At 39.8% G+C, this 72,089-nt stretch overlaps 1 pseudogene; it reads left to right on the plus strand.

Moving 5' to 3' along the window:
- The first annotated feature begins 18,459 nt into the window (after positions 1 to 18,459).
- LOC137496933 (piggyBac transposable element-derived protein 3-like) lies at positions 18,460 to 41,606 on the plus strand (annotated as a pseudogene).
- Positions 41,607 to 72,089: the final 30,483 nt, after the last annotated feature.

Below are 72,089 nucleotides of genomic sequence, written 5' to 3' on the forward strand. Positions count from 1 at the left end.
TCCGTTGGAAAACCTGCTCGGCTTCCGCTTTGTGCAGCACAAATCTCACTTGAATAATAATAATAATAATAATAATAATAATAATAATAATAATAATAATAATAATAATAATGGCTATTTCTAGCCGAGTGCTGCCCTTGTAAGGCAGACCCTCCGATGAGGGTGGGAGGCATCTACCATGTGTAGGTAACTGAGTGTTATTGTGGTGGTGGACAGTGTTATGTGTGGTGCGTGAGTTGCAGGGATGTTGTAGGACAGCACAAATACCCACCCCCCCGGGCCATTGGAATTAACTAATGAAGGTTAAAATCACCGACCTTGCCGGAAATCGTACCCGGGCCCCTCTGGACTGAAGGCCAGTACGCTGAACATTCAGCCAACGAATCGGACATAATAATAATAATAATAATAATAATAATAATAATAATAATAATAATAATAATAATAATAATAATAATAATAATTTTTACGGGGATTCCGTGGTCTAGAAGAGAAGAAGCGGATGGCCAGACACTGGACAAAACCACACCAAGAACATTTTAAATTTATAATGTATTTTAAAATTAATGTTTTCATTTCTGTTCCGTCGGAAATCTTTTCAAAGCAACGACAATAACAACGAATATAAATTTGAAAAGTAAACAACAAATACAATGAAGCTTGGAAGCTTAGTACGCAGATCGAGGTGAAGAGGCTCCCACAGTCCCATATTTTATCAAAGTTTTCGTTTTATCAAACATTCGTAATTTTCCGCTGCTTTCTTCTCAGCGTAAGACATCCGCACACTGCTACAGCTAGAGGACTGTCAGCCGATTACCTGCGTCAATCCCGGACGACGTCATCGACTCTACACTCTTCATGGATGTCCTCGACGTTTCTAGTACTGTGTATAATGGCTTCGCCTGTACCTCCCTTTTCCAACCGGCCTATATAACTTCTCTCTTTGCCTGCTGCTTAGAGGCGTTCTTCGGCTGTTGGAGAGAAGGCAACATCTTTGCGTTACGCTGATGTAAATTTTCACACCAGTATCGGACTTATTCTTCCACCATGAGGTATTGCAAACTTCGCATGACTATGTTATCGAGTGGTTGTACTTGATTATGTATCCATAAGGGAGCAGCTAGATGTCTAATTCCTTTTTTTTTTTTTTTGGAACGCTGTTTGTATTTATGTGAAAATGAACTTTCTGTCTGTCAACACTCTCGAAGACTTCTGGTAATTCAAAATTTGTATATATTCTTGTACTGAGTAATACTTTATTCTTTAACTTGTTTACGTTTATCGTGCTGGACTAAATGCATTTGTCTTACATCCGGTGCTTGCTAGAACTTGTTATTTGGAAATAGCGCACTATTTTCTTGTCAGGTGAATTATTACGGCATGCCCGGGCTTCGTAATTTGTAATTTAAAATGTTGATCTTTAATTCATTCTCCCATTCTGTTGCTTCTCCTCCCTTCCCCAATGTTACATATTTCACGTTGTACAGTTGGTTGGGAAACATTTGTTCTGTTTAATGAATGTAATAATTGTAAATTTTATTCGGATGAAATCCAAGTTGTCACGATCTTCGTAATAGTTCCTTCGTGATTTGTTGTGAAAAGTGCTCTAATCTTTCGATATTTTGGTGCCGTGCTATTCTTAACTTGTTTTGTCTTCTGTTTCAATACATCTACTTTGTTCATCCGAAGTTGCCAATTCTTGTTCATTCCTGGTGTCTTTTTATTTTCATGACTGCTTGTACGTTGCTATTTATATCTTCACCCTTTGTACCATACACGGTATACCTTTCGTTACCCAGCACTTCCACGAACACATTTTTTTCTTCCGTAATAAAATAATAATCTACTCGCCACAAAAACCTAGTCGGGCAGAAGGCCTGGTGACACAGAGGATAAGTCAAGACTAGAAAGAAGTTCAAGTCCGAAACACTGAATATAAATTTAGAGTTAGAAAACTTAGTCACCAGGAGCAAAACAGAATAAGGGAATCGAGCGTACATACTCCTACGTCCTTAAATTCACATAGTACCCGCAAGGGGATTATACCTTGTCCGTAGACAGCCTATAAACCTACATGATACAACCTAACTGAAAATAAGGACATCCTGTATTAAAATGAATATAGTCGCAGCATGCCCTAACTGTTACATGCTGGTATATTCCCTTCGTCACACCCAGATATGTTTAATTTTTAGGTCAGATTGCTGCCTACCTTGTAGCTGTCGCCCTAGCCTCGTTGCCGTCTCCTGGGAGGAGAGCCTCACTTACGTCGCACACTCCAAGATCAGGTCAAGATAGATACATGAAGTTCATGCTTACAGTATTTAGAGGGACGAGCTGGTGCTGATAGATTGATAAGGATATAAACAGGCAATAGGCAGATTGATTGACGATGTCATAACCTGATAGTAGTAGTAGTAAGTTACAAATAATAGACTCTAGTCCAGTATGTGCCAGTCCCAAAACAGAAGCAATTCTCAACCGAGGTGAACACAATCCAAGACCCTAGGTCTCAGAACAACAGTAGAGACATCTTGTAATGAACCAGTAATTTAAGTGAATATAGTTCAGTGCAGCTTGTCTCTGTCAGATCTCACAATTTTCAGGTGTTAGAAGGTTTGCCTAAAGATAGAGAGAGGCCGCACTACTGTCACAATAATAATAATAATAATAATAATAATAATAATAATAATAATAATAATAATAATAATAATAATAATAATAATAATAATAACAATAGTAACACAAAGTAAAATGACCCGCTTAATTAGAAACTTCAAGACAATCAGTGTTTACAAGAAACCGACAGATAATCAGGAAAGTTGTTGACTGAGGAGAACCAGGAACGAATGCAGGAGTAGGCCTACTGGGTAAAAGTTAAAGGCCGAAGAAAGAGACATTTGAAATAACATGACCCATCGTTGGTCGAATGAAGACCTGCATAATGTAACCAACGCATAAGTATAAAATACAATCTTTGCCTTAATCAACATGCGGAAATGTAAGGAATGAACCATAGAACGTTAAGGTTTATTTCCTTCGCTGTTGTAGAAAGTCGAGGGGCTGCCGGGCTGAGGCGGTAAAGGCGTGCTCGGTTCGCCCGGAAGGACGTGGGTTCGAATCCCCGTCAGGAACTCGTAAAATTTAAGAAACGAGATTTCCATTTCCGGAGGTGCATATGACCCTGAGGTTCACTCAGCCTACACCAAAAATGTGTACTAGGTTAAGTCCTGGGGGCAAAGGCGGCCGGGGTTAGAGCTAACCACTCTACCCCATCACGTACCGCGGTCAACAATGGTGGAAGCCTTTACCTTCCACTCCTGCAAGGGCCTTCATGGCCTGTACGGAGATGTCTTTGTCTTTGTTGTAGAAAGTCATACGTTTTAAGGTGATGAAAACGCTCAGGTTAAATGAGGCAATGAACTGTGGACGAGCCTTAGCCATTTTCAGTAAAAGAGATACAGAAGGTCAGTGAGTATGGTGTGAGCAGTAAGAAAGACATAAGGCGGAAAGAACATGTTGTATATACAGTAGTTCTTACTTCGAAAGTCACGCGACCTGTATTTGTGATGGCCTTAGGGAAGGAATACAATTTTAGACGTCTGTATTTACTTTGTGTTGTTTGTTGTGTTTTTCTCTCTCTCAACCTCTAGGCTGAACGAGACACTTCGTTGAATAGACTGGCTGATTTGTACTGAACAACCCTGCTCAGAAGTTCGAAAACCCTCTGTAATATGGCTTAAGTCACGGAGAGCACAGCGGATACGTGCAAGTTTGGCTTGCTTTGTGTTATACCTGCCTCCAGTTATGTTGAAACCATTAGCAGTTTGAATGAAAGGTGTCGTCTGAGTGCCTCTCTTCTGTGAATACTATTTAATTACATTTTGATCCTAACCAAAATAATAATACTTCTTAATGCTCCGTAGCACCTTGATTCACCCGAAAAAAGAATAAAACTATTTTTCCATATAAGCTGGCTCCAAACGCCCTGCAGGAAGTTAACCAAGTCAGTGACCTTGGCGCCCGGCTTCGCAAGGGTCGTACTTTCATAGCTCATGCAAACAACGTGACAGGAGTGGCCTACCGGACATTGGGATTTATCATACGGAACACTGAACTGTTAGGGAAGACGAAATCCATCATGTGTTACGGCATCGATCCCATTTTCATTACCTGTGCTGTGATTATACATCGTTTGCGTCATTCCTATAAACACATAACAATTTCTGATAAACTATTAATACCGTCACATGAGCCAGAATCGAACCTGCCAAGTTAGGGTCAGAAGGCCACTATGTCCCGGATGTAAGCTCACAGCTGTGCGCCCCTCACCGCACGGCCAACTTCTCCTGTCCACCCCAGTTTGGAGACCAGAAAATCATTTCTCAAGACCTTTGTTTGGAGTGTGCTAGTGTATGGATGAAAAACCTGAAAATTAGGGAAACAGGAAGAAATAAAACTTGACGCTGCAGAAATGTGGTTTTGGAGGAGAACTACAAAAACAAGTTGGATGGATAAAAAATACAAATGACCTTGTTTTAAATAACGTAAAAGAGGATCGATGTTCATTAAATACGATAAAGAAGAGGAAAACAAAGTTACTTGGACACGTTCTGAGACACGACTCTCTTCTCAAAAACATCATTGAAGGGAAAGAGATCCAGGGGACGACGAAAGATGTCATACATCAGGAACATTGTCGGTCAAGTGGCATATAGTTCATGTAGCAACATGAAGAGGCCAGCGGGAGATCGTCAGATGTGACTACAATGACAAGGCATGGCCCTTAGTAGATGATGATGATTATGTATTCGAGATTTAAATGTCTGAAATTATGTCCCTGAATATTATGCTGTCCTTTACATATTTCCAATAATAAATTATTTGGGCAATATTTCGAACCTTGAATTTTTTCAACAATTTGCTTTACATCGCACAGGCACAGATACCCTATTTTTTCAAAGGATGGGACTTTTTACTCTGAATAGAGTTATAATAATAATAATAATATTAATAATAATAATAATAATAATAATAATAATAATTGTTTTACGTACTTCTAATTCTTTTTACGGTTTTCGGAGTCGTGGAGGTGCCGGAATTTAGTCCCGCACGAGTTCTTTTAATTTTCAGTAAATATACCGACACGTGTGATGTATTTGAACTCCTTAGAATACCCCACTGTCGGCAGCCCTGAAGATGGTTTTCCGTGGTTTCCCATTTTCACACCAGGCAAATGCTGGGGCTGTACCTTAATTAAGGCCACGGCCGCTTCCTTCCCACTCCTAGCCCTTCTCTGCCCCATCGTCGCCATAAGACCTATCTGTGTCGGCGCGACGTAAAGCAAAACCTCCTTAAAATACCACGGGACTGAGTGTTACGGCCTCTCTACTACATCAGTATTTTTTCTTTTTACCGTCTGCCAACCTTTGCGTTCTACTGCTGTCATATTCTCACCATCTACATGCTCACTCAGCTGATCACTAACTGTGCTGCTCCACTCCACTGCTACTTCTCCACTGTGACGTCACGCTTACGTATTTCGTTCGAGTAACTTCTGGACTCGTTCTACCACCTATATAAGCTTGCTCTTGGTTCTCTTCGCCGGTACATCTGGCCTGGTAGCATGCTGAGCATGGGGACAGGCAGATACTCCTGTAGTATCACACTTCCACTCCTCCCTGCTATCTTTTTCTTCTTAGAACTAATAGGATGTCGGAGACCATGTAGATTGAGTCGATGGCCACGCGGGGGGAGCGGGCTTCGGGGGCCCCCCCGAAAAAAAAAATCTTCGCCGGTCAGACATCGAGTACAATTATTCCTGAGTGGAGAGATCAGAATATTTCGCAGGCGGCTGGTCCGTTGCGTTACTTTAAATTGTCATTCTGAAAATGCTGCATTGAAAATCATCGTACAGACTGGGTGAGCAAATGTTTAAACTTCTTCATGTTTGGTGTTTCTATCAAGACTTAAAGACTGAACTATTGATCATTCTATGCCCTTCTGGCTTTGATTCTAACTAAATCCTCCAGACGGATATCCTTATTAATCTTCAACTTCACATGGTGGACTATGTCTGGACAAATGTTAGGAGTGTTGCCACATCTTGAACTTTGCTTGATAGCGCAGTGGTCGCGCTCACTGTTAACTGATAGGGTTTAAACAGCCTGCAAAAATCCCCCCCCCCTTTTCCTTCCCTTCTCTGCCTGTCTCATTTTTATATTTACACTGATTTAATTCCTGTATTTCTGTCTTTTAACGTGCTGTAACACTCTATTTTACTTATCTCTCCTTGGGTTTAATATATAATTGTATGTATGGCCTTTAATCACTATTATGAAATTGTATCAACACCCCCTTCTTTCTTAAGTATTGTCGTTCACCAAAAATATATACATTAATTATGGTTCTCTTCCAATTAACGGTCTTGGGTTTTGGAGAGACTCCTTGGTGCTGTTTGTATACATTTTTTCGTCAAGATCTATTCCGATCGCATTCTATTGTAACAGGGCTGTGCCTTTTCTGAAATCCTTGTGATTGCTTTTTTTGGTCTGTTGTACTCTACCTTTTCTAGTCACTTATGGTAAAAATTTAACTTAAATTGATTCCCTTTTCTTTAAATCTTGTCTATTGTATGCTCTTTTTCTCTGTTTTTTTTTTTTTTTTTTACATTGCACTTACCACGGACAACCCTCTTGGTCGGTCCGGCGAAGCTTCACCGACTCTGCTGATAAAAAAAGAAAGGAATGTCTTTTCTAATACATTAGTTTACGTGTCACTATCTTCCAACGAGATTGTTGGTCTGCTATCTGATATATGTCTTCCCGCGGTCTGAGAAGTTCCCTCCAGCAATATGCCACCTGCTTGCTCTAGGTACTGAGTAGCTCAAAATATATCCCGTTTCGTGATCCTTTGGACCGTGGATCGATCCCATTTTCATTACCTGTGCTGTGATTATACATCGTTTTTGTCATTTCTATAAACACATAACAATTTCTGATAAACTATTAATACCGTCACATGAGCCAGAATCGAACCTGCCAAGTTAGGCTCAGAAGGCCACCGCCTCAACCGTCTGAGCCAGAATGGTTTCCCAGATGTAGTCCATCTTAAAATAATGATAACTACCACCATCACCTTTCCTTACCTCATTTATGGATCGACTCCACCCTGGTCTCATGTTCAAAGAATGCACAAAGGAATACCACCAGAGTTGGTTGACATTTTTGAATGAGGAAGTATTTCTCTGCAGAGAAACTTTCGTAGCACTCCAGCCTCAAAACTTATAGTAGTTGAGAATTAGGATCTTTGGCTGAATTATCGGCGTCGTGGTATTTGGTTCAGACGGCCCCGGGTTCGATTATCGGCCGGTCCGTAGATTTTAGACGTGTCTCGTTCATCCCACTGACTCCGGGACAGAGTGTTTGTGCTCGTGTCAATACTCACGTCCCCATACGCTCACAACACAGCACACTACCATGCACCACAATACGCGATAGGTCCATCCCTCCACACAGGATTGGCGTCAGATGGTCATGCGTCGAACAACAGGGCTAAATCCACTCGATCGACGCAGTTCGTGATCATGACCCCGCGAGGGTGTGCGAAAAACGGAGGATGATGAAGAAGAAACGATGTGAGATATTCAATGGTTTTTCCAAACTTGGATGTTTAAACGGAACAGAAATGACACCTGCTACATGGCTAAAACAAGAATGAATCGTGTGCACTCTAGATTAGGTGATGTAAATAATGGAACAGTTAAAGCTTTTAATAAAGCCAAGGTAATAGTAAACAACAATCATAACAGAAGTTGGCTGGAAAAAATGTTTACAAATTTGCTTTACGACGCACCAATACAGATAGGTCTTATGGCGACGATGGAAGAGAAGAGGGCTACAAGGAAGGAAGCGACTGTGGCTTTAATTAAGGTACAGCCCCAGTGTTTGCCTGATGTTAAAATAGGAAACCTCGGAAAACCATCTTTAGGGCTGTCCACAGTGGGGTTCGAATCCACTATCTCCGAATGCAAGCTGATAGATGTAAGAATGAGACACACCCTAGGCCACGCAAGCCTAATACCATCGAGTGTCGAAAGAGAAAAAGCATTGACCAAAGAAGGGATTTTATGAAAAATAAAAAAAACGAGGAGTCTGGCACAAGTGGAAGCAAGGAAGGACACATTTTGGGGCTCTGCGGTCTCCAACCCACCCTCTCAAGTTGAGAGACTTTGGGGATCTCCATTTGGTTACCTCTTACGACAAGCAGAGGATGCTGTCGATTAATTTTACTAACTTTAGGGACAAGAAGAAAGAGGTATTGAAAGAAGAAAAAATAACGTAATACTTTTATTAAGTATAATAATACTAATAATAATAACGGAGAAAAATGAATTTCAGTACATACTAAATTGTTAGTGGGGGATGGTATATTTACAAGCTAATCTTTTAAGAGTACGATGTTGAACTATTGTAGATTTCTATAGAAGGTAGGTCGAGTCTTGGTCATGCTACGAGCAAGTTCCCTGCACCTCCGAACCATGTTGAATTGAAACTTATAGGGAGTTTCCGACATGTTGCTCGAACTCTCTTGAGCAACTAAGTCAAGAGATGGAGGCATGAGACCCAGCCAGGTGCCTTTGAGTGATTTACGACCGTTGTCGAGGTAAATGTGCAGAAACTTTACATCTCAAGTGCCAATATATACAACAACTTAAGTATCCTCAAATGGTTCTTTTATGTTAAATACACATTGGGAGATTTATGAACAAAAGTTGTCTCTTTATCACTACGGTAATTATTTCGTATTTTAATTAAAACTGCGGCATGCTTCATTTTGTTTGAAAATATTTATGCTTAGTTAAACTTTGCTGAAGTCCTTGGCGGCCATTTAAAGGGACTTTACAATATTACATGAGGAGTGTCTGTTGAAAAGGAGCTAATTTCACTTCCCAAAATTACATTTATTTCGTCCTCATTATCGATTGCCATGAACAATCCAGAACAGAAAGATGTAATTCCTCAAAATTTGTGCCAAAGCCGATCATGGGTACGTTCCATGTGCCTTTTATTTGACGTTTTCTGCGCTTTTCCCACAGCATTCTAAAATTGGAAACAACACCTTTGGTACAATGATCGAGCTTAGAAAAAATCATGTACCTAGACAGCATCGTTAACGAGGACTGGGACAACTCATAAAGTGCCGCATTGAGAAGGCCAGGGCAGCATTTACTAGCCGCCGTCAAGTGCTCTGTAGCACTACGACTACTACAGCTTCAGGTTAGGATAGCGTGGTGCTATGTGTTCTTCATCGTGGTGTACGGAATAGAGTCAGTAGTATAATTGGACAGTTCGGCCGCCTCCTCCTCCTCTCGCGGGAAATTTGAATTTTGGCGGGAAATTTGAATTTTCATCGATAACAACGCATCGCTAACCTCACTGCTGCCATCTTGACGGGCCTAAACCTTAGTGGTACCAACTTAACCTAACTAGCGCGAGATTTGAATAGGTAAACAAAGCCACGTGCTTTTTGACAGCCACGTGCTTTTTGACAGGCAACAACGCATCGCTAACCTCAGTACTGCCATCTTGACGGGCCTAAACCTCAGTAGTACCAACTTAACCTTACTAGCGCGAGATTTGAATTTGTAAACAAATCCACGTGTTTTTGACAGCCACGTGCTTTTGACAGACAACAACGTATCGCTAACCTCCGTGCAGCCATCTTGACGGACCTAAACCTTAGTGGTACCAACTTAACCTCACTAGCGCGAGATAAACAAATCCACGTGTTTTTTGGACAGCCACGAGCTTTTTTGACAGCTGTCATCCGCCATCTTTAAACTACAGAGCACCAAGCTACCCTCTTTATCGCAGTAGCTGTAAATTCGTCACCTGTCATCGGCAGTGCTGCCATCTTGGCGGGCCTAAACCTTAGTGCTTCCAACTTAACCTCACTGGCGCGAGATAAACAAATCCACGTGCAGCTGTCATCCGCCATCTTTAATCTATAGAGCACCGTGCTGCCCTCTTTAGCTACTTACCTTTGAAATGTGGTGGCGGGTAATTTTTACGTCACAGCTGTCATCCGCCATCTTGCATCGCAAACCTCAGTGCTGCACTCTTTAGCTAGATACCTTTGAAATGTAGTGGCGGCAATTTGAAAAATTCTTTATGTTGTTTGGAAACAAACCTATGCGCTTTTTTGACAGCTATCATCCGCCATCTTTAATCCAGAGAGCACCGTGCTGCCCTCTTTAGCTACTTACCTTTGAAATGTGGTACGTCACAGCTGTCATCCGCCATCTTGCATCGCAAACCTCAGTGCTGCACTCTTTAGCTAGATACCTTTGAAAAGTAGTGGCGGCAATTTGAAAAATTTTTTATGCTCTTGTTTGGAAACAAACCTATGCGCGTTTTTGGACAGCTATCATCCGCCATCTTTAATCCAGAGAGCACCGTGCTGCCCTCTTTAGCTACTTACCTTTGAAATGTGGTGGTGGTAAATTCTACGCGCTCTTGTTTGGAAACAAACCTATGTGCTTTTCTGACAGTTGTCAACCGCCATCTTTAATCCAGAGAGCACCGTGCTGCCCTCTTTGTGCCGGTGGCAAATTCCACGTGCTCTTGTTTGGAAACAAACTCACGTGCTTTTTGACAGCTGTCATCCACCATCTTGCATCACAAACCTCAGTGCTGTACTCTTTAGCTAGATACCTTTGAACTGTGGTGGCGGCAATTTGAAAAATTCTATGTGCTCTTGTTTGGAAACAAAGCCACGTGCTTTTTTGACAGCTGTCATCCGCCATCTTTAATCAATAGAGCACTGTGCTGCTATCATGCGGGTAATTTTATCAGCTGTCATCCGCCATCTTTAATCCACAGAGCACCATGCTGCTCTCTGTAGTAGCGGGCAATTTGAAAAGTTCTGTTAGCTGTCATCCGCCATCTTTAATCAAGAGAGCACCGTGCTGCCATCTTTAGCTAGATACCTTTGAAATGTGGTGGCGGCAAATTGAAAAATTCCACGTGCTCTTGTTTAGTAAACAAACTCACGCGCTTTTTGTCAGCTGTCATCCGCCATCTTACATCGCAAACCTCAGTGCTACACTCTTTAGGTACATACCTTTGAAATATGGTGGTGGATAATTTAAAAAGGAAAATTCTACAGCAGCCATCTCTCGACGCTAATTGCAGAAGATGGTGGCTATACATGACTCCTTAAAGGTGCTTATGCAAGATGGTCGCTATACATAGGTTCGTATGAGACGCCCTTGGGATGCTTGCGCAAGATGGCGGTTATACAAGGCTCTTTATGAGACAACCTAGGGATGCTTGCGCAAGATGGTGGTTGCTCTTATGAGGCGGCTTAAGGGTCCTTGCACAAGATGACTAGAGACGCCCCTAAGGATGCTTGCGCAAGATGGCGGACGCAAGATGGCGGACGCAAGATGGCGGACGCAAGATGGCGGCTATACATAGCTCCTTATGAGACAGCCTAGGGGGTGCTCGCACAAGATGGCGGCTACTCTTATGAAGAAAGCTAGCTTAGAGGCTACTGCGCAAGATAACGGTTGTTGTTATGCATGCGGTGGAGAGCAAATTGAAATTCTATGTGCTTAATCAACAGAGCACCCTGCTGCCCTCTTTAGCTGAAATGTGGTGGTGGATAATTTGAAAACGTCTTTTGACAGGTGTCATCTTTAAACAATGGCGACTATACATAGGCTGTTAAGACCTTATCATTCTCCTCCTCCTCCTTCTCTACCTCCTCCTCCTCCTCCGCCTCTTATGTCAAGGCATAGCTTTATATCGAACAAGTTTAAACCTGCATCGCGAAGGCAAGTGTGTGCAGCGATAACATAATTGTACATGTTTAGACTTGCGAAACATGAGAGGAGTAGAATCAAACGCTGTACTCGATACAACATGTGATCAGAACATTGATTGATGTGTTCAGAACACAAAATAAGTGATCAGGACTAGAATCGAACACTGTACTCGATACAACATGTCAGGGGATACCCTTGTTCTAAGAATATCAGATTGAAACATAACAAGACTAGAATCGAACACTGTACTCGATGTCGTTAACTTCAACATGTGATTAAAACATTGTTTGGTGTGTTCAGAACACTACATAAGTAGAATCGAACGTTGTACTTAATACAACATGTTAGGGGATACCTTTGTTCTAAGAAGATCAGATTGAAACATAACAAGACTAGAATTGAACACTGTACTCAATACAACACGTCAGGGGATAACTTTGTTCTAAGAAGATCAAATTGAAACATAACAAGACTAGAAGACACTGCACTCGATGTCGTTAACCTTAACATGTGATTCAGAACATTTATTGATGTGTTCAGATCACTAAACAACTAGAATCGAACACTGGTACCACTGAGGTTTAGGCCCGTCAAGATGGCAGCAGTGAGGTTAGCGATGCGTTGTTGTCGATGACAGCTGTCAAAAAGCAGGTGGCGTTGTTTACAAATTCAAATTTCCCGCCAAAATTCAAATTTCCCGCCGGAGGAGGAGGAAGCGGCCGAACTGTCCAATTATACTACTAGAGTCTTGGACTATGATGAAAGCCACCATGAAACGATTAGGAGTATTTGAAATGTGGGTCTACCGTCGCATGCTTCGTATTAGCTGGATATGTAAAGAAAAAGAACTGTGTGGAGCTGTTCAGATCCAGAAGCTCTCCTTTTTTGTCCATATGATGAGGCACCCAGAAACTATTTATAAAACTGACGCGGAATTGACCCTTGTTAATAAACAGAGAACTGCCCATCACAGGAAATGCGGGAAACTGTGATTTCGATGCACCAATTGGTTGCTGTCGCATGTCAGGGCGTGCGAATTTCCCGCATCTCCCCAGTGCGCCGCTGTGTCATTACGTGAAAGTGAGTCAGGGGACGAGACGTGTTTACTGACCAGTTGAATGCAACACATAATAGTGCTCGCGATAAAATAGCGCATGTTCCTTGTCGAGTGTTATGTGAAGCACGATTCGTGGAAAATCTGTGCGGAACTCTTTGCGCATGTTTTTAAGACTAGAAGTGTTTTCGCTAAACCTCCAGCAAAGTCTGCAATTAAAACATAGTGGCTAAATCAAATGAAACGGATTGTGTAGCGAATAAAAACTGTAACTATCAGAAAAGGGTTCGAACAACAGAAAACATTGCTCGAGTAAAGGAAATCCTGGATTGAAGTCCGGCGAGAGCTCAACGCCGTTTATCTGTGCAAATGGGAATTAAGAGTTCGTCGTGTCGAAACATACCAGAAAGGCCCTTCATCTGTATCGTTACGAATTTACTCTTACGCATGCGTTAAATCCAGACGAACATTCGCGTGTAGACTTCTGCTGGTTGTTTCTGAGTGAAGTGGAGTCAGGTCTTTTGGATCCTCAGTTTTTCATTTCTTCAGATGAGGCCATTTCCAGCATCTCTGTGATGTTCATTATACTAGACTTAACTAAAGTTGGCGTCTGACAGGTAAGGTTGGTGGGAGGAGCACTGCACGTGCCATTTCACGATGTTGCCACATTCCAGCATTCCTTTCCACATTCTCTTACCCCTCGCTTCCGGCTCACTTGTTCCCTCGTTCATTCTGACCGCTGTCATCTGTTGTAGACTACCTGGCCAGGCGGTGTCGTCCCATTTGCCATCACGCTTATACAAACAATCAGGTACAGTGAGAGGTTCGGCAACTTCCAGCAAGACGAGCTGCCCTGAAGTTTTATCTCCATGGCAACCGCAGTCGCCCCACCCTCATTCCATGGCAACCACACAGCCACTCCCTTTATCCCGCCTCGGCAGGCAGTAAACGGACCTCCCTCTAAGGAATGTCACACACCAACTCTTATTATTAGCAGTATAGTAATGGTCAATCCAGCGTTTGTACTGTTGTATTTTCCAGTTTTATTTTGCCCGCCCTGTACAAGGGAAGATCCATCGAAAGAGAAGTTCTGGGAGACCTCGCACGTCATGGCTGGAGAACCTCTGACAGCGGTTTGGCCGAACAACGATTTCGGTAGTCCGTGCAGCCACCAACAAACTCTAGATAGCCAGAATGATCCCCAACGTCCGATGACGGATACGGCATTAGGAGAAGAATTATAACCTACGTCAATGAAAATATGAAATAATTTCCACTTGACCTAAGGCCTAACCAATGATTGCGATCTCATTTTGCCGTCAAAACCAACAAAACTCCAAGTTTCAAACATATTTCAAAATTAACAATTCTATTAATTTTATTTTTATCGACATAAAAAGATACAAATAGGATTCTAACTTTTTGGCATTTTTCCCAGTTATCTGGGATCAGCATCAATGGAGATTAAACCTGTTTTTAGGACCAACCCTATGTGGATGGCTTTATTTACTACCGCGTGTTTGTGCAATGGTTGCTACTGTGAAAATGTTGTGTGCAAGTGAAGTTGTATATTAAGAAGATCACTAACACTCAGCTCCCGAGTTAGAGGGATTAGCCAAACGTGATTGAAATATCTGATCTGGCCGGGAATCGAACCTGAGACCTCTGAACTAAAGGGCGCCACGCTGATCATTCAACCAAGGAGCCCAACAATGAATAGAAGATATTTCCATACAACAATGTATTATAATTCACAGCTTATGATTGATACCAGTTGCTCATTTTCTTTTTCTAAGCCCAGCCTAGTGAGCCCCTGTTCCTGCGTCAGCCGCTGTTTCATCAACACGCAGGGGCTTCTCGTCTTAAGGATCACACGAGCACGTGAACAAATTCAAAATCCCAAACAATTACAGTTTACACGATATTGGGAACCAACCAGAGGGAAAAATATCCTGGATGTGGTGCTGGTAAAACCAGATGAGCTCTATAGGGAAACTGAAGTAATAGATGGTATTAGTGATCATGAAGCTGTTTTTGTTGTAGTTAAAAATAAATGTGATAGAACGGAAGGTCTTAAAAGTAGCACTGTTAGGCAGTACCATATGGCTGATAAAGCAGGCATGAGGCAGTTTCTAAAAGTAACTATTGGACTTAGCAACAAAAATCCAAATTCATGAATATCTCTGTTATCACATCCGGTACGATAAAAATATATAACACATACAGTAAATGATTGGAAATTTAAATCTATATTAGTCATGTAGTATTGATCGATAGGACCACTAATAACATAAATAATTGAGAATTGAATTTTAGGCTTTCCCCTAAACTACCATTTCACTCAGCGTGAATAAAATTGTTTATATCCCAGATTGTAGCGACCCATTCCCCCAACTTTACATACCGATTTTCATTAAATTCACTTCAGCCGTTTTCTCGTGATGCGCGTACATAAATACCGGTACACATAGACAGACATTACGGAAAATTAAAAAGTGCATTTCCTTGTTACTGTGGACATGAACGATACAGAAATTCCATTACTTTTTAATTCTGAGCAATGCAAAGATAAAACTCATTTTACATAATCTAGATATATCATGACTAATACGATTTCTGAGATATTCAATGTGTACAGTTATTCAGAGGATATTCTGCCAATATGCGAAAACAAGCTTAAGCAACTGGTACAATAATTGAGGTCCATAATCTGCTGGATGTTAACACATATGCAGATAATACCAGAAATAACTTACAGTGAAATACATTCAAGCAATTTGTGGAATATATTCAGAGCTTACCGTTGAGCCTTTCAGCGTGGTCTCAAGTGCGTCCGTAATTCCCAACACTGAACACAGTAAGATCCTCGGAGAGGGACAGTTTCCTTGCGGCCTGGTGAGTAATGGAGTCATTACCAAGACTGCAGACCACTGGCGCCCGTTGCCTAGTTACTGTGGGGTTGAGACCTTTTGCATATGGACTGAGGCTTTCATCAGTACTGGTTGCCTTAATCCACCATGCTAGCTGCGACAAGAATCATTTTTCTTAAACGCTTGCGGTGGAAGAAGTAGAACAATTAGTATGGATGGGTTCCAAATATATTTACTAACCTCCCCAATTTAATTATAGAGATACTGTAGAAGGAAATGTTCTTTCAACGATATATTGTTTCGTTTCGTGGAGTTGTCGCCGACAGTCACTCGTTAAGATAAGAATGACTTTTATCAATAAAACTCTTAACCTGGAAGATTATTTGTGGCAGTAACATTCTTCATATAGAGGATTATTTGCTTCAATAAAATACTAGATAAAGAAAATTATTTGCCACAATGAAATATTGGAGAATCATGATGAGCCGTATCCTCCTGGGTACGGTACAATAAGTGCCTAGAATTTTTTTTACAATTGGCTTTACATAGCATCCACACAGATAAGTCTTATGGCGACGATGGGCAGGAAAAGGGCTAGGAGTGGGAATGAAGTGATCATAGCCTTAATTAAGGTACAGCCCCAGCATTTGCCTGGTGTGAAAATGGGGAAACCACGGAGAAACCATCTTCAGGGTTGCCGACAGTGGGATTTTCGAACCCACTATCTCCATAATGCGTGGTCCTAACCACATGGCAAACTCGCTCCGTCCTGAGAATTCATGTTCCCACGAGAGAAACTGTGATGGGGATTAAGAGGAGAACAGCGGACCTCATTAACCTCCAAGAATTGAATATAACGGACGACATTGTAGTAGATCGTACAGCCTTTAGAGCAATGGTAACCAAGTACAAATTCGTGGCGAAACCTATAAAGAAAACTGGTAGAATGTGATCCACAGGATGCAAGATGCAACACAGTAGGAATTTATGATTCACAAATTTAAATTTAAAGAAGAGATTTTGGGAGGACAATAAGGCGAAAACCATCAGGTCAACGAACAAGTTCAAACACGCTATTGAATAGGCATGACGAAGAAAGAATACTGCTACTATTACTACTAATGCTACTATTAATAATAATGTCAAATAGGCTTTCACAGCCATGGATAACATCATAACAGCAATAAAACTGTTTATTAGGCCGCGTGTGTGTGTGTTTGTGTGCGTGCGTGCGCGTATGTGTGCAGTGTCTAGGACAGGCTTGTCAGTCTAACTGATGAGCCCAATGGCACGCTGTGGATTAAGCAGCGCACGCACACACACAGGGCTTAACAACCCGAAAGGTCCTACTGAAGTGATTTTAACCTATTCACTCCCAAGTTTCTTTCAGCCTTATGCATGCTCCATACCAGATTTTTCTGAACGTTTCGACAGTGGTTGTAATAGGCCATAAATACTTTGTATTTACACAGCTACTGGAAAGTCATGGAACGACAATATTAGTAATAGTTTTCTCCTAACACTTTTCCCAAAACTTGAAAAAATCTTGGCGTGATAAATGTCGACAGCTCGTTTCACTGCAACTTACCTCCACTATATTCATTAGAAAAATCAGACTCATCACTGCCTAAAATTTCTAAAATATAATATTTCGTTATGCTTTCTTTACACTCCCGTGCACCCATCTCAGAAGACAGCTGTGAACGAAAAACACAAGGCACATAATTATCGTCAAAAATACGGTAAGGCGATTTATGAATCGTCCGTCGTCTGAACAAAGCATGTCAACAGCGTTGGACTGAACTCGGAAGTGCTTTAAATCCGCATTAACTCGTGTTTGGGACAGCGGGAGAAATGATGACATCCGAGTTAACTCGGGCATGGGATGGAAAAGTTTAATAATATACGTACGTAAACACATCTTCATTATGTATTATCATGCCTTTCCGCGTTAATAAAATTAATAAAAGCAATAAAAGGACAGCAACATTATCATCACGATCCTAATTTCATAGGAGAAAGTGAATAACGGTAGAGATACCAAGTTTGAGCGAGGCTGTAGGAACTCGTACCTTCTCATGTGTTTATACAGTACACGGAAATGCTCTTACATGGCAATGCTGCTCTCTTGTGGGTATTTAGACCTACATTATAAAGCTGGTGAAGTGTAAGTACGTATACTCTACTCTGGAAAGGTAAATAAATATTCTGTCTGACGATCTGTCTTCACAAACATCATAGTAACTTTAGCTGGTATTTAACCCTTTCAGTCCCAATGTTGCTTTAGGTTAACATGATATTCAGTACATAAATTCACAAAGTTTATTACTTTCCCCCAAGTCCCAATGTTGCTGTTAATTAACTACAGATGTAAGCTTCCATAATCAGTCAAGAGATGGCAGGAAAGTCGAATATAATTTCTCTTAGATAAAAAAGTTGAAAGTGGTGCACTCTATGGTCATGGTGGATTATATCTTCATGTTTACTTTCTGCATTTTATAAGTGAGAGTGTATTGAATTAGGAGTGTATTTATTTTGTTTTGTGTAAAAACCTTCCAAAATACTGTGTGTATCACATATACTTGATTTTAGAAATATTATTTTGTTTTAAATAGATTTGATGTTGATGTTAATCTAAAGCAACATTGGGACTCAAGGGGTAAACTGTGTTACCATAGTCTAACCTCAAAATAGTAATGAGCAAGATGAAGCGTTTTGGTAGAGCACTGAAAGAGACAGAAATAGAGGATATTCTCGAGAAACTTGTTGACGGGACAATATCTGACTTCGAAGATAGTGATTCAGGTGATGAATTAGATGATGAGACATTGTTATGCAGTAACAATGAAATACAAGAAGTAGAGGTGAGTGATTAAGCATAATTCAGTATTGAATGTTGCCGATAAAATATGAATTTAAAATGCAATTCCTTTTGAATAGCCGTACTAATATAGACATTATAATACTAGTCCCATTTGTAACTATATAGGCCTCTATATAAATAGTGTATTATGAACGTCATACTCACCTTGATTTAATAATTTGTTCTGTAGGTCACGGATTCAAGTCCAGATTATGAAGAACAATCTGGTGGAGGAAGTTTAGACAACAACATAAGTGAACATGTCCCAGAAAAGAAAGAACGCCTCAAGTATCGTTTTAGGAAAGTGGAATTTACACCCCCTGATGTTACATTTCAATCAGAAGTTTTCCCACCACCGCAGGTTGACAGCAGTCCCTATGAGTATTTCAAAATGTTCTTTACTTCGGAGGCATTTGACTTATTAGCTGAACAGTCTAATTTGTATGCTCACCAAAAGGATGGGAAAATTCTGGGCACAGACAGCAAGGAAATTGAGCAACTCACAGGAATCTTTCTCATGATGGGAGTCGTAAAAATGCCGAGTACAAAACTCTATTGGTCAACACACTGCAGATATTCTCCCATTGCAGATGTTATGAGTAGAAATAGATTTAACACATTGAAGAAATATTTTCATGTTGCTAATAATATTGAACAGAAACCACCTGGTGACCCTGAATATGACAAACTCTTCAAAGTCAGGCCATTGTTAGATATCATACGCTCAAGAATGGGAGAATTACCACCAGAAGAGCGCAATTCTGTAGACGAACAAATCATACCTTTCAAAGGAAGGAGCTCTCAAACAATATGTCAGGAATAAGCCCCATAAATGGGGTTACAAGTGCTTTATGCGTGCAGGAGAGTCTGGTATAATGTACGATTTTGAATTTTATACTGGGAAGGGTACTTGTAAAGATGTGGGTCTAGGTTTTTCTGGAGACATTGTAATGGCTCTCACAAGTGAACTACCTGATCATAAAAATTTTAAAGTTTACTTTGACAATTGGTTTTCCTCCCTGCAGTTAGCCATTTCCTTGAAAGAAAGGGGTATTTTTTGTGTTGGTACCATCCGGAATGACAGAATGGGGAAATGTCCGCTTATGGCTGAAAATGACCTAAAGAAGAAAGGAAGAGGCAGCTATGACTACAGAGTTGAAGAGGAACACAACATTGCCCTCATTCGGTGGTTCGATAGGAAGGCAATCAACTTCATTTCTACATATATCGGTGTGGATCCAGAAGATAAATGCCAACGATGGAGCCAGTCAGAAAAGAAAACTGTGGAAATAGAGTGTCCCCAAGTGGTGAAAGAATATAATCAGTTCATGGGGGGAGTGGATCTAGCAGATATGCTGCTTGAGCTATACAGAATAGACATTAGATCGATCAAGTGGTATATGAGAATTGTGTTTTGGTGTATTAGTGTTGCAGTAGTCAATGGTTGGCTACTGTACCGTAAACATAAAAAACAACAAGGAGAAAAATGCATGTATTCCCTTGTACAATTTCAGTTAGAAATATCTCAAGCACTGACAAGGGCAGGGAAAGTTCTGAATCGAAAGCGTGGCCGACCAAGTGACAGTCCAATTGCAGAACCCAGTCGAAAAAAGTTTGCTCCAAGACCAGTCGATGATGTAAGGTATGATGCATATGGACACTGGCCTCAGTATGAAACAAAGAAAGGCCGATGTAAATTTTGTCCTAGTGGAATCACACAGCTGACCTGCTCTAAATGCAGAGTTAATTTGTGCTTGACAGGAGCTAAGAACTGCTTCTTCGAATTTCATAACAAGTAATTGAAGAAACATTATTTTTTGAGGCATAATTTATTGTTCTATTCATCTTTGTAGAATTATATTGTGGGAAAATGTTAGATATGGCTTATTTTGTTTGCTAGATGTAGTTTTGTATACAGAATAACACTATGTAAATTGGTCTGTGAAATATGTATGTCGCATTTGAATGCTACCACAGGCTCCCAATGTTAACCTAGAGCAATATGCTGTATTTTTTAAATTTATTTGGGAAATTTTGAAAATTGTTAATAAACATGATCAGTGTGTTCTAAAACAACTATTCTAAACAAGAAAAAAAATTTCTCCAAAAAATAATAATTTGGGACTGAAAGGGTTAATTCAACAGCCACTTGCTTATTGTGCGTCCTCGCTAAATGCGATGAGCGTCGTTCAAATTGCTTGAGGGACTTGGCCTCAGAGATTGTTTCCTGCCAAGAGACTTGCTGGCACAGCTCCACCTTCTCCATTCAAAACTACAGTTTAGTGCAGATCGATAAGACGTAAGTTCAATTCACAATGGTGCCAGATAAAGAACGTTACAAATCTTTGATACACTTCGTTCTTTTCTCCCAGGCAGTGTCCACCCACTCACTTCATCTTCATTTAAGTGGTAAACACCTTACTGGAAATAACATCAAAAAAATCAAGCAGTATTAATCTATTGATTTGAAAGGTAAACTCACCTTCGAGCACCATTGTTCCAGATTTCAGTACAAGGCACTAATGTTCGAAGAGATTAGGTAATTGTCCCTAACGTAATTGAAGTCAAACCTCAATATAGGCAGTGTCATTGTAAAGCTTTAAATCCTGCACATACCAAGCAAGTGGCTGCACGGTTTGAGTCACGTAGCTGTCAGTTTGCATTTGGAGATAGTGAGTTCGAACTCCATTGTCAGTAGCCCTGAATATAGTTTCCCCTTTCACACCAGGAAATGTTGGGGCTGTACTTTAATTAAGGCGACGGTCGCTTCCTTCGCGCCCCTATCCACTTCCTATCCCATCGTTGCCATACGATCTATCTAAGTTGGTGTGACGTAAATAAAAGTAGCCTGTATAATATATACATGTAACGAACGCTAGTAAGCTTTGGTAATAAGTCAAGGTTTGAAATTGTATTTACGTATTGTGTATTTTAGTGCACTCGGTATTAGCTACACAAATGTGATCACCGGAGCTGCCATCAATTATACCGGGCCGAGATATATTCTCCTCGAAGTAGTCATTTTATATTCCTAAGCATTTTTCACGACTCAGTATGCTATAGCTGAAATTTTCTTAGGAGAATAACACTGGGAAACACGATTTTTGGTGTTTAAGATATTAGTCCGTTTTTATGGTTTTCTCGGGTCGTAGATTATGAAAATGGCATTAGTGTTCGCATATCAACTCTCCTTCTCACGTTATGACATATTATGTTACTCGTGTAACGTAGATATAGAAACACAAAACTTCATTAAGATAGCAAGTTCTTTTGGGACAAAGTTTCTTAATTTTAAGTTAGCTTTTACCCATGTATTTTTAACTAAGGAGATCGCAAAGTTCAGGAAAGCTAGATTAAGTTGGACACGGTATCCCTTCTGAATATAAACTAGGGCATCTCGCAGAGGGTAAATAAGGATACTTTCACTGAATCCGGTATTCCCCGTTTATATTTATCAAAGAAAAATAACGGTCATCAGTGTGGTTGCTCTGTTCACATCATACCATCATAATACCAAATTTAATGTTCTTCCTTTGACCCTTTGTCCACTGTCGCAGGTGTCCTGTACTCATTTTACACATGAAATATGGTGCCCATGACTTATCTTGGTCCCCCAGTTTCAGTTTGAAGTAAGAGAAACCGCTCTTTTCACAGAGTCCGTTATAAAATATCTCCACTGACAGAACGCGTACTCCCCACAAATCTAACAAAGAAACATCAGGTTTGTTAACGAATTTCCTTCGTAATGAAGCCATTTATATATCTACAAAGAAATAAAACTGCCAGACATGTAATTTAGACATGCAGATGTACAACGAACGTAGGTGGGAAATGAAACTTACATTCACAAAACTCACAAAACTAACAATATAAAAAATCTACAGTTGCTAGAACAAAATTTTCCTGATATTTTATCTAGAACAAAATGAACAGGAGTTTTGGAATCGGCAGTATGAACATACCTAGAATCAGTTTTAAAATTCCAGATGCCATAAAAAATCCCCAGCATAATTTTCCTGATTGTGTCGAGAAGCGCATTCAGATCGTCCTTACATTCCTAAAATATAACTACACAACATCTTTGCAGCAAATGTCAGAGATCAAGGCACTTATTTTTTAATGATCCGGTATTTTCAGACTATATAAATCTTCCAATATTCGGAAAATGGAACGCCACTCTTTAGGGTCGATCATAAAAATCGCGTAGGCTGTGTACACGACACAGTCACAAGTTTTAGGTGTGATAAATCTACGTGCCGAGTCAAGTGAAATGAAACGCAGGAAAGTAGCGAATGTAACAAATTAATTCGTAAGTCATGAAATCAATTGAATTTAATACATTTAATAGTTTCTGCGAATTGTTATCTCATTTTTGTTGTAAACTCTTTGGTTTGATTATATTCTTGCTCGTTCTGTATCGCGGCACCGTCGCAGCCGCATTAGACAAGTGGGGTATGTTCCAAGATGGCGGCGTAGATGGCAGCATATAAGCCTCGGACATACTATGGTCATCTTGTTGTGTGCATATTTATTGAACGTGTTGAGATATCTCGATGATAATTTTACCACCATATTTGGTATTTGAGGTCTATGTATGTTCAACATTTCAGTGATATATAGTAGGAACGGAGACACAGGTCAATTTTAGCCTAAAGATTCAACTTTTACTCATTTATGATACCATCAGTATTTTCTAATACACTGGGCCTCTACATTTTACGATGATGTTCTGTGCACGCTTTGACTTCCAGGTTCCTGCTGATCTCGAGGTGATTTTCTTGTACTGCTGGAACATCCAACTTCAGATGCGGGCTCATCTTGTCCTTCAAAAGCACTGTCGCTATATCTTCATGCATTTATGTGGCATCCCCATTGTATTTCTGAATTATTATGCTATAACGTATCATATGTTCGAAAACTCCATATCCCTTACTGCTATTACGTTTCCATATTCGGTACGTCGCAACCTTGCCAATATTTTTGACAATATTCATTGGGCGAATTCACCTCATACAGCCATTTCACTCTACATTTCTCACTCTTTATCTCGCAACCAAACACTCCAAGAGACAGACTCCTGTTTCAGCTACACTATTCAAGCAATCATACCAAGTAGCTATGCCTACTTATTGCAGACACAACATGTCCATATCAAATGGCGCCAGTTGATTATTGTTTGCTTTTGCATGTGATGCACTGTTTTTGTGGTGAGCGATTTATATTCTAAGCCTACTACCGTTCGCTTCTCAGAGTTTTAGGTCCGGCAGTAACGAAATTGTGAATTTTAGAAGTCTTTTATTTACTCCTTCAAGAGTATGAACGCCGGGCTGATTGGCTCAGACGGTTGATGGGCTGGCCTTCTGACCCCAACTTGGCAGGTTCGATCCTGTCTCAGTCCGGTGGTATTTGAAGGTGCTCAAATACGTCAGCCTCGTGTCGGTAGATTTACTGGCACGTAAAAGTACTCCTGCGAGACTAAATTCCGGCACTCCGGCGTTTCCGAAAACCGTAAAAGTGTAGTCAGTGGGACGTAAAGAAAATAACATTATAATTATTAAATGTCTGAACGGCGTACAAAGGAGATGGAGTTCACAACCTCTCAGTGACTGTTCCATGTACAGTAAATGGAGTAACCCCTATTCTTCGACTAATTTACTTAACATAATATTGTTAAATTCTTCAATCAAAAACAAGAAATCAACTAATTCATTACTTATCTAATATATCAAATAATTAGTAAAACAACACAGAATAAAACACCTAATTATTTAAAGCTTCTCTGTATGGCCTTCAGAACTATCAAATATATTTGTACATAATTAATATGAAACAAGTTTGAATGCCACTGAATCAGACATAATTGTCAATAAATTTTGGAAGATGTGTCCTGTTGTTTAACACTAGAATAAACAAACATGGGCAGAAAGGGTCCAATCGTTTTCCCAGTAGTAAAATAATTTATATGTATTATATTCAGATCTCTTTGTCTCTTCTTCTATTTATCAATTACCTTCAAATCTACGAATCACTGAAAAATTATAAAATGAATTAAAATATTCTGCGTACGGGGGCTTTTTGCCCATTGTTGGTAAAAATTTGAGGCTTTGAATTTCATGTGTCAAACCTGTAACCTGTAACTTGGTGAGGCCATACGCTGAAGAGAGATCTAAGGACCTCAGAAAACACCAGCGACCCATAGGTTCTGCTCTTGAAGAAATACCGGTGGCAAAGAAGGTGAAGAGAGATGAGGACCAAGTGCGAAAAGCCAGATGCCATTTTTGCATGAAAGAAGGGAGTACCCAGCGAGAAAGAGAGAATATCGCTAAAATAAAAGTTATGAGTGTGAACTGTGGACGTCATCTATGTAAGAAAAACTTTTTTTTACAAGCTGCTTTACGTCACACCGACACAGATATGTCTTATGGCGACGATGGGACAGGAAAGGGCTAGGAATGGGAAGGAAGCGGCTGTGGCTTGAATTAAGGTACAGTCCCGGCATTTGTATGGTGTGAAAATTGAAAACCACTGGAAACCATTTTCACGGCTGCCGACAGTGGGGTTCGAACCCACTATCTCCCGAATACTGGACACCGGCCACACTTAAGCGACTGCAGCTATAGAGCTTAGTTTGTGAGAAAAACATTCACTATCTAAAGTTGCATGTGTACCAGATCAATGTGGAAAGTTCCTAGTAACTACGAACTTCCATACTGAATAAAGTATCATTTATTCGTATCAGAGGTACCAATATATACAATCAATACAAGAAAATATCTACATTATATATATAATTTACACAAGTTGTGAATCTATTACTCTGAGTTCATTAGTATCACGTTAATTATATGAGAATTAATCGGTTTAAATGACATATTAATATGACTTTAAATATATAGTCATAATTACGAAATAAAAGTTTGGACATTTTTTACCCATTATTGGCAAAACATGTTATCACAAAAAGTCTTGGTAAATCTAGGACTAATTTTAAATGTTGTAGGCTAATACAGTATGTACGCTGGGTATTCAGCCCGAAGGCTGCTTTGATCCTGCACAAACCCACCAAAAGCCTTTATGAATAGCTTAAGCGTCACTGAAGAGGCGTACTAGGGAAATGAGGAGTGAGGTAGTTTCCTGTTGCTTTCCTCACCAAGCCAGTAGTTGCTATTACATATCAATCTGCTAATCTCACTGAAATGCATGCACCAACCTACCCTGTGAGCGATACTTTCACACCATTCATAACAGGGACTGGATGCATATGTGGAATGGTGTTTTATAGTTGGGCCTACGAGAGTTGAAGTCTGACTTTTAGCGCCATAGGCAAGAAAAAGTTGACTAACGCTGCTCGAAAATAGTCCGTTGCTATGGCAACGATATTTTTTTTTTTTTTGCTAGTTGCTTTACGTCGCACCGACACAGATAGGTTTTATGGCGACGATGGGACAGGGAAGGGCTAGGAGTGGGAAGGAAGCGGGCGTGGCCTTAATTAAGGTACAGCCCCAGCATTTGCCTGATGTGAAAATGGGAAACCACGGAAAACCATTATCAGGGCTGCCGACAGTGGGATTCGAACCTACTATCTCCCGAATACTGGATACTGGCCGCACTTAAGCGACTGCAGCTATCGAGCTCGGTACGATAATATTTAAGAACGCTATCGCCACGTGGGTTGGCTTGCTCTCAGTCGCTTTTGTTATATTATTTGGAGTAGTACTGTGTTAGCTGCTTTAGTTATTGCTGGTATATGTAATAATTTAAGTGTTTGTTTCCTGAATATTATTTTCGTTGTTATTTTATTTTTTTGTAAGTTAGTTCTATTCTCTATTTGACATGTGTATTTGTTGAGGTTATTGTCAGTTTAGTGAATATGAAACCTCATATTTATCGGCAATGACATGTTCTGTCTTAAATGCCAGAATTATTAGCAAGAGCTTAGGAACTGGTCAAAGCTGATTGAATTGCATTAGGCCAACATAGTTGATTAAATATTCAGCCTGTATGAAAGAGTGGTATGCCGCAGACGGAGGTAACTATGACAACGCAGCGTACTTCGTGGTTACTGCTTTCGCCGCTCAAAAGTCAGCCTTCAACTGTCGTGGGCTCAACTATAGCATCGCTCATATCTCGGTCAATTTCATATTGTCAACGCCAAGGATGAGACTGAGACAGGTCAATGAAAGTAACAAATTTATTTTGTATTTATTCCAGAAGACATTGTGCACTGTAAACACTACATCTCGTCACCTAAAACATAGTTACAGTTTGCTATTTTCGCGTCACCCCCCTGTACAACAGTGGCAGTCTTGCCGATCAACGCTGTGAATGGTTTGAGTTTGGTGAAGCTTGATGGGAGTCTGGCAACTTCCAACAGCAATTAGGCCGTGCACCTACTCCAACACGTGTTCTTTATTTTCTCAGTTGAATGGCACTCCACAAGGAGAGAGAAGTGGACCTTAATTTAGACAGCGCCTTATAGCGTCTCCAGCGTCGAGTGACTGGCGTCTGCGCACAGGTTTACCGGTCTACTGCAATTGTTGGTACAGGGCATCTTCAGCTCAAACCCTGCGGTGCTTTAAAGAGAGAGAAACTATTTCAAAGTGTGATTTACTTCCAGTTTATTTCTGTTTGATTTCTTTGTTAAACTAGTTTATTCTAATGTTATAGATTTTACGCCCCGATTAAATACTTTTGACTGTTTCCGGGGACGCAGATGTACCCTAATTTAGTCGCGCAGAAATTCTTTTACGTGCCGGTAAATCTACAGACACAAAACCGACGTATTTTAGCACGTTCAAATACCACCGAACTTAGCCAGAATGTGGCGAAAAGTCCAGCGCCTCAATCCTCTGAGCCACTTAGCCCGACATTAAACTAGTTCATAACATACTTGATTATATTTACAAATAGATTATGGCAATTTACATCCAGGAAATATGAAAACTACGGATATTTTTGAATGAATCTGTGAAAAGATTAGTTACATAATTGAAAATGAATGAATACTGTGGCGTAACAACCGAGTGGTGTGGTCACGTGTGCTAACGCGCTACGGCTATGGAGCCAAGCTCTGCATTCGGGAAACGAGTGGATTCGAACCTCCACCATCGGCTGGATTAAGAATGGCTTTCCGTCGTTTCTCATTTTCCACTTCTGGGAAAATGCCGGAACAGTTTCTATTCAAAAGCCACAGTCGATGCCCTCCCCCTCCTTACTCAATTTCATTCACCATAATTCATTTCATCTTCATTAGCTCCTGAAACGAGGTTGGCGATAGGAAGGGCATCCGGTTGTGCGAAATATATCATATCATTTCATCTCAGCTTTTCCACAACGCCACATCAAAATAAAAAAATAGACATTCATACTGTAGAACCGTAGAAAATGATCACCATCATGAGGGGAATTTTGTTCACCCATTGTTCATTCTCCTTATTCGGTGCTTTCTCCTCAGAGAAGGCTGGTGACCATCACGTAGCATGTTTTCCTGATCACAGTTGCTGTGTTGTGGATGTCGAAACACTGTCGGATACTCCACGTCCAGGATAATCTTCTCCGTCCTCGTCTTCGTCCTCGTTTTCCTCCTGTCTTGCCTTCTATTGTGAATTGTATCGGGCTGTATTTGTCATATTGGAAGATGCGACTGGAATAGGCGGCTTAGTTGTATTTTTCGGGGTTTTAGACTTCACATGATATCTCGACTCGAAGAAGTACGTGCTAATTGGTGACTTGCTGCGCCTATCATGTATATTTCCCGCGATGCATCCTCATCTTAAGGGCCTGCAGTCGTTTAATGTAAAAAGCTTCTAGTGTCCATCTATTGACACCAACAATTAGTGCTGGTGACACATAGCTCTTCAAGATACGCCACCGAGGTTGTAGTTATTGGTCATGTTTGCACACAAGATGTTCTAGTTTAAAAAAAAAGAAAAGCACACACTCCTTGCAAAGTCGATCCTCAAAACATTAAGTGTTCTATCCACCGCGTGCAAGCAATACTTCGTATTCCACAATGTTCTTCTTTACAGTAAGGTATAAAGAAAGATGAACGTTAAATGTATTATACTGTGTCTGTTCTGGTAGGTCAGCCTCAAATAGCACCACCAAAGGTTATGCGGTTATAAGGAAACCGCAAAAACCAATGGCAGCACTGAAATGAGGCGTACTAGGCAAGACGAGGAGTGAGTTAGTTTGCCATTGCTTTCCTCACTGGGTCAGAAAGTGCTATTGCAGCACGACTGACCCTATGAGCAACACCTTTCATAACACCCAGATGCACTAGTCGTGCTCTGAATGTCATTACTTAGCACCGCCTATACCCCAGGAGCTTCCATATTGTCATAGCCATGGATGAGACTGGGACTTCGGTGAAAGCTACACGTTACTCTGGTCTGTGCCAGGTAGGTGTGCGTAAATACTTCATAAAAATATACACTCCTACAATACAGTACATTAAAGTTCATTTTCCTTCATAAATTGTCACAGGAAAATGAACACAATGGACGTTGTTCTGATGGACTGCATATCCAAATGTGGCTGGGAGACGTGATCGGTCTTAAGGAAAATAATGGGTCGGAAGAGCGTTGTGGGACACTATCACTCGCGCACCGTAGATATATTCAACAATGGAAAATGTGGTAACGTAATCGGACGCGTACTGAGAGAAATTCTCAGTGAAATTCAGAGGTTAACCTGTGAAGATGAATCGGTATCAACAATCAACGATATTTAAAATAGTGAACCTAGAATACCTAGGAAAACCATTACTTAATGACACATGAATAAACGAAGGGTTGGAATATTATTTCACTACGTGCCCGATACGGTATTCAGACAGCGACATGAAAATGTCACATTTTCACACTCTCAGATTGTATCAACCCAATCTGGGATGACATCCGCTGTCTTGTGAACAGAAGGTCAGTTATTGACCGACTGCATTTTTAAGATCAACAGTTCAAAAGCTAGCATTTGCGGGGTTTATTATGGTGACTAGCTTCTTGTTTATCGGTTCACCTTTCCTGTTTACTAATTCGCTATCCAGATCATGAACTTGGTATACTTTCAAGAAAATGGTTCCAAATACGAGTTCATGATCCCCTCGATGAGCACACAGGCCATTCTCACCAACTTTATAACCTTTATGCAGATTGGATTGGAGAGGGAGGGAGCTCGCACAGCGGATTAAAGCCGGCCGACCGACAAACCTTAGTTACTGCCCCTTTTGTCTATCCGCTCCATTTATCAGTAAAGTACCAAAGAAATTCTGTGGCGTAGATTGTAGGGTCTGAAATTCTCCTCCAGCCAAGTAGATTACAACCAGGATCTGTGCCACACTGGCCATTTTAAAAATAATTAGGGCTAACGTAAGGGACACTAAGTCGCTTATCTGAACAGGGCCACAAAAGTGTACAGCGTTATCTCCACTAATTAGAAAAACAGCGCTCCTTTCAGTTTAAAACAACGGACCGGTGTTCTAACTTGTCTGCTTCCAGAGACCTACCCTTCTCTATGATCTGTGTGCTCCATAGTGGAGAATAAGAAAGAACTTATCTTGTGATCCGCTTGAGGACTGCCTGCAAATATTTTCAGAGCCACTATCTTGCCATTTTTTGTCCGCCCCCTTGGGTGAATTATCAGTGTCGTAGCCTTCGGTTCAGGTGGCGCGGGTTCGATTACCGGTACGGTTGGGGATTTTAGCCACGTCTGGTCGATTGGCTTGTGGACTAGGTTTTCGTGTTCATTTTAGTACGTATATCTTCATACTACCAACCACCATAGAGACATACAGCAGTTAATACACTCCTCCACATAACGTTATCGGTAGGAAGAGCACTCGGCCGTAGATGTAGGCTAAATCCACATCGAAGTATGGCTTCAAATAATTGGGAAAATGGCAGGAAAGTGAAAAGTTTGTATTACGTTTGTCAGGGGGCGTATTTATATGACCTAAAATGTATGAAAAGCTACATTTATGACCTGAAAAACTTAAAAATCAAAATATGACTTCATGAATAGCATCTACATACATTCAGAAATACTTCTATTATGATGCTACGAGCTGCAATTAATGTAGAGGTAAAATAGTTTTGATTCCTCGAAATCTTTAACATAAAATCAACTATAATACTGAATAGTCCATGAAATCATTAACGTTATACTGCATACTCCTAGGTAAGGACGGACTCTGGAAGACATAAACACTATCTTTACTCTCACCGTTCAATATTCAATCAGTTTTATGTTATACACAACATATTTATTTGAATGTTTTCATATCTGATCTAGTATCCGTTATCAGTATTGTTGTAATTTATGACCACATGCATCTTAACGTTGTTGAATGAGAATCCTCTCCTGTTGTCGCTTAGTATCCTCTTGTCGCGAAAAAAACTTACTTCACATGATGTAACAGGAGTGTACTTGAATAGAGTTAAACCACTTGCTTGGAGAAAAATTCCTGAAAATCTGCAGATGAAGGGTTTCCACAAAGAATGCCACTTATTCCACGCAGGTACGAAAGTCCGCTATTCTTTTCCAGTGTATTTTCTAATTTTCTATACACCCTAAATGCTGTTCCTTTCGCATACTTTAATTCCTGTTCAGTTCACTTCACAGCATCCAGTGCATCACTTAGGTTTGCACCTGAACCTCCTAGTTGTGTGATTTCTCCAGGTCAATAATTAAAAATGGACTTAATGCAAGCCAGGTCGGCTTTTAGTGTAGCGCTTCAAAATAAATCTTGAGTAGTTTTAATGGAGGACGATTCTGCAGGATCAAAATACTTCACGATCTTCTCCACGACATCTATTTTGTTGAAATAATACACTGTAGCATCAAGCCAAGTCCCTCAACGCTTTATAACTGTCTAAGAACGTAGAGGCAATTGAAATTTCTGAACGCGAAGTAAAGCTTTGACGAACACTGTCTTACAGTCGGATATTAATCTGTCTAATTCACGGTAGCTACTTCTAACTTCTTCAACCCATGCAAGGCATGTGCAAGACATGACACATTTGGCCACAACAGATCTATTGAATTGTCGAAGAGAATTGCAATTGTGGCATGGGCGCCCGCAGGATCTTTTCCAGGGGATGGGGCACATTAACATTTTCCAGAAGACTTTCCAGCTATAACGAATATACATTATTTCGTTTGTTTACCTACCTAGGTGATGATATGCAACCACTCCCCCCTCTTTTTCGTAGCATTTCTTACTTTGTTAAATGCAGCACTTCGCTGTTCTGAAACCGTTGGCTACTTTATGGCCAGAACGGATGGATATTTAAACTTTAGTTCAGAGATCTTGACTACAAAAGTTTGTTTTCTCTCTTCTGCGATTCATTATCAATAGGTTCAGTTCTTAAAATGGTTACACATAAAATAATGATCATGTCGTATTTCCAAATATTAGAAGTCAAGCAGTTCATTAAAATGGTAATTCTAACCCAGTTGGTCTATTTTCTAAACAACTGGATATATTTTCAGATAACCCCAAGTCACTATATTAAATTAAGCTGTACAGATATCCCTAAAACTCAACCTGGCTAATTATTCGAGTTTTCCGTGGTTTCCGACTTTCATACCAGGCAAATGCTGGGGGCTGTACCTAAATTAAGGCTACGGACGCTCCCTTCCTTCCTTTATTTCTTATCAATATGCCAATGAGTTTTGAATTGTTGATCACGTTTGAACACAAGATGTTCTGATGTCTTAGTCAAGGCGACGGTCGCTTCCTTTCCTATCCCATAGCCATAAGACCTACCTGTGTCAAGGTGACGTAAAGAAAATTGTAAAGCTTAGCGTTGGGAACTAGACAATCGAGTGACATAGTCAGTAGCTTCTCATGGCGGTGGTCTTAGTTTGAATCTCGACCAATGTAACTGAGGCCTTCGAAATGGAATTGCATGTGCCTGTGCCTGTGGTTTGAATTCCATGGATTAGATGGCCATGATCACGATGTTGGCAATCATATAAAACTGCACACTTGCTTACATTCCGTTCCAAGGTTATGGATTTCGAAAGTTTGAAGACATTAAATCAGATGTTTTTTCAGGCTCGGCGACCGGTTTTCAATTAAATATTTACAGTCCGTGTAACCATTGTCAACTTTTACACTGAAAACTTGTTCGATTTCCTTCACAAGTGCCATAGCTTTCCATTCCTGTTTTCAGATAGTACAACTGTAAACGGTGTGTCCTCTTAATTACTGAAAAGTTATAAATTATAAAGAAGAATATTACTGGTAAAAACGTGATCATTATAGTGGTGGAGCAGATGCTAAAAGACTCCCGAAAATCATTCTGCGAACTATTTGTTGGAAATATCTTCTCTTCTGATCATTAAATACCGCCAAGTAATAAGAGGGGGATCACTGTGAGAATTTGTGAGACAAAGAAAGGTCCAGAGGGCGTAGGCATTTAAGGAAATATATTTCACGAAGTATATTTTGTTAATTATTGTTAGATTCTCTTGTGAAATTTACAACACTGACCTCCAGATGTATGGTTTTGTGATCGTTATGATGATGTATTTTATGTTGTAGATTTTATTATGTATTTGGTTATGTACTCTAGAGGCTGCCTGGCCGAGGCGGTAAAGGCGTGCTCGGTTCGCCCGGAAGGACGTGGGTTCGAATCCCCGTCAGGAAGTCGTAAAATTTAAGAAACGAGATTTCCACTTCCGGAGGTGGATATGGCTCTGAGGTTCACTCAGCCTACACCAAAAATGAATACCAGGTTAATTCCTGGGGGCAAAGGCGGCCGGGCGTAGAGCTAACCACTCTACCCCATCAAGTGCCGAGGTTAACAATGGTGGAAGCATTTACATTCCACTCCTCCAAGGGCCTTCATATCCTGTACGGAGGTGACTTTCCTTTTTGGTTATGTACCGTACAAAGAAAATCAAAGAAAATAATCTCCATATATCGTCGCTGCGTCTAGAAGAACGATAATGTGATAATATTTCAGCTCAGAACACTGACCAGAAATGTTCTGTCATCTAAGGTTCAGTATTACATGAACTACTGTATATCAACGGAATGTCATTCCAAGTGATACATGTGTTGCGGGTTAGTATTTCCCCCCTCAACATTGCCACAAAACGGTATTTTTAGGCGCAACGACTATAATATGCTTTAAAGGCCTTTGGAGGAGTGGAAGCAAAATACTTACGCTATCTGTAACCTCGGCGCTAACACGGATAGAGTGGTTAGCTCTACGCTCTACGCCCCGGGAATTAAACTGATACTCATTGTTTTTGGTGTAGGCTGAGTGAACCGCAAGATCGTATGTCTCTCTAGAAGTGGGAATCTCGTTCCGTATTTTCTCGACTTCTTAACGGGGAATCGAATCTATATCTTTCCAGATGAACCATACACATTTCAGATGCTGTAAATGAATAATTTAATTAAATATAATCTTGCACAATATAAATCTTCTCTTGATGGGCAAGGATGCTTCTGAAATGTTGTAAAATCTGATAATAAAACGGTTGAAAACATCCTACGGATATGAATTACGAGTTTTAGGTAAATGAATATAATAATGTAATATAAATATAATGAAGTATGAGAAAATATTCTTTATTTATGCTTAAAAATTGAAATCCTTTTCTAAATCATAGTTATCCGATAGATTAGTTTAACAGTTTTCCTTTTTCTACCACTACGAGTGCTATTGTGAGTCAATGCAGAGTGTCACTTAAGCCCTTATAGCTACATTCGTTGCAGACATTTTTCAAAAAATAAAAAAATAAACCACTTACGGGTATTGAACCGAGGAACACATTACAGAAATAATTATGTAATTAAGTTAATTTGGCTAGGATTTGAGTAAAAAGCACGCGATTTTAGGCTGTTTCTCCGGAAGTGATTTCTTGTTGTTTTATACAGTTATCCAATTGGCCTACGCACTATTTGAAACCTTCTCGGGCCATTCAGCCATTCAAATTTGAGCACAGTTGAGGAAATTACATTTACGTTTTTCGTAGTATGGGGGCCCCTACTTTGTCTGTTAAGAAATGTTTTCAATATTATAGATTATAAACTAAGTACTACGACCTGAGGAAGGCTAGAGTTTGTGAGCTACACTGTACTCCACGTGCGGTGGAGAGGTATATGTCAGGTATCAGCCTTAGGGAGAAGGTTCAATCAGGGGAAATACGAAGAAGAACGCAGGTAAAGGACGTCCTCGGGAGAGTTGTAATAGACTGAAATAACAGTGGGTCCGACTTGCGGCTAGAAAGATCCAAACAGATGGACTCTTTACAATATTCAGTGGAGAGTGCGAGGTCGCAGAGAACAGCGTAGGGAAACTCCAGCAGAGCTGGTTTTATAGCGCCTAGGAAGCAGTCATAATGCAATGTCACTAGGATACGATCAGATACATTGACAAAATGATTGAATATATCTACATTCACCGGTTGATAAAAGGATACCTGTAGAAACAAAAAGAAGAAGATAAGAATAATAACAAGCACAAATGAATGAATTAATAATTACATATCACAGTCGTCAAATGAACATCATGTATTATTTTACTTTAGTTTAATTTTTCGAAAGTTCTACAAGTGACATAAGACCTGGTTAAAAGTACCACCTTAACTAAATTCACTGTTTGCACGCTTGCATTCCCCCCCAAAACATTTGTTCCTAACGTGCGCTTGAAACTATTTGGTAAATAGATAGTACGATAAATCTTATCACGGAAAATCCTGACTTCTGTGGGTGGTGTACGACTCCTCAGACATTTGTGATGACCTCCAATCTTATTCGGTTCGATCAAAGCTGGTATTCTTATATTCCTAAAGAATTAAAACAATGAAACTAATATCAGTTTACTCCTACCTGGTTACAGATGAAAGAAGGAGACGTTCCCATTTCCAATACGTACCTGAAACAAATAGAAAGCCATTTAAAAATTTGATGAACTGTTTTTCAGTTACCAGTAATATACGTATCGGTACTTAAAACACAGACTATTGTAATAAGTAAATAATTTAACAAAAATGACTGGGAATAATTACGTAATTCGTTAATATTATTACTTTATGTGAATGACTCTCACTGAATTAATGTTGCGAGTTCCAAAGTGAGGTTTTCCTATTACCGGTGTAGATATAGATGAAATCCTCATTGATTCCCTCACTGCTTATACCTGTTTTCTACACCTCTGATGTAACCTGTGCTAGTTATCTCGGCTAGCTTTTCTCATAGCTCCAAGTGCACATTCACAATAAACTATGATTATTCGTAACCTCTGTTACACTGATTAATTTCAGCACTGATTTCCATTAAATAAAATAAGAAGAAGCCTCCTTGTAAGTGTGTATAATTAACCAAATTTACTGCCCTGGGACTTGAGTTGAAATCTAGAACTATAATTATCTGTATCTCTCATCTAATAATAACAACAATTATTATTATTATTATTATTATTATTATTATTATTATTATTATTATTATTATTATGATTATACACCATTCTACATGTCATAACTGTACAGGTTATCGGACAAGAGTGACACAAAATATGGGCGTGGTTGGCGGTGACATTGGTTTTAGCCCTTTACTGAAAAGCATTGACACTTCAATCAGAGTACTATACGAAATTTGCGGAAGTGATTGTGGAAAAACGTCAATAATGATTTAATTTATAATTTCACCTCGTCTTGCAACGAAATTATTTTTCCCGAATTTCTACGCCTCTCACGCAACGTGTGCTTGTTATCTAGGTTATATTTCCTCAAAACTAGAATTGTACACTCAAAATGAACAATATTTTCTTTAACATAAAGAAATACATGAACTGGATTAAAGCCACTATATATATATATTTATTAATAATAAAGCCAAGCTTTCAGCCAAATTGTATTGGCCTTCATCAGGGCATATGAAGTTTTTCCTCCGACAGTGAGCAAAGAAATTATCTGAGGAACATGGAAGTCATGCCCGTACTATCCACGGCCTACCCCACTAACTGGACTCAAGGATCGTGGCGCTGTGCTGTGGTGGTTGGGAGGGAAGTTACTGATGCACCGCCCTCTGTCTTTCTGTATTTCTGCAGTACAGGTCTCCATGTATTTGATAACTTGAAGCCGTCTTCCCTGTTGATGTTATTTGGGCGCAGCTCTATCTCTATGGCTTCCCTCACAAGACGAGCATAGAAGTCTTTTAGAGGCGCGATGACCTTCGACTGGTCAAAGAGGATTTCATGGTCTGTACTGTAGAAATGTTCTGCTATGGCAGACTGGCTTATAGCGTTCTCCGTGGAGGATGAAAGAGCGACATTCGGCAGCGCAGCGGCCTCTCAGCACTGGGTTCTCTGGTTCAAATCCCGATCATTCCATATGGGACTTGTGCTGGACAAAGCGGAGGCGAGACAGATTTATCTTCGGGTACTTCGGTTTTCTCTGTCATATTTCATTCCAGCATCACTCTCCAATATAATTGCATTTCATCTTTCAGTCATTGATTATTATTGGCTCAGTGGAGTGCGACAGGCTTCAGCAGCCGGCACAGTTCCTATGCTCGCCGCTATATGTGGGCTTCATTCATTCCCGGTCGAAAGACTGGATCCAGGCTGTGAATTTTTAAGACTAAAGAAAATTATGCATACGATCGGTAGCTCATGAAGCAAGGTACCTACCTGTATTTATCTGGATGCACAGGTATAAAGTCCTTGTTTCTTTATTCAAGGGCTAAAAGCAATGCGACTCTCGTCCGATAATCTGGACCGTTATGGCATGTACAGCGTCTCTTATATAAACTCAGGTCAGCGGTTGCAGAGTGGACTTTGACCTACAGAAGGCTACGGCTGGTCCTGGTTCGACGGCTCTGCTCTCCGACCAACCGAGCAGAGGAGTGCTGGCCGCGTCTCTGTCTTGGCTCGATGCCTATGCATTCGGGAGACGGAGAGGGGTTGGTCCCCACCGTCGACTGTCCTAAGAATGGTTCTTCGTGGTTTTCCATTTTCCTGCGGTAATGTGAATGCCGGGACAGTTCCTAGCATAGGCCACGGCCGCCAACTCCGCACCTTCTTCGAACATCTCCTTCACTGCATCACATCTCCCTGGTCTGAGAGACAGCGTTACCCTCTAGGAGACCCGCCGTCCCCTTCAGGGATGGAATGAAAACATTTTAATAGTAGTATAAACTCAGACCGAACGCACGGTGTGTGTAGTCAGCGCTACGGCAGTTCCGTCGGTCGAACTTACGTCGCGCACGGCCGGTGTGCTTTAAGCGTGTATACAATCTTATATGAAATCCTACCTTATTATCCGAGCTCGATAGCTGCAGTCGCTTAAGCGCGGCCAGTATCCAGTATTCGGGAGGTAGTAGGTTCGAACCCCACTGTCGGCATCCCTGAAAATGGTTTTCCGTGGTTTCCCATTTTCACACCAGGCAAATGCTGGGGCTGTACCTTGATTAAGGCCACGGCCGCATCCTTCCCACGCCTAGCCCTTTCCTGTTCCATCGTCGCCATAAGACGTATCTGTGTCGGTGGGACGTAAAGCAACTAGCAAAAAAAAAAAAAAAAATAGCCTACCTTATTAATGCTGGAAGTGTCGTCCTTCCTCAGTTATACAGGCACTGTATACGGTAACCACATTCCGGTGGATGCAAGTGAGTTCTGTCACTGTAATGTTTCTGATTTGATTCGTAATATTTTCTTTAAGTTCCTCCAATGTGTGAGGATTTGGTTGATACAATTTTACCTTCATTTTACCCCATAAGTGAAAATTTCACACTGTTAGATCTGGAAATCGAGAGAGAAATAGACCAGCACACATCACTCTGTCTGCAAACACTTCCGAGATTATAAGAAGGGAATCATGCGCTGTATGAGCAGGAGCTGAATATTATTTTGAAACCAACCATGCGATTTTTCTCCTTCCGTTAAGTGATTGAAGGGCAGCGTCAAAATGTCATCTTAGTACCTCTCTGCATTTACAAACATTTGAGCTTGTTGTTCCATATGAACGGTTGAAAGGATACTGTACATCATTCTGTGGTTGAAATTTGATTGAGATATAATAATAATGACAATGATAATTATGATTAATAATTATTATTATTTTCATTTATTCAGGTTACATTTGCTGAGTCCGGAGAAGAAACAAAACCTGGACGGTATCGCCTCGACCGTCTCAGTGGCAGTGTCCTGAAGCGCGAGAATTTGGTCGGGGATACAACTTGCTCTAACAGCACACCAAACACCAATCTTCTTGACGTAATGACGGACTTCATAAACACCAATAGGATTTTCTGCGCACCAACAGCGAGAGTTATGACTGCTCACACGACCATAAAGAAGAAACCAGAACTTTTACGCACGAAAATACAGTGTTGCAATGATAACTGTCTGACCATGTTACCAGCTGAGATTCAGACTGGCGACTCATGCTTGCGAGGTCGAACACGTGCAGGCTGCTTGCAAGGTCAAGAACTATGCGCGCGCCTCCCATACTGAAGCTGCCGTAGCGCAGAGTAAAAACACCGTGAGTTCGGTCTTGGTTTATATGAGAGACCCCATAGAGTGGTGTGTATAATAATAATAATAATAATAATAATAATAATAATAATAATAATAATAATAATAATAATAATAATAATAATAATAATAATAATAATAATAATTCATGAAAAATCGCAAAGTCTTCAGGACCTCCACGAATAAACAAACATGTGTGGTGAAAACTAGCAGCAGTACAGGTACAAAATGGTCAGAAGAACGGAAGAGGCAACACAGTTCACGAATAAATTTCGGAAGAATAGGAAAGCCAAAAGCATGAAGCCAACAAACAAGTTCAAATGCGCTCTATGAATGGGCGTAACGAAACAATGAAAAATAAAAAAATAAAAATAAATAATAATATATTTTCATATTCTGATACATTTTACGTCCCAAGGACTACTTTCACGGTTTTTGGTGCCGTAATTGTATAGGAGTTCTTTTAGGTGTTAATAAATCTTTCGACACGAGGCTGACGTATTTGGGTACCTACATTTCATCATTTATTTATGTATTTCTTTAATTTATTTATTTACGTATTTAGAAGAATTGTTGTTCTTACTCCAGGAGGAAAATGCAACCCCCTTTCATGCCAGTGCATGGTTCGTTGTCAAGTGCTGTGTCAGACTGAGGTCATCATCATTAGAGAGGGGGGAGGAGGTAGAGTGAATTTCAAGTGACCCCAACACGGCATCATAACAGTATCACTGAACATTAAGCAACGTGGGAAAACTCACATTATATGGCTGCAAAGTGAAAATAAATTGACGCTAAAATGCAAATTGAGAATGGTTGTTACATTAAAATATTTCCATCCATAATCACATCTTCGTGCACGTTCCTCTGCGGCAGTTATCCACACCATGCACTGATACTTCCGAGACTGTCGTACTTGTTAACCATTTACATGAGCACAAATTATAATAAACACTAGGCCTATATATAATCAATCAGCTTTTGTGCTTGTTGTTCCATGTGAACGGTTAAAAGCATACTAACCATCAGTTCTCTGTCCTCTATTTGAAGTGTGATTGAAATAATAATAATAATAATAATAATAATAATAATAATAATAATAATAATAATAATAATAATAATAATAATAATAATCAATTGTACCACAGCGTATTGGAAATACAAATCCGAATCAGTCTTGGAAAGTGAAAATTACAAACTTCACTGTTAAAACGATTACCTGCAATAGACCAGATATAATTATTATTGTAGTTAAAAACAAGAAAATCTGCTTGTTCACTGAAATAACCTACCCTAATCCTCACAACCTCCAATCAACACATACGGAGAAGATATCCAAGAACACAGATCTGGCCACAGAAATAAAAACCATATGGAAACTCAACAATGTTATCATTCCGGTAGTGATTGGATGTAATGGTATTCTACCAAAGACACTACACAGGAGCATTGAAGCACTTAATCTCCACTCTCTCACTTACAGAGAATTAAAAATAGAGCAATCCTGGCCACTTGCCATATAGTAAGCAAGTTTATTGGCCTGAATAATCCACCATATACAGAGGACTAATGAAAATAATAATAATAATTTTGACTGTTTATGCATATGTTTATATAAATATCTGTTTAATTTATTTGTCAACATTGTAAGTATATACCAGCATGTACTGTATGTAGCATATGTGCTTATATATTAAATAGTACTTTTTCCATGTACATTGTAGCGAAGAAGCACATAAACACAATTGTAATATCGTGAATAATATATAATAAAATACAATGATAATAACACCACAATAATAATAATAATAATAATAATAATAATAATAATAATAATAATAATAATAATAATAATTGTTTTTCCATGTAGTCAGCGACGGATTCCACTTCTACCGCCTCAAGGGCAGTGTCCTGGAGCGTGAGACATTTGTTCAGGGATACAACTTGGATGGAGGATCAGTACCTCTCCGAGGCTGTGCTGAACAGGGACCTTGTAGGGAATGAGAAGATTGAAAGAGATAGGCAAGGAAGTGGGAAGGAAGCGTCTGTGGCCTTAAGCAGATACCAGCCCGGGATTTGACAAGAGAAAAAGTGGGAAACCGCAATAAACCACTTCGAAGATGGCTGAGATGGGAATCGAACCACCTCTACTCATTTGATCCCACGATGCTGAGTAGACCCCGGTCCAGTACTAGTACCAGTTTTCAAATTTCGTGGCAGGGCTGGGAAATGAACCCGGGCATCCGGAGATGGCAACAAATCACACTAACCAGTACACCACAGAAGCAGAAATAATAATAATAATAATAATAATAATAATAATAATAATAATAATAATAATAATAATAATAATATAATAGTAATAATAATGTTATATGTTTTAAGTCTTACTAACTTCATTTTTATGGTTTTCAGAGGCTCCGAGGTTCCTGAATTTTGTCCTTCAGGAGACCTTTTACGTACTGGTAACTCTGCTTCGTGGAGAGGGGAGGAGAAGTAGGTGGGAATATGGGAGGGAATGTGTACGTACTGGTCCTGTGTAATGGTTGGGCATGGGTGGGGAGGTTAGTGATTCCAATTACAGTAGAGACAATACGCGACTTTCAGCGAGATATCGAATTGAATTGAATTGAATTGAATTTATTGATCATGATTTACATGCCACTGAGACTGAAAAGCACCTTTATGCAGCGTCTTCTTATAATACAATGCAGATTTATGAAAACAGTAACTACATTTTTATAATATTAAAGTATTAAACTAAACATGAAACTTAAAAAAAAAATGAAAATACAGATACCAAATCCAGTAAGGTTAAGACGAGGGACAGCTATTAGAGCTCTCTCTAGCGGATTGACCTGAGAACTACTGATTCTGTCATGAGGGCACGTGTATTTGTGTGTGAAGTTTTTGGTGTTATTTATTTATTTTCAGTGAGTTGACATAGTTAAATATAGCGTGTGTCATTCCTTGATATCTCCTCTCAACATGAGGGGAAAGTTATGTCTGTGTTTGGCTGCAGTAACCATGAAGTAGAGAAGAATGCGCGATCTTTCTTCCGTTTCCCTCGTGACAAGAAAATGTAAGTAATATTGTGTTTGCATATATATTCTTCCAGTGGCAAAGATATTTTTATAGTACTTCATAATATTCTGACCTGCTCGACCCATATTTTAACTAGCTTAAAATATAATACGCATATTTTATAGTATAATACAGCAGTTAACCTTCAATACCGATGTGTTGTTGTAGGTGTCATCTGTTGGTTTGATTTAATTCAGTAAAATACATATGCATATGAGTGTGGCTGGTTGTGTTCCAAGTTACCCCATTTGGAATGCCGTAATGCGTTGTCAAGCACTGAAGAAAATATGGGTGATTTAAGAAATGTACATATTTTGTTGAAACAATATGATGATGCAAATTTGCTTTACCCTAATGTTATGGCATTATGGCAAGTATTGCTTATAGGGAAGGCTTAAAGTTTTTTGATGCTAAATTTATAAATTTTCTTTCTGTTAGTAGGCTTCAAATTAAAAGGAAAATTGTCCAGCTCTTAAATGTAAATTCACTGAATCATGTGCGTAAGGAATGTGCCGATATTTGTGTTGACAAGTGTTTTAATATGATGATACATGCTTTTAAATGAGAAAAAAGAAAAATCTAGCCGTGAACGTTCAGGCCGGAATTCTAAGATCAAGCCCTTTCACAGCAGTCTAATTCACATCTTGATTATATGTCTAATTTCATTTAAATAATAACCTGTTAAATAATTCTTCGTTCATTTATCCAGAATTGCTTTAGCAACTTTGAAGTTAATATCTTTGTAACACTTTCTTTCTAGACGTAATTTATTTATCCATTTCCGTACATGCATTTCCATTGACATTTGATTTTAGCGCGAATTTTCAGGTCAAGCCACTAGGAGCGCCACTTGTGACTTGTCTCCCATTTTAACAAGGCTAAATCCGCATGTGTCGCGTATTGTCTCTACTGTATTTGGTGATTCTTCATCTCTTACGACAGGTAGGGAGTAACCTGGACGTATCCTATTCTGAGACTTTACCTTCAGAGGGAAATTCAAATTCCTGCAAGTTGCCGGATTCTACTGCTAGGGGACCCCTTAGCTGCTCTCATATTTTGAGCTCCTTAGTCAACTCTTACAATAAGCGGGGAAATACCGTGAATATATTTATGCCCCCAAATACAGAGAAAAATGCATCCAAGTACCTGTAAGTTGCTGAAGAAGTCGACCATTGTCTACTTTTGTCCTTATCTGTGATGATATATACGGCGTAATATCCACATGTTGGTTAATACAATTCTGTTCCTCCGTTGACACTCTACAACAGGGCCTCTCAAACGCCCAAAATCTCACGCGTGCAGATAGAGGCGCAAGAGCTCCGTGCACTGTGCATCGTTGCCGCTCGGCATGGCTCGGATCAACGCTTCGTCTCTCGGCTACTCGGCTAAGCTCGGCTCAACTCGCCTATACTCGGCTCAAGTCAGCTCGGATTTGGAGCGCTACGGCGCAAGTGGGGCAGAGGGAAACAAGCGGAGCGAGCGAGACAGGCGTGAGGAAAGAGAGAGACAGCGCTATTGCTCCAAATCGAGGAGTGGGGGGTCTGCACTCTGGTCAACCAAGCCAAGTCGTCTTTTGCACCGTGCACAGTGCATGCCCCACGCGCATGCACCCTGAGAGGCCCTGCTCTACAAGGTATACCAGAGAACTCCTGGACAGTCGTTGAAGGACGAGCTCCTCTCTGCAACCCAGCTTACAAATGATGCTACTGGAGCAATAGAGTGGTGTGACAATGTCATGGAAACTATTTCCTTAGCTTCCGAGAGACGGACGGAACTGTTAGCACATTAAAGAATAAAGTGCTTACAAAAGAATTCGCAATTTCCATAAATCTTTACTACCAACAACAACAGTTTTAATTTTCTACCGTTTTTATCAAGAACGAGAAAAAAGAGTAAAAAATGGAGGTCCAAGAGGGAAGAAGCAAATAATTTGTGTTTCGCTCCTTTCCTTATTTGCCGCTGCATTTAACAATTTAAAGAGCCCCTCCTCTCCTCTGCCAGCACCAACACCATCCCGTTAAAATGCATGTGCTATGTGTTTGTTTCTTTGTTTTGGATGTCGTGATGGCGGTTTTAGCATAGCGTACCACACACACATGCACGCACAGAATAGGCGTTCGTTTGCTTTTACATTCTCCAATACTTCCTGGCAGAACTCCCGCTTGGAATTTTATCTTGTTTTTGCTTCCAGTTTTGCTCTTTGTATAACTGGAATATAGAACATAGCTCGTGTTCTTTAAGAAGCTATTCTTATTAATATCAATGTTGGACACCGTAAAAGTGTCATTTTAGAATTCAAATACATATTCCTAGACTAGAGCTAGGAAGTTGAAGACCTATAAATTGCCTAAAAAGTACGTATACAAAGACCTAAATTAAAAAAAGGATCTAAACTGGAATAAAGGACGTACAAGTGCGGTCCAAATTCATTCATAATTAGAGGCCTCATGCTGCTGCGCACCATTCCTTATAATAATAATAATAATAATAATAATAATAATAATAATAATAATAATAATAATAATAATAATAATAATAATAATAATAATGTTATTTACTTTACGTCCCACTAACTGCTTTTACGGTCTTTGGAGACGCCGAGGTGCCAGAATTTAGTCCCCAGGAGTTCTTTTACATGCCAGTAACTCTACCGACACGATGCTGTCGTATTTGAGCACCTTCGAATGCCACCGGACTGACCCAGGATCGAACCTGCCAAGTTGGGGTTAGAAGGCCAGCGCCTTAACCGTCTGAGCCACTCAGCCCGGCATTCGTTATAAATAGGTCAGATAACTCCTCTTGATGTGCCTGTCATAGTTATATTGTTTTGCATGCATTTTTAATTGTTTTATCTCAATATTGAGAAAGGGCACAAATCCTGGGGTATCAGAGGTGATTTTAAGGAATTCCCTTGTGCCTTCAAAAGATAAATATGAGAGGGTTTCTTCCTCAGCTAGTTCGGTGCCCGACTTAACCTGGGCTGAGCCTCGTGAAGCTGAACTTGGTGACTCAACCGACTGCGCTAGTCACTTCCTACCGCCTATATTAGTGGAGGCAGCACTAGAAGTAGAACAGGGAGGTGTGCTGTTAGATGGCATATAATTTTTCGCAAGATGTGAGAACGACCCGCATTTAAAATATCCCTGGGATGGCCCTGCTGCATTCCTAGTTCCACTAGGTTTTACAAAGCGACAATTATTTCGAAAATGTTCTGCCGATCCGCACGCATAACACTTGCCTGGAGAGAAGGTTCGGCGAAATGGTGGCCGAGAACTGTTAGATGATGGTGGAGGCTCGCTAGTGACTCGTAAGGTGTCAGCGTACCTCACTCCCTCTGCTGACACTGCCATAGCCTCAAGTTCAGAGGAGGTTTGAGGTCGAGAAGGGAAGCATACATACGACCTGTAGAATCGAGAAATCCCTTCGACGATGATTTGTACCATTTGACCTTCTGAGTAATGAAGGGCGAACACCCTCGTATAAAACGTTATGTCTTGCATGAAGTCAGCCAAATTCTCGTCCAACCTTTGGACTGGGGAATAGAAATTTTGTATTGAGGATGGCATTGCTATAGATGGATGAAAGTGGCCAAGAGATGGGCATGGAAGTCTGCTATAGAACATCTATCAGCTATTGCCTTCACAATTTTATCTGAAAAGACGTGGAGTAGGGGTAAATAATTTGGAGAATTTGAGAATGAGACAGAGCAAATACAAAAGCATAATTCTGGAATTCTAGTAAAAACCTTACAAAGGAAATCACATCGTTAATTGAATTTACCGAAAATTTTGAGATGCCCTTAAGCAACATGGCTAAGGGGTGGGGCAAGCTGCTGAAACCTGGTGAAATAATAGGGGATGGAATTAGAGGTTGAGGGGGTTGAACAGCTGCGTTACTGATAAAGAAAAGTGAAAATTGTTGTAGACGATCAGACTCTTGTTCTGATGGGGCAGAAGTTTGTTGTGAAACCACAGATTTCCTACTCTCAGGAGCTTTACTAGGGTCCTCTTCAGTTGTTAATTTACTGTTTGAAAATAGTCGTTCTTAGCACTGGCCGCTCCTGACAATAATTGATTAACCGTATTTGGCACGTCGGAAAAGTGTTCCACTAGATTACTAGCTTCCTTAGCATGCTCGTCCTTCAGTTTGAGAGTCCCTAGCCCTATTGTCAAAATGGAGTAGCCTTGCTTGAACACGCTTGAGCTGATTTGTTGAAGTTTCACCTACTTCAAGAAACTTAAAACACGCTAGATCGGTGGTATTGTCAGTGATGGTGGACAGAGCCTTATCATTATCCTTCACCTCAAGTACTGGAATACAGTTGGGCAGCTCTAAAGATTCTTTAAGTTTAGCAGTACTATAGCAACCTTGCCACCGGACTGGACCTTCCTAATTAAAAGTTCTTTAAGTAATTCTTCCTCGCGCAGATACCATGGTGCAACGAATTCCCTGGGACCAGACATAGTGAATGAAAAACTGGCAAAATTTAGAAAATTCCAGAAACGGAAAATGTTTTAGAGTTTGGTTTCGAATTCTATGAATAGCCGTCAAAAGGGGGTTTATCCAGACCCATTCAACCACGCTCTGCTACCACTTGTTCCGGGTATTCTGTGGAACGCAGAGATGAAAGAAGGTGCGGGCATGAACTGGAGGATAGAGAAAAGATCGAATTTAAATTGAAAATAAAATTAGTCATTTTATTTCTTCCTTTTCCTTTTTCCTTGTCTTTTCAAATTTTAAACTTTGCTAGGCAATAACAAAAATCAGATACAAAATTGAGCTCGAGAAACAACGTTAGAAACTCCTAGAAAAATTAGACAACAATGAATGAACCAAATTAGATTGAAGCTCCCAAGTAACAAACTTTACAAGACCACCGTTGCTCCCTTCTGTAATTCCTCAAAAGGACTGAGCTCCAAAAAACAGTACATTCAAAAGGAAGATACTTGTTTCACATACAAATTTCTCTCTAGGAGACTACTCTCCAAATTTTTTACAAGTTCAGGCTTCTTGAAGGCACACTCTACATTTTACCAAAACCAAACAGTATTCACTGTCTTATCTGCTAACATTTTCATTTAAAAGGATATGCATAATGGAAGTTAACTTTAACAGGGGTAACAAGTACCCATTCTACACGGCCTTAGTTATAAAAAGGAAAAGTTTAACTTACATTCCTTCATCTTCTAGAACACGTGGTTGAACGCTCTCATGACTCCTTTTGCTGCATCCAGACCCTTTAGTTCTTCTTTAATATTGTGCAAGTAACTGAGGAATACTTCGTGTAAAATCTCGGATATCAGGCACACGCACACTTTCTTCGTACTTCCCAAGCAACTTTCACTTTCTTACTTCCAGGTTCGGTCCTGGTATTTAAAGGTGCTCAAATACACTCAGTTTTTACACCGGACAGGACAAAATAATTACCTAAGGCCGTTTCAATTTAATTATTGTTTAGTTTTCAGTTATAACATTACGGGAAAATGAATAGGCCTAGGTGGATTTTCTTGAAACGTAGTGCTTAAATTTAGGATAATGGCAAATGGTAACTTAGCTATATGCTGTTCAAAAATGCCAGCAGGCAGGGGGGCTTAAGACGGAGCATAAGATATAAAACTCTTATGTATTTCATTTACGGTTGCTTTACAGGAAATTTACTCATAAGAAAATGTATTTAGAATATTACAACTTTTATCATTATCTTCTTACAACGTAGCGAATAAAAAGGGAAATATAAATCGTGGTCTTTTGAAAGCCCCCTTCCTGTGGGTGGGGGCGGTAGAATAAGGCGCTGGCCTTCTCACCCAAACTGACAGGTTCGATCCTGGTTTATTCCTGTGGTATTTGGAGGTCAGCCTCGTGTCAGCAAATTTACTGGCACGAAAATGAACTCCCGCGGGACTAAATTCCAGCACCTCGGCGTCTCCGAAAACCACCAAATGTGGAACGTAAAAAACAATGACATTAAATTATTATCTTGCTGCCTTAGTCTTCAACTTTTCTTTTCACGGTGCCCATTGCTGTTCTAAAGTTACTAAATTATAGTCACTACACATTGACACAAAATAGAACATGTATGCACACACGCGATTAGTACGCGTACGCTCTTATGGTTATTTACGATGAGTGAGGAACGCTAACTGAAATCGAACGTGGGAAAGATTACCCATAATCCTACAGGGTGATGAAAAGAGGAGGGGGAAACGATTCAGTACTACTCGTAGTATAAAACTTTGCTCTTTATCAAGTTCGAATTCACATACAATTTTTGCTCGTCTTCCAAAACACTCGTAGACCAAGTTGCTCGCAATCCAATGTTTTACTGTATTTATGATAGCTGCAGTAGTTGACTCGTGATGACTACCAAGTGCTTAATAACCTCCACGTCTCCGAAAACCATAACAGTCGTTAGTGGGACTAGAAACCATTCTTCTTCTTCTTCTTCTTCTTCTTCTTATTATATGCCTTTGCTGACGAGGCCTAGTGTGTTCAGTGTGCTATGTCTTCTGGTATGGGCTAGAGCAGTTTTGTTACTTTTACTGATCAGTCTCAGTCTTATCCTTGGCTTTGACAATATGAAAGTGACTGAGATATGAGCGATGCTAGTAATGCCTTATGCAGCCAGTCTCTACTATGAATGGTGTGAAAGTTTGCCCATAGGGTCGCTCGGTGCATGCATTTCATTGGGATTGCACATTGACATTAAGTAGCAACTTCCGGCTCAGTGAGGAAAGCAATGAGAAACTACCTTACTCCTGATCTCACTATTGCTCCTCTTCAGTGATGCCTAGGCCATCTATGATAGATAATGGAGGATCTCTCGAGGATCCAACCGGCCTTCGGGCTGAGGACTGAACATACACATGCATTATAATATCATTTTATTTAATTCGTTAACGGGACAGTCTGGAGATAAACAGATATTTTTACCTAATGCATGAATGTCCACGAAACGTTGTGTGAATGCCACCTAAATAAAAGTAGGATACGAAGAAAATTTATTTCCTACACAATTAATGGTTTTCCAAAAAGTTTTGAAAATATTTTTGAAACCTTTAATTCGATTATTTTTATGAACTTTAATTGAGATATTAATGAAAATTTGGAATTAGGTAGATAATACTTTCTTAAAAAGCAATGTTGTGTAAGTTATTGATTTTTCTGTACATAATTTATACAAGGAGATATATTGTGCTAAACTTTGTGTAATTTTTATGTTCTAAAGTTTTGGATTAAAAAATCCTGCAATAAAAATTCCATTTACAGGTTTCCTAATATAGCTGTGATACATATACCATACAAATGTTGTTACATTTGGCAGAATATTATGCGAGAAAAAATGGAAAAATATGTAAAATTATAATCGGTCCGACTAGTTGGTTGAATGGTCAGCATACTGGTCTTTGGTTTAGAGGGTACCCGGTTCGATTCCCGGCTGGGACGGGGAATTTAATCGCTTCTGATTAATTCTTCTGGCTCGGGGACTGGGTACATTTGTCCGTCCCAACACTCTCCTCATCATATTCATACAACATACTACACTACCAACCACCAGAGAAACACGTAATAGTGATTACATCCATTCCTATAGGGTTGGCGTCAGGAAGGGCATCCGGCCGTAAAAAGGGTCAAATCCACATGTGCGACGCAGTTCGCAGCCGCAAGCAATGGAGACACCACGCCCATTTCTACTGTGTGCAGACTGACAAACAGAGCATTATTAAAGTAATAAATTGTTTGAATTGAACGGTATAACTTCGTGACAAGAAAGAAGAAACTCAATACTTTCAATTTCAGTCACAAAATTTATTTCGCCAAAATGACCAAAATATCGATTCTTATCTCCAGACTGTTACCTTAAGGTTATCATATGGGCCACTTTTACACAATCTCCCATATCTTTTATCTCTCAAACAGTCCCTTTTCTTTGAATCTATTATTATTATTATTATTATTATTATTATTATTATTATTATTATTATTATTATTATTATTATTATTATTATTATTATTACTGCCGGTCCCGTAGTGTACGGGTAGCGTGCCTGCCTCTTACTCGGAGGCCCCGGGTTCGATTCCCGGCCAAGTCAGGGATTTTTACCTGGACCTGAGGGCTGGTTCGAGGTCCACTCAGCCTACGTCATTAGAATTGAGGAGCTATCTGACGGTGAGATAGCGGTCCCGTTCTAGAAAGCCAAGAATAACGGCCGAGAGGATTCGTCATGCTGACCACACGACACCTCGTAATTTGCAGGCCTTCGGGATGAGCAGCGGTCGCTTGGTAGGCCAAGGCCCTTCAAGGGCTGTAGTGTCATGGGGTTTGGATTATTATTATTATTATTATTATTATTATTATTATTATTATTATTATTATTATTATTATTATTATTATTATACGTCGTCCAGTAAGCCGTCAATGGCATTTAGTACAGCCAGTTCTCAATAAATTAATATTGAATGTGTAATTCTTATTTTATTCATTTACTTGTCTTTACTCCCATCTTATTGCCAATACGTGTGCACGTTAAAAACTTATGGCTATATCAACGAATGCAGTCTGTGTCACTTTCATTTTGAATTAACAATGGACTGACACGTGACGTACGCAGGCTAAACTATGTATTTAAATTCATGTTAGCTTTATCACACTGGGATTTGTGGTTAATTCTGACTGGTTAAAGGGGATGTATCGAGTATTTCGTATTCTATTCATTTTGAAACCCAAAGCCCATTACAACTCGCCTGAAAAGTAGACCATTTCTAAAACAAAGGATATAATAGAACATTTATCACATTCAGCCTTTGAACACTGATCACGCCCTTTTCTATTCAGCCGCACGAACCTTATCCCACTCTCCACTTATTACTCTAGCATCGTGCCTTCAAACACGTCAGCGTTGTTGTTTGGAAAAACTATTTTGAATTAAAAAGTTCAATTAACATTTTAAGGCTCTCCCTCCCTTAGGTGGTTGGATCGTATACACCTGTGGCTCTTAGACTCTCCAGGAGATCAACACTGAATGTACATGGTGTAAGTTAAGTAGTCGTCGTCGTCGCGTCGTCTGCAACTCGTATCTGAGTGCACATATTCTTTAGAAGTTTACATTTTCACACTCACAATACTTAGTGAATACGTTTTATATGAGTCAGTAGCCCAATCATGAAACATACGTCCACGCAAATCACATGGAATAGCTGGGGGAAGGGCCGGACTGAGCTTGTCGGACCTTCCGCGCTTGTCGTTTATCCTCTACACGTCATCATTATTCCTCTTCAAACACCGTAACTGATGTAGAAACAGCTTAGCGCCAAAGTGCACGGTTCTCAGCAAGCGCATCCCAGAATTGAGAGTTAATTCAAGCTCTGCAGACGCCACGCCCATTTCTGCTGTGTGCAGACTGGCAAACAGAGCATTATTTAAGTGATGAATTGTTTGAATTGAACGGTATAACTTCATGACAAGAAGAAACTCAATCCCTTCACTTTCAGCCATAAAAATTATTTTGCCAAATTACCAAAATATCGATTTTTTTCTCCAGACTGTCCCCTTAAGGTTATCATTTGGACCACTTTATTCAATCCACCATATCTTTTATCTCTCAGACAGTAAACCGTTAATGACGTTTAGTACAGCCAGTGTTTTAGCTGATCCTTGAAACGCCTCAAATGGGCTCCGTGAGGTGTTGTGCCAGAGCAGAGTTCATCATACAGGAGTTGACGACGAAGCCTGGTATCACTCATACGATGGACGTGCCCTATCCATCTGAGACGGTGGCCAATGATGGTAGCCTCAATTCTTACAGCGGTTTCTCAAGAACTCCAAGGTTGGTAACACGGTCCTCCCATTTGATGTTCAAGATGGATCTAAGTTTATGCAGATGGAAGCAGTCTAGCTTTTCTATATCCTGACGGTAGAGGGTCCAAGTTTCACAACCATAAAGCAGTGTTGATATGACAACCGCATGGTAAACCATAATCTTGGTATGCATGAAGACATGACGAGATAAAAGTCCAAATGCTGAGTGAGCAGAGTGATTTCTCCTATCCACATCTTGTGAGCAGTTAGCATTTGTTGAGAGGATACCTCCTAGATATAAAACGTGGTCGACCTGCTCCAGTGGAGTGTCCGCAATTGAGATATTGAAAGATGGGAGGCTTGACCCAAGTGCAGACTGTGCGAGTTAAGTGGTATTTATTTACTAATTGACCTCGTCGAAGACGTACAAAAAACTTTCTTCAGCTCATACCTGACTTGACGCTGGAGCTACCCGCTCATTGAGCCACCCATCTTACGCTCATTTTTGTTGTGGCCAGGAATGAATAGATGTGGAATGCCCTTCTTGCAAAACGTGATTTTTCAGGTAAAAATTGAAATCCATTTTGGTCCGGGAAAATGAAGATAATATAATAATGTTACTGTTTCCTACTCACGAAAACGTTTGCCGTTTTTGGAGATGCCGACGTGCTAGAATTTTGTCCCACACAATTTAATGTGACAGTAAACCTACTTAGACAACGTGACTCAGGTGGCAGCGCGCCGGCCTCTCACTGCTGGGTTCCGTGGTTCAAATCCCGGCCACTCAATGTGAGACTTGTGCTGGACAAAGGAGGCGAGACAGATGTTTCTCTGGGTACTCCGGATTTCCCTGACATCTTTCATTCCAGCAACACTCTCCAATATCATTCCATTTCATCAGTTAGTCATTAATCATTTTCCCGGAGGAGTGCGACAGGCTTCGGCAGCCGGCACAATTCCTATCCTTGCCGTTAGATGGGGCTCCATTCATTCCATTCTTGACCCGATGGAATGGCTGGAAACAGTCTGTGGACATTTTATTTATTTGAGTAATTCTACCTACTGATACGAGGCTCCCATACTGAGCACCTCCAAATAAGATCGGACTGAGCTGGAACGGAGCCTGTAATTTGAGCTCAGAAGTCCAGCACTCTACCATCTGAGGCACTCATCCCGGCTTTAATCATCAAACAAGCTGGATACATTTCTGGGCAGTGTAGATAAAAGTTAACATTCGATAGATAGTGCGTTCGAACCCCACCACGAATATTCTGGGGCTGTAGGCTTATCTTCATTATGAAAACTCCTGCTACCTTTTCTGACACCGATCTATGTTGATGAAACATTAAATAGCCAGGAAAAAGTTCTAACTTTAGAGAGAGTGAAGTTTGGCTCAGAGTGTTCGAGTTCGATTTCTGGTAGGGCCGGGGGATGTAGACGTGTCTGGTATGGGGGTTGATTTTTTCTCACGTCTTCATTTGCATATCACACTGAAACTCTAACGGTTGAATACATTCCTTCACATAGAATTAGGGTCGGGAATGGCACCCGGCCGGAAACTCGATCAAGTTCATATATGAGACACAGATTGCACCAACGATTCCATGAGGGTGAGAGGAAAGCGGCGGAAGAAGGCAGACCTTTTAGCTTTCAAATTTAGCATCAATTGCTCATTTGATTAATTCACAAGTAACCTATGTTTAATTATGAAATGACACCCGCTACGGTCACTGATAATAGAAGTGTTTAGCTTTATACATAATATTTATCCACGAATTTTTTATGTAACATGCAGGGATATTGTTAGAAACACAAATAACACTCAAATGCATGTACTATTTTATCTGTCATTATCTGAAAAATGAATCAGTTGTATTCTGCGTTTCTATGATACATACTTTGTTTTGGAAAGAGAAATCATCAACATAAAAATATACAGCTATCTAGATAATTCACTTTAGTTTTGAGAGAATTGAAGGGTTATCACCTCAATATTTAGTTACATAATTCATTAGCCTAGTGATATTATAACCTAAAAAACATAAGTGCTTGTGTCACGAATATATTCGTAAAATATTCATCTTCTTCTCTGTAATATTTCAATGTTACTCAAAAGCTTTTCAGTGTATCGAACACACTATTTTACTATACATATTACACTACAACATACCTGTTAAAAGAACATTGTTAAACAATTCCTTGTTTAATAGTCTGTAATTTTATTCCTTGTTTAATAATGTGCCCCTGTGGATCGGTTGTAGGGTGTCGGCCTCCAGATTCAAAGATAGCGGCTTCAAACCCGGAAGAGGTAGTCGGATTTATGAAGGGAGGGAAAAAATCCATTTGATACTCCACGTCGTACGATGTCGGTATGTAAAAGATCTCTGGTGATACATTTTGTGTTTACTCAACAAAATTCATTACATATTAGCCACAGACGCCCAAGAGAGTTTAGGTTTACTCGGTCTGCCATCTAGTAGGCCTAGAGTAAAGTGGAACGTCGAAATTGACGAGCAGACGGCCAGATGCCGTCAAATTGAAATGTCTGCACACGGTAGCTGAGGCCATACGATTATTATTATTATTATTATTATTATTATTATTATTATTATTATTATTATTATTATTATTATTTAACAGGTATGTTGTAGTGCAATATTTATAATTAAATTGTGTATTCGACACACTCAAAGACGTTTGAGTTAAAAGGGAATACGGAAAGTTTAAAACTGTCATAATCTCCATATCTTATGTTTTTATATTTTACTAGCAAGATACCCGTGCTTCGCTACGGTATTATACTGAAATTTATAATTGAATGCTTATTGTATTAGATATATAATCCGCCGAAATTCGCGATCTGACTCGTTTTCTGCGAGAATCCACCAAAATTCCCGATCTGACTGGTTTTCTATGATTTTACGGCACGTTTCCTCCCACTTTTAAATCTTCCTTTCCAGCAATCAATTTCGTACTTCCCGGGCTAGGCTCAGGTATTCCTCCCGGTCAGTTGAGTCCGTAAATCTTTGCCATCTTTTCCTATAATACTTTTAATATGGATAAAATCCTTCAGAAGATCCGGCGTGGTGTCATATTGGGTGCCTTGGTGGCACTGAACTATTATGTGTTGCTGGAATGGCTGATGACAGGGAAAACCGGAGTATCCGGAGAAAAACCTGTCCCGCCTCCGTTTTGTCCAGCATGAATGCCACATTGAGTGACCGGGATTTGAACCACGGAACCCAGCTGTGAGAGGCTGGCGCCCTGCCGCCTGAGCAACGGAGTATCCTTATAAGTACATTAATAACAGTAAAATCAATTGGTCTCACCTCCTTCTACACCCCACCGAAGTTAAGTTTATTTACCGCCAACCGCCCCCCCCCCCATAAAAATTAAAAGAATGCTTGTTTCTTTATGTTTAAGCGAGATTACCTTCAGTTTTGAGATATAAGTATCCCCATAAAAATAATTCACTTTTTTCACTTCATTTCACAATAATCCCCCTCCCCTTAAGTGAATTTTCCCGCAAATAATACTTGTTTCTTTAATAGTAAAGGATCTTCTATATACCAATTATCACGACTCTAACTTCTTCAGTTTTCGATTTATGTGTCCTCATGAAAGGAATTCAACTCCTTTACACTCCCGCCCTCCAAGATGGTTTCCCCACCAAAACGCGTTCTTCTTTGTTTTTAAAGGAGGTCCAAATAAGAATTTTCACGTCTGTAACAACTTTAGTTTTTATTAGATGTATGTATTCTCATACAATTCAGTTAATTAATTTTTCAATTCTTTCACCCCTCCCCCTCCATTGGATTTTCCGAGAATACGTGTTTCTTTACTTTTAAAGCAGATTGCAAATATCAAATTTCACGTCTGTAACATCTTCATTTTTGAGATATCAGTAGCCTAATTAAAAGAATTCATCACCATTTTCAGTCACTTTTACCCCCCCCCTTCCACCCAAGTGGTATTATCGAAAACTAAAAGTACACGTTTCTTTATGTTTAATAGAGATAAAAAATACCATTTTTCACTTCTGTAACTTGTTAAGTTTTTTTAGATATACTGTAAAAATTGTCATTTTAAAATTTCACCCCTTTTGAGTTCCCCTTAAGTGGAGTTTCCAAAAAAAATCACCTATATTTCTTTACATTTACAGGAGATTTAAAATTTACACCCACTCTTTACGTCTGTAACATTTTACGTTTCCAAGATATTCTGTAGATATAGTCTTTCAAAAAATTCACCCCAATTTGTCACTCCTGTTTAACCGCCATTAATTGGCTTTTCCAAAAACTAAAAAATACCTCTTTCTTTATTTTTAAAGGAGATCCCATATGCAAATTATCAGTTCTGTAAGATCTTTCGTTTCTGAGATATGTGTATCCTCAATTAAGGCATTCAACCCATTTTTCACCCTTTTACACCCCTCCTATTACGATTTACAGGAAACAAAAAATACGTGTTCCTTTATTTTTAGAGGAGATTCTAACTACCAATTTTTACATCTGTAAATTTTAAAGTTCTAAGATGTAGACACACTCATTTTAAAAAATTCACCCCCCCCCCTTTTCACCCCCCAATATTTGTATTTTCCAAAAACGAAAAAATACGTGTTTCTTTACTTTTAAAGTAGATCCAAAATACCAATTTTCAGGTCTGTAATATCTTCAGGTTCTGAAATATAAGTAGCCTCATGAAAGGCATTCAACCCATTATTCACCCTTTTACACCCTTTCTATTGGGATTTTCCGAAAACAAAAGAATACGTGTTTCTTTATTTTTAAAGGAGATTCTAAATACCAATTTTTACATCTATAACCTTTAAAAGTTTTGAGATATAGATACACTCATTTTAAAAAATCACCCCCTTTTCACCCCCCCCCCCCATTAATTGGATTTTCCACAAAAAGAAAAATACGTGTTTCTTTTCTAAAGGAGATCCCAAACACCAATTTTCAGGTCTGTAATATCTTCAGATTCTGAAATATAAGTAGACTCATGAAATGCATTCGACCCCTTTTTCAACCTTTATCACCCTTCCTATTACGATTTTACGAAAACAAAATATACGTGTTTCTTTATTTTTAATGGAGATTCTAAATACCAATTTTTACATCTATAACCTTTAAAAGTTTTGAGATATAGATACAGTCATTTTAAAATATTACCCTCTTTTCACCCCCCTTAATTGGGTTTTCCAGAAAAACCAAAAATACGTGTTTCTTTATTTTTAAAAGAGATCCCAAACACCAATTTTCAGGTCTATAATATCATCAGTTTCTGAGATATAAGCAGCCTCATTAAAGGCATTCAACCCATTTTTCACCCCTTTTCACTCCTCCTATTGCGATTTTCCGAAAACAGAGAAATACGTGTTTCTTTATTTTTAATGAAGATTCTAAATACCAATTTTTACATCTGCAAACTTTAAAAGTTTGAAGATATAGATTCACTCATTTTAAAAATTCACCCCCTTTTCACCCTCCCATTAAGTGGATTTTACAAAAACAAAAAAATACGTGCTTCTTTATTTTTAAAAGAGATCAAAAGTACCAATTTTCAGGTCTGTAATATCTTCAGTTTCTGAGATATAAGTACCGGTATCCTGATTAAAGGCATTCAACCCATTTTCCCCCATTTTCACCCTTTTTCATCCCTCATATTGGGATTTTCTGAAAACAAAATAATACGTGTTTCCTTATTTTTAAAGAAGATTCTAAATACCAATTGTTACGTCTGTAAACTTTTAAATTTTTGAGATATAGATACACTCATTTTAAAATTTCACCCCCATCTTCACCCCCTTACCGAAGGAATATCCAAAAATCCCCTATTAGCGAGCACCTACATCATAATATGAATATATCCCCAAAATTTCATTTCTTTATGTCCAGTAGTTTTGGCTCGGCGATGATGAATCAGTCAGTCAGTCAGTCAGTCAGTCAGTCAGTCAGTCAGGACAAGTTATTTTATATATATAGATGAACCTATGAAGTCTGCCCTTTAAAATGATGTACAATACATGATAGTTTTACCATTATAAATTGGCATAAATATAATTTAAACACGCGCTAGCAATAAGAAAATTGCCAGCAAAGCAGCAACTGGTGCAATTATACTGGCGGAAAAACAATATCCAAACACCAAGAAGGGGTTGTGCTAGATTAACGAAAGTTAATAGGTGTGTTTATACATTTGAAAGATGACGTTGATTAAAATTTCGCGGAGATCGCATTAGCGTGGCGCTAGTAGCGGCCCCATGACTTTACACATCAGGTTTACTTTCAATACGGGCTGTACTGTGCGAGATTGGATAGAGTGACTGTGAGTGGGTCAAGAATGCCTTTAAGACGACGAAGAGACCAGTATCAGCAGCTCACTGCGGCTGAACGAGGTCGTATAATAGGGCTACGAGAAGGTGGATTTTCCTTCCACGCTATTGCAGAACAACTTGGCAGGAATACCTCCACTGTGCATGCGAGCTGGCAGCAGTGGTCAACAGAAGGTACGCTCGCAAGAAGACCGGGCTCCGGACGTCCCCATGGCACCACCGAGAGGAAGGACCGCCGTATACGGCGTATGGCTGTGACGCAGCGGACTGCGTCTGTATCAGCAATTCAAGCGGCAGTTAGTACCACAGGGACTCAACGAACTGGTCGAAATCGGTTACTTGAAGGACAGCTCTGAGCCAGACGCCCTGCGGTGAGCATTCCACTTACCCCAAACCACCGCTGTCTGCGACTTCAGTGTGTCAAGCGAGAGCTGATTGGAGTATGGAGTGGAGGTCCGTTCTGTTTCCTGATGAAACCCTGCTCAGCCTTGGTGCCAGTGAAGGCCGTGTGTTGGTTAGAAGGAGGCCAGGTGAGCCCCTGCATTCCACTTGTCTGCGGCATCGCCACACTGCACCTACACCGGGAGTTTTGGTCTGGGGAGCAATTTCCTATGACAGCAGGAGCACTCTCGTGGTTATCCCACGCACTCTGACTGCAGAAGTCTACGCCCGTCTGATGGTTCGAGCTGCTGTGCTGCCAATCATGAACAGCATTCCCGGGAGGGTTTTCCAAAAGGGTAATGTACTCCCACATGCCACTGTTGTAACCCAATCGAGCACGTATGGGACATCGTTGGACTTCAACTCCAGCGTCATCCACAACTGGCATTAACCGTCCCTATATTGACCGACCAAGTGCAACAGGCATGGAACTCCATTCCTAAGCTGACATCCGGTACCTGTACGACACAATGCATACACATTTGCATGCCTGCATTAAACAGTCAGGCGATTACACCTGTTATTAATGGGCCAGTATAGCACATTTGCGAAGGCTTTTCTCGCGCGGATATTAACCTGTAGTCTTACAACTTTAATCAATTAAATATGTTACCTCGCCAAATATATATTGCCAAAATTTCCGTATTCTAGATTCCTTATTTCATAGTGTTTTGTCCACCAGTGTATTTAAAAGCAAAAGCAAAAGAAAAATTTCCTTATGTCCTTTCCAAACACACACATCTTTATCTCGCCTATATGGAGGATATCAAGCCCAGTTTAGAGATCTGTGCAGTCCCCAGCTGTTGGAGAAGTGTCTTAATGGCAAAAGTCAAAATCCCCAATGAATCTGTAAACAATGTTATAAGCTCTCCCATTCCTAAAGCCACTTTTGTGGGAAGTTGGAGTTCTGGATGCAGTGTCCGTTTTTAATAGAGTTATAAGGATAACATTGCCAAATGCCATGTATTGCAGGAGTAAGGAATAAAAGTAGGAAGGAATTGTGCCAATTCCATGAAGGAGTTGGATCGAGAGACTACGACAAGCTGAAAGAATGGCTCATAAAGTGCGGAAAAATGCTAGGGAACCCAGAAAGAAGGCTAAACGAAACCTAGATGACTTGTATGAATCACACGAAGAGCCAGATTCTCCTGCACTGGGATTTCAACACATGTGAGAAAATTATTAATTGCAATTTTCTCAGTCCCTTCTTATTAAAAAGGTATGTTCCTTTTCCTACGTGACTATTTATCACAGACAAGTGTAATTTTCACCATCAAACTGTCTTATATTGATGCACATTTTGATGTAGGGATTTCTTTATTTAAGGAATGCCCTTTAAGATTTGGCTCTTTATTTTAAGAAAAAGTAATGAAACTTGGCACTTTGAAAATTATATATTTTGTGACTCACCTCAAGTCCAATCAAATAAGGCATGTGTTAATATGTTAAGTTAGCTATGAAGAATATGTGGCAGAAATTTATTATCATAACTTTATTATACCCTGACGAAAAGGAACATGAACTTAACAAATTTAGCATCAGCAAGATAGGCGGTTCAGCATCCCCTTAGAATATCTATTTAGGTCCAGTTTTCAGAGAAATTAGAATGGCAATAATGAATTTACCGCATGAGTATTTTACACGTTGCGGATCGTGTAGCTTGCAGTCGGTAAATGGTAATATCAAATCTTACCCACAGAAAACTTCAAGATAGTTTACCGTAGTTGCTCCATTTTTATGTATGTAAATGATGGGGTTGTTAGTAAAATGAGGCCAAAGCTGCTACTTTTCAGGTCCTAGTCCCTGCCAAAATCCTTCCTTTCTTAACCTTTGAAGCATAGTGGTCACAAGGAATGACACCTATCTGAGTATGTCTTCTTGCGCGACCTGCATAGTGGTTTTCATCTCATAGCCATCTCGCTGCATTCACTGCTTACTGGCAACAGTAGGGAAACTAATTCTTCATTTTAGCACAAGAAACAATCCAAGCCGCAGCAAATGGGCAAAGTTGCACTTTGTCTCAATGAGGCCAAGAGTTGCTTTCTCGCATATCATACAAAGTACTATCTGCTTTCTCGCATCGTGTAGTTTATTGTGAATAGAGTAGGGTGAGGCCTATTTATGTTTTTGGATCTCATTATTCCGTACAAAACACTAATAATTAAGTAGGTTAACGAGAGATATATTAACAACAATAAACCTCATTATTGTTAAAATATGTATACAAGGTAAGTGTATGCGCAAAATCAAATACATAACAAGGGTTATAGCGTTATAATCTGACGTGTGACAAATTCTTGTACAGGATAGTGGGGTTTCACCTTGAAACCACCAATTTTGAGACCTTATTGATCCAAGTTATCTGAATTTGAATGTGTGTAGTGGTTTTTTTATGCACCGGAGGTCTATTCTTTGCTAATACAAATGTATTTGTATGTATACGTTCTTAACCCAGAATGCATGTTTAAAGGGTTAATGCACTTGTAAACAAGTTGAAAAATAAAATACGGCTTTCAATAAACAAAACGGCTGCTGATAATGATATCTGTATGCTGATTTTGATAAGTAAAATGTATTCTACCTTAAACCTAGGACTCTTTGCCTAATATTGGTAGGCTTGACAATTTTATTGAGTTATGCTGTCTGCAGGAACCGATTTGGGTCCTATTTTCAGAGAAATTAAAATGACAATAATGATTTTACCATGTGAGTATTTTACACGTTGAGGATCGTGTAGCTTGCTTTCGGTAAATGGTAGGATCAAACCTTACCCACTGGTGAACTTAGATAAATTATTATCCAAACTCTCAGAACTGAATGATTAGAATGTGCTATAATTGTCATTTTTCTTGATGGTGTAAGTTTCATTATACATGAAGTCGTGTTTATAACAGCGTAGATTGCTTGTGTGGTGGAAGTGATAATGGCCAACGCAAGTTTCCGATCCATTAAATGTACCTTCCCTAGAGGTACGGAGGGCTTTTAAGTGCTCGCTATTACAAGCTTCCTACTCATCTGCCTTGGAAGAAGTCCATCTGTTAGCACGGCAGCACTGTGTGATTGTCTTGTGATCAATTGGACGTTTACACTAGTAGAGTTTTTAGCATTCAACCAAATGCAGGTGTAATAAGCAAGAACGAGGTGAGCAACTTGCGGAAAATCTTCTCGAAGACCGCTCTTTGAAAACATTATATTACTGTACATTAAAATTTCAACCCGAGCAATGGAAGAATGAATTCCAGTCTTCTGAAGCATGAACTAACTGTGGCACTACATTAAGCTCATTTCTACCACTATATCTTATAAGGATATCGTGATAATTATTGCCATATAGTTAATATACATAGTACAGTCATTAAATTTGTGGAATGGCCTCCTAGTGTCCCTGTGGTGCACTACAGCGGATTGTTTGTGCCGTGACACCTCTTCGATCGTCCTAGTAGGAGGTTGTTGCGAACGTTCTGTATAAGCGGAACTGTGGGTCTCCGTTATGAAGGATAGTTCAGTTTGAGTGGCGGAATTTGAGATTGTCCTAGTTCGAGCAATGGGAAAATTTCAAGTTCTGCCAGAAAATAGGCAAATCCGCTATCGAAACGTTTGAGATGATAAGGGTGAAATCGGCCGTATCATCACGATGGGAAAAAAAGTCACATCAAAAGCCTAGGTGCCAGTTCAAGAACTCATCGACAGCAGTACCCAATTGAACACTATGTTGCCTGCACTGTAGGTGCTAGACAACGAACTTACTGACTGCAGTACGTAAGTGTACACTGCGTTGACTTCATTGTAGGCGCCAGTCCACGAAGTTATTGACTGTAGAAATACAGAATGACGCAAAGGTCCGTTAACATTTGACGAGGCAATACTTCACGGAATATTGGGGACAGAGAGGTAATAATTGCACCCATGATTGACATGGCATAAGGTTTTATTGACACTAAAATATAGTACACAAACTGACCAACAGATGGCGCTGGGCAGCAACATGACAGGTACAAATTGCCACACATGCTTGACATGACATGAGATTTCACTGACACCAGCAACAAGTGCACTAACAGGCCAAAAGAAGGCGCTGGACAGAAACAATGTATAAAAGCTGTTGTGAGGGAAGGCTTCAGATGTGCCTGCAATCGCGGCATGTTGACATTACCAGAACAGGGACTGTTAATGAAGCTTTATGTACTTTGTTTTGGTTTCAATAAAACCCCATGTCATGCCAATCATGTGCGTCAATTATTACCTCTCCACCTCCAATATTCCGGGAAGTATTGCGTCGTCTAATGTTAGCGGACATTTGGGTCACCTGTATATGGCTTTTGTTTAGTTATCTGTATTAATATTGCTCTAACTCTACAGGTTTAAGGCAAAATGCAGGTAAGAGAACAGCAGAATTGGAAATATGTGAACATAGGAAACCAGGAGCACTACATCCTGGGGTGCAGATTTGGGGTTTGAACTCACCATTATCCGTATGCAAGTCATATCGCTCACCCAACACGCTCGGCATATTAGAATTTCGCCCTGTGTAAATATGGTATCTGTATTGCTGTGTAGTTTTAATTTTAATTAATCTAGGCGTAGATTGGTAGATGCCTCTTCCATGGTCAGCGTGCCTGTCTCTTAGCCTTGGGTTCGATTCCAGCCAAGTCGAAGAATTTCAATTTTAGACTGAGTGTTGGTAAAGGTACAAAACCCAAACTGCATAGCTAACTCACCAGGTAACAGAAGAACTATCGGAAAGACAAGTAAACACAGAATACAGAAAGGAAATTACAATGTAAATACATAATGAAGCATTGCTTAGGACAGCTACAACAAATCAAGCGTATTTTTTTCCCCCCACAATAAATATTCATAATTGAGCTTCATCGCTGTCAAGGATATTTCGATGTCGATCGCTTGCTTTATACAGAACATCCCTGACGACATATTGCGCTGCTGTACCTCTGACTCTGCTTCAGAGTGAAAAAGCTGAGGTAAAGTCTGATAAAAAATGTACTAATTCTGATCATGGAAACGGACATTGGCGAAGTTTGCTCCAATAATTTGAGCCGTGTCTAACCGTAAAATCCTATGTTACATGCCTTGTTCACTTTGCAAGGAAGGTTTTCGAGAGAAGAAATGTGGTATCATTATCAACACCTTCTTGGACTTTGTTTGCCGGATTATAGTATTGTTTGCAGTGGGTTCCAAGTTCGATGGCGCAAATAGATTTTTGTCTGCGGAACATGAGGCGTGGTCGTGGAAAGATGACATATTAACACCGGATACGAAAGGTAGTAATGCTTCTTGGTAGAAGTTTCTAAATCTTGGCAACCCTAGGTGGAATTCAAACACGGTCTGTGTATAACAAGTTGGAAGTTGGACTGGCATACAGTATCCAGTATCAAAGCACGACGTGTTCCTATTACAAGCCAACTGGTACGAGTAACAAGTTCGGAACACGAGCTTGGAGGTTTTGTTCACAAGTTCACAGTTCCATTCAGATTACAGGAATAAGGTAAGCTTTCCTAAACGTATGTTCAGCAAGACAGACGTTCGCAACAGTAGAATATTGTCTAAATTGCGCGTAGAAACTAATACAAAATGTACATAGGTCATTCTGTTAATATTAACTGTCTTACATATAATAATAATAATAATAATAATAATAATAATAATAATAATAATAATAATAATAATAATAATAATAATAATATGTAACCTTTGTACCGTGCAGTAGCTATCTCTACTTAATCTGCGACGTAGTTTTTTTTGCTAGTTGCTTTACGTCGCACCAACACAGATAGGTCTTATGGCGACGATGGGACAGGGAAGGGCTAGGAGCGGAAAGGAAGCGGCCGTGGCCTTAATTAAGGTACAGCCCCAGCATTTTCCTGGTGTGAACATGGGAAACCACGGAAAACCATCTTCAGGGCTGCTGACAGTGGGGTTCGAACCTACTATCTCCCGAATACTGGACACTGGCCGCACTTAAGCGACTGCAGCTATCGAGCTCGGTGCGACGTAGTTTAACCACTGAAGCAAGAAGATGGCTTAAATAAAAATCATTTCAGTGATACCTTATGATTCATTAGAAGATACAAAATGAAATTAAATTATTTGATTTAAGTAACCCTTATGTATCCTCTATATTAAAGTACAGTGCAGAATTTCAATTCCGAATATTTAACATTGAGTTATTAATGTTACATATCCTTTGATGAATATCTATTAGACATTCTTTGGTTGTGTAATCGTATACTTTACCCCGTCAAAAACTAAGATACATTGTAAGAATATTGTCATTGTACATTTCTGGGAAACAATGTACTGGGAGTTCACAGTCTGTTACTGTATTAATAGTTGGTTATCATTGTGTTCCTAACCAGGCGTTCAGTATTCGTAGTACCGGATGAGTTGGCCGTGCGGTTAGGGGCGCGCAGCTGTGAGCTTGCATCCGGTAGATAGTGGGTTCCAACTCCTCTGTCGGCAGCCCTGGAGGTGGTTTCTCGAGGTATCCCATTTTCACGCCAGGAAAATGCTGGGGATGAACCTTAATTAAGGCAACGGTCGCTTCCTTCCCACTCTTAGCCCTTTCCACTCCCATCGTCGCCATAAGACCTCTCTGTTTTTGTGGCGTAAAACAAATTCTAAAAAAAATTAAAAGATATTCGCCGTCGAATTCTGTAGGTATTTTAGCTTCAGGAAGAAGTGATTACATTGGCTAGTTATAACGAATTGAAGTACCTGTTCTACCAGGGAAGTGAAATGATGTCATTACAATATGCGTTATAACGAGCGTCATTCTCGCCTATCCCATCCACAGAAACCTTACTGGTCACTGGAATACCTTGAGGTGTCTATGTACTGTACGTTCCACTCACAACAGTCACATCCTCATGTACTTTCCAGATCTCTAGGACAAAATTGACACAGAAAAATGTACGACGTCTGAGTCACCCGGTACTGGTCCCAACATTACCTATGGATAGGATTCGTAAGGTAATGTGAAGAGAATAAAGGAAAGGTTGGCATCTGAACGAAAACTAATAGACTCCGCTAAGTTAATAGAAATAAACAGTAAGTCCTAGAAGAAGACAACAATTAATTAAATGATCCATTTAATAATTTTAAAATAAGAGCCATGGAAGTTTGAGAGCCCACTGGCAAAACTGCGAACATAGGTTTAACGGTCCTCACACCTTCAGTTTATCGAAACGAAAAACTGTCCATATAACTTCGCGAGAAACCGAACGAAAACCTGAACTGAAGGTGTGTGATCTAGCTAAATTTTTTCCATCAGTCTATCAGTTTTTGTGACAGTTCTGGAGAATTTAGCTGTGAATGCGGCTGCTACGTGTTTTGTATTGTATAAAGCGATTGAAAAAGCGAGCCAGTACAAAGGAGTAGGTTGTTGTTTGTTAGGTGCTTCGGCCTTAATTTTGTCCGAGAAAGAAAAAAGAAAAACTAGAAAGAATGAAGTAAATGTTTCAATAATGCGTATTTCTTAAATTAAATAAAACATCTCTTGTGTAAATATTGCCTGTCCCTATAAACACTCATTCGTTCATTTAATAAAACAAGATGAAGACTTATTGTGTTTTCCACTTTTCGCATGAATATTAGTTTACACGTCGATAAACTTTGCTCTGAATGACTTTATTAAATGACCTAAAAATTACGAACATGCATTATAGAATGTAATATATGTTAAAAAATGAATGTATAAAAACCTTCAGAAATTTACTTACAAAGAAGATAATACAGCCCTCTTATTTGGAGGATACTATAAGACAAAGAATACAACTTACAATGAATATTGTTTGAAAGGAAACAGTTTGAAAAGAACTCGAAGTAATAAAAAACTATTCGCGAAATTAAAGTCTACAAAAACATTAAAACTATATAAGAAACAATTAATTTAAGAAATTCACTTCTACGAAATTCAAAATATACGTATGAATCAGAAACAACGACTCGAACGAATAAGACTACTTAATAATTTATTGACATGTTTTATTTCAATATTTGTATAACTACTAGTGAAGGCTTTCAGACGTAATTTCACAAATTAACATGGTGACATTACAAAAGAGACAAAATGACCTAAAGAGACAAAAATCTCCAAAATATGACGGAACAATTCGCCAAAAATGTAAATAATGTAAAATTTAAAATGATATATTTGCAATCGAAGTGCCGTGAACAGAGTTTGTATATACCGGAGCATTGCACCTGACCTCTCAATGGGAAGATGCCGTGTCATCAGCATCCGGGCCCTACCTCATTATACTGCAGTACCATAGTGACGGAATGTAGACATCGTCAGGAGAAGTTCCAGAGCTTTTGGAGTCCTTTACTTTTCTAAACGTAGAACGCAGCTTATTAATTTTTAACAACACTTTCTTTCATCACGTCAGGTTCAATTAGTCACAGTTATTCAATGAGGCTGTCGTACATGTCTGCCATCTACATCTGGTGCAGCGAAATGTCAGCCTCTGTGAAAGGCAGAGTTGCCTCTTTCTATGTAACCTGGGATCTTTACATGAAATGGAACAGACGATAACTGAAGGATCCATGAGATTACCTGTGTAAACTGTGCAGTTCTCGGAGGAAAAGAGGACCGGTTTGGTCATACCTAATACCCGTGTTATTAGTTATTATCTGTAAAAACTGCGCAGTTTACTCAGTTTATCGCTCAGACAAGTGAAAATTGTTCTAATAAACTGTAGGTATCTGGGCCACTTTATGGAGGTCTTTTGTTCATCAGTTCATTCGTAAAAGCTTACAGATACATTTTACTTCCCTTTGCTTAAACGAGGTACTTTAGTTCCCTCTTCCATTCATCTCGCATGACCTTATGAATCTCGTTCAAATACAAAGGTTCATGGACTGTTTTCAAATACTTTTTCCTACGCCTGGTATAATTACTGTGGCTCTCTTACAGGCAAAGACATAGAATCCATACGTTATGGAGTGTTATGATTTTCAACGTTCAGTTTGGCAAGAATCTGTAAATTAAGCGTGCCCACAATGGCACATTTTAAATTAGCTGTGTCACCGCGTTTCACACCTCTTCAGATTTAAAAAAAATGAGTCTAATCATCATCACCTTGGTCTCGCTCTGTTACTCTTACCCTCCATGGCCAAACCTGTTATTCTCCTATACCCGTAATATTGAAAGAAGCATTCTGACAGTTAGGGCAGGAGGGACGAGCATTGCACGGTGTAGCCAGTTGCCATATTCCTGCATTCCTTTCTCCTTCCCCTCGCTTCCATCTCACTTGTTCGTTCGTTCATACCGCTCAGAAGTGAGAGGTTCGGCAATTCCAAGCAACACAAACTGGCTAGCAGACTTATCTCCATGGCAACCGCAGTGGGCCCACTCACGTTTCCATGTAAACTATACCCCCTACTCCCTTCTCCCCGCCCAGGCAGGCTGTAAACGGACATCACTCTGGGAAATGTCAGAACGTTTCTTTTAGTACTACGACCATAGGCAATCTATCATTCATCTCACATGACCACACCACTGAAACTGGTTCGTTAGCACAGCCTCATCCACAGAGTTCATTCACAAAGACATAACAGTCAATGCAGAAATTTTATATATATATATAGTGAACCCTTTCAGTCCATATTGAGGGATACCTACCTTTCTTCCCTATCAGCAAAGTTCATGAGATCTGTCTCTTGGGTCGTAACGGGTTCTTCGTCACTTGCTGAGGTAAAGGTAGGGTTCAGTAATTCTAATCTGTCTACTTGAATGAAAGGTCTGTTTAAAAGATTCCTATTTATTCATGAAATTCTGAAGCATTCTGATTTGTCAACGGTATCATTGAAATTGATCGTGTCCACTGGCCACCACAATCATTTTTATTACATACAAGGTTAGAACACTGGTGTGAGCCTTTGACGTGTCTGCCTGGTGGGTATTCTTACTAGAAAGCATTGTCTCATTTTTTATTAAAGAAAGGAACGTCTGGAAATCCTTAAATTCGGCTTCCGTGTGAGACTACATGTACCATCATAGTGATTCGTTATGGTCCAGCCCTCGTAACACGAACTCTGGACTCTGGGTATAATTAAGGCAGTCCAATCGGTGTGTGCCACACAGTGGTTATACGACATGGACCCTTAATTGAATCGATGTGACCTGCGTCTATGTCATGGACCGACATCTAAACTTCTAAGTTACTTTAAAGTCATTGTGGATGATGACCGCAAGGAAAATAATGCTACAGTGGCATATAGCCCTAATCTAAGTCACTGAGGTTGATGACCCCAAGACCATCCAAGTTTCTAAGCTGAAGGCTAAACACATTTAAATTACATCGGTTGATGACCAAAGTTTCCATTTTACTATCCCCAGCACATTCACTGCTCAATAAATCAAAGTTCAATAATTACAACAATAGCAATGCTCACAATACTTTGTGGCAGTAAAATCCATTACCTTCGGATATGTCCCCTTAATCGTTACGTTAACATTTACACATTCCCCAGAAAACAAACTAAGATTTCCAGAATGCATCTCCAAGTTATTCGCTTGATTTAAAGTTATTTCAAAATGCGGTTTCACTGAATTTAATAATTAAATAAATTTACATGATTTAATGAAATCTTAAAGGACAACAAATTCTATCTCCGCGGACTCTGGTTTCTTCACAAATTCCTACGCAATTGTGTTCTCACAATTTTTGATCCTGTGATGTTTATCTGTTGATTCCTATTGCAGGAAAAGAACGATTGCATCATTCATGTCCAGTTTATATCCTGTTTCATGACCTCACACTTTAAATCTAATCTAACCCTAGCCATTATTAACACTTGGATAACCCTAATAATCTACGCACAAACCAAAAGCAACTCGCCATATAATTACGATATCATATCTCGTCATAACATTTTATAAAGTTTGCGCACCCCTAACAGACAAACAATCATCACTACCATCGCTCTATATTTTGGACAACCCTGAATTTTGCTATTCTTGTACATTATACTCTAAGTTCGTCGTATCAAATGCACATTACGTCCCCAATTAAACAAATTTTACAGTATCTAATAACACTCAGGTTATTCCCGGTTGAAAATTTCAACTAAATCCAACATTTAACGTTCTCCCCGGCCGAGAAATACAATCTCAATTTCACGCGTGTCCCGTTATATCCCCGCTGTGTTCCCCTATCAGCTGACAGCATTTCACCCCCAACCCGCTTGGCAGTGATGTAAAACACCCGGTCCGTTCTACCTGACTGGCTTCTCAAAATACTCCCTTTTAAACTCCGCCGACATAATTAAACAAATACGATATTCTAACCAACAAAATGCACATAGATTATACTTCGAAATGCCCACAATAATTATACACGTCGCAAATTAATACCAGCGCGGATTCCTTGTATATTGCTTTCCATTCCCAACATTATAAAATCTTCCTCGGGCTTCCACAAGTCCCGGCTTCATTGACAGGTCTCCAACCTGATTTCACAAATCTCATCTCGACTCACACGACAAAACTAACCTCTGTTTCCCAACTCACGACTATCACCGACAAAAGAACTGGAATAAAATCCTTACTAGAATCCACGACGCCTAATAACGCACAATGCATTAATAATGAATAACTTCTCATAAAATGATATCGTGTTTTAATAACGGGATTTTCACGAAAAATGACTGAAAAATTCTACTAGATTTTTTTCATTGTCAGTCAGACACAGTTTAAACGGGCCTAGAAAACGTTCATCCGTGACCAAATTCATCACACTATACTCTCACCCGACAGCGCGCTTCCACTCGATTGAAAATGTGTAACTATGGATTTCTTATATTATTTACGTCAAAATGCCAGACAGAAAAATTTTACGTCGAATGAACATCTTAATTTGACATCACAAAATATAGGCAGTAAACACACGGAAATGACGATCTACATTGGACGTGATATCACTTCGAAACCCTATTTAATAACTGCTGTGTGCTTGGATTCGGGAGGTAGTGGGTTGGAACCCCACTGTCACTCGTTGGCTGACTGGTCAGCATACTGGCCTTAGGTTCACAGGATGCCGGGTTAGATTCCCGGCCAGTTGGCGGATTTTAACCTTCATTGGTTAATTCCAATGGCTCGGGGGCTGGGTGTTTGTGCTGTCCCCAATATAACTCACACACCACACATAACACTATCCTCCACCACAATAACACGCAGTTAACTACATATGACAGATGCCGCCCACCCTCATCGGAGGGTCTGCCTTACAATGGCTACACTCTACTAGAAATAGCGACACGAAATTATTATACCTCACTGTCGGCAGCCCTGAAAATAATGTTCCACGATTTCCCATTTTCCAATCAGGTAAATGCCGGTGGTGTAACTTAATTAAAGCCACGGTCGCTTCCGTCCGACTCCTAGTCCTTTCCTTGTTGGTGTCGGTGCGAGGTAAAGCTGCTTTAAAAGAATAAGTGAGTGTTTACTGCTGGGCTTATCTTGCCCTGTTTCAACCTGTCATTACTCTCAAAATCATTACGCTATACATTTTTGCGTGATGATCTTATAAATGTAAAGTTCCATTGATGAAAAATGAAATGGTGTATGGCTTTTAGTGCAGGGAGTGTCCGGAGAAAAGTTCGCCTCTCCAGATGCATGTCTTTGGATTTGACGCTCGTAGGCAACCCGCGCGTCGTGATGAGGATGCAATTATGATGAAGACGTCACATACACCCAGACCCCGTGCGAACAGAATTAACCAATTACGGTTAAAATTCCCTACCCTGCGGGAATCGAACCCGGGACCCCTATGACGAAAGGCCAGCACACTAACCATTTAGCCATGGAGGCGGACAAGTTTCACTGATAAAATGAGAGTACTGAGAGTCACTGAGATTATTTCAAAGTCGTACATTTTCTTCATGTCAATTTTGTTTTACTCACCAAAGATCTTCCACAGGATTTTGGAAGGAAAGCGGAATGTGACTGCTGTGAATGGAGCATACCATATATAAAGAACTTAAGAGCTTGAATGGAAGTGGGAATATTTCTGTGTGACAAGTGGAGGCTGTTCAATCGAAATGAGGTCGGGAATAGAACTGGCAAGCGCTTCATTCAAGGAAATGAGCTTAATACCGAGCAGCTGATGTATTAAACTTCGTCTCACTTGCTACCTCTATATCTGCTTTCCGTCTTTAAGTATGGTATTGAAGCGTGGATATTCAAAGATACCACATGCATCCTTTAAGGGGGGAATTAGACGAATCGTACGTACACAATCGCATCTGTGTAAAGATGTATAGGTATTTTGAAATAGAAGACGACTTTTTTTATTGAAACCAGTTAG

Source organism: Anabrus simplex, chromosome 1 (assembly GCF_040414725.1).
Source record: "Anabrus simplex isolate iqAnaSimp1 chromosome 1, ASM4041472v1, whole genome shotgun sequence".
In the NCBI taxonomy this organism is placed as follows: domain Eukaryota; kingdom Metazoa; phylum Arthropoda; class Insecta; order Orthoptera; family Tettigoniidae; genus Anabrus; species Anabrus simplex.